This window comes from Salminus brasiliensis, chromosome 12 (assembly GCF_030463535.1).
Source record: "Salminus brasiliensis chromosome 12, fSalBra1.hap2, whole genome shotgun sequence".
In the NCBI taxonomy this organism is placed as follows: Eukaryota; Metazoa; Chordata; class Actinopteri; order Characiformes; family Bryconidae; genus Salminus; species Salminus brasiliensis.
Genome location: NC_132889.1, coordinates 37,453,200 through 37,525,288, shown reverse-complemented (window position 1 = coordinate 37,525,288; position 72,089 = coordinate 37,453,200). Strand labels below are relative to the sequence as shown.

At 41.1% G+C, this 72,089-nt stretch overlaps 3 protein-coding genes across 3 annotated transcripts; 1 reads left to right on the top strand and 2 right to left on the bottom strand.

Moving 5' to 3' along the window:
- The first annotated feature begins 8,218 nt into the window (after positions 1-8,218).
- Positions 8,219-16,387, top strand: LOC140573697 (potassium voltage-gated channel subfamily A member 1-like). Its single transcript, XM_072693205.1, has 4 exons — positions 8,219-8,710; positions 10,156-10,362; positions 13,862-14,203; positions 15,435-16,387. The coding sequence occupies exons 1-4, from the start codon at positions 8,219-8,221 to the stop codon at positions 16,023-16,025; spliced, it is 1,632 nt and encodes a 543-aa protein (XP_072549306.1). The 3' UTR covers positions 16,026-16,387.
- Positions 16,388-18,451: 2,064 nt separating this feature from the next.
- On the bottom strand, positions 18,452-24,005 carry fgf21 (fibroblast growth factor 21). The gene is made up of 4 exons (XM_072694190.1): positions 23,870-24,005; positions 22,212-22,289; positions 21,169-21,272; positions 18,452-18,751 (listed from the first exon to the last, which is right to left on the bottom strand). Exons 1-4 carry the CDS (start codon positions 24,003-24,005, stop codon positions 18,452-18,454), a joined length of 618 nt encoding a protein of 205 aa, XP_072550291.1.
- A 4,697-nt stretch (positions 24,006-28,702) lies between these two features.
- slc1a9 (solute carrier family 1 member 9) lies at positions 28,703-64,340 on the bottom strand. The gene is made up of 11 exons (XM_072693602.1): positions 64,303-64,340; positions 53,332-53,481; positions 42,920-43,072; positions 42,292-42,545; positions 40,000-40,105; positions 39,512-39,638; positions 37,111-37,344; positions 34,342-34,536; positions 33,016-33,150; positions 30,553-30,982; positions 28,703-29,155 (listed from the first exon to the last, which is right to left on the bottom strand). The coding sequence occupies exons 1-11, from the start codon at positions 64,328-64,330 to the stop codon at positions 28,937-28,939; spliced, it is 2,031 nt and encodes a 676-aa protein (XP_072549703.1). The 5' UTR covers positions 64,331-64,340; the 3' UTR covers positions 28,703-28,936.
- Positions 64,341-72,089: the final 7,749 nt, after the last annotated feature.

Below are 72,089 nucleotides of genomic sequence, written 5' to 3'. Positions count from 1 at the left end.
ATTACGGGTCTGATTACAGGTTTCTGATCAGTACATCAGTCTTCAACCTCCTCAACCCATGTGCTGAGCTGCCCCCTGCTGTCTGTCACCTGACATTTTTTTTTCTCATATTATCTAATTTATCTCAGGATAATTATCACAGTTCCTGAGTAAACGGATCTCCGTCGCTAAGAGCAGGACAATTTGGAGGAGAAACCATTGTTTACAGGATGGTAAAATCGGATCTTGTCTGATCACGCCGGCGATGCGTTTTAATGTCAACTGTAAACAGACCCTGAGAACCGAACTGTGATGTTCTAGACGAGTCAGACTGGGTCAGAACATCTCCAGAACATCAGGCATCAGGTCTGGTGGGGTGTTCTCACCCTGTATGCAGTACTGGTCAGTACCTACCAAAAGTGCTCCAAGGAAGGACAACCAGTGAACCTGTCCAATACTGTCCAATCAACCTGGTTTTGGTCAAAACCCACACACAGATTTTTAAAACCTAGAATAAAAGAACAGTACCAGTAAGCTGTGGTGTGTGAAGCCTTCAGTATGACTCTGGATGACCTTAGGTATATTGCAACATCTGGGTCTCTCACACCACCTAGTGTTCATCTAATTAATTACATGCTATTCAGTGTATAGTAGAGTTTTTGTAGAGTTGTGGTGGGAAGTCTACATACACTCGTCGTAGACATGAAGGCCATGGCAGTATGGGGCTTTCATTGGTTTCTTTGAACTGTTCACAGGGTCACAATTATACATACAGTGTCAGAAATATCCATACAGCACACTATAGGTGGTGTGTGTATGAGGGGGCCCCAAATGAAAATCTGCTTAGGCCCCCATAAAGGCATGGGGCATGGGCCGGCCCTGCTTCTGGTAGCCATCAACAAGCTTCTGGTAGATATCAGGTTGGATACCTGAGCACACTTCTTGGCAGAATTGATAGAGATACAGAACTAACCTTTTCATTTATTAAGCACATAAACTAAATGGACAAAAGTTTATGGACACCTGCTCATTCACTGTTTTTTTCTGAACTCAACATTTGGAAGTACAGTGTTTTGCTAATAGGGTTGAGGTCATGACTTTGGGAAGGCCCTTACTGAAAGCTTATGGTTATCCTGCTTTATCCATTCCTCAACTACCCTTTACCGTGTGTTGGGGGTCATTCTCCTGTTGGAACACCCAAGTTTCAACCCTCTAGATGAGGGTTTGAGGTTATGCTGAAGAATTCTGAGGTAGTCCAAACAGCCACAGAGCATGATGCTTCACCACTATGCTTAACAGTCGCTACAGTAGGGTTGGAGTCGAAGGCCTCATACATACTGTAGCTCTGGCCATTGTGGCCAAAGCTTTCCTCCTTCAAGAGTTGAAACACTGGGAGCCTCTCTCAGTCCACAATGATGTAAACTGGTGCTGCAGCAGCTTCCAGGTCCAGGCAGGCCTGTTCCTTGGTGGTTCATGGGTTGTTCCGGACCATTGTGGAACTGTTATGACCCGGTCTAGGGTCAGGCCGTAGGAGAATACGAGAGTGGACTCTCTCCCCAGAACCTCTGCCAGACCACACACTGGACACTGCATAGATGGATGAACCAGTATGAATGTACTGTCAGTCAATACAGGAAATTTACCCCCGCGAGCAAACCAGGAGAAAAGCTAGCTCAAATTAAAAGGCACACAGCCCCTATGTTTCCATCCTCCAAAGATATGTGGAAAATGTGACCAAGCTAAGAAGCCAACAAAGCGGAAAGTGGAAGTGCCGGGTCAGTCTGAACAGGATGTTCTGGAGAGCCTGGCCACTTCCTGTGTCCCCCATTGTATCAAAAACGACAGCAAAAGGCCAGAAGGATGGAGCTAAACTGCTAAAAACTGCAGCTAACTGCTAAGAAGCTAAAGAAAGTAAAATTCTGAAAGTAAAATGACATATTTCACTAAAAAAACTAAGAAAGCGTACCTGTATTTTCCATTTTTCCATTTCAGCAAATGGGTTTTGGGTAATAGGGGCGCTAGCAATTCTGCTACCGGTGTGCTGAGCGGTCGGTAAGCTGAGAAGCTTTAAAAGTTGAGAATTGAGAAGCTTAAAAATTCAGTGAAAACATCTGATGCTCTTCTGTGGCGAGAAAATGAGGCATTTTTCAGCATGAAAATCAAACATCAAATCAAAAATGTATCATTTTTTGCTTTTTTTTTTATTTTGCTCAAGTTTTAAACTCGCTCAGGAGCGCCCTCTAGTGTCTGACAAACCCGGAAGACATCCTCCTCTCTACAAGTTCTCCGGTAGGAGGCCTAAACATACCCCTCTAGGTCAAGCTTCTTCTGGCTCTTTTATAGAGAGCTCCCCTGGTGGCCAATCATGGACTTGCACCTACAGAAACAGACCTAAGAAAACATTGGAATATCACAACCGGGGGTCAGAACAGAACTTCCAGCACCACTGAATTAATAATCTAAGTGGGTGTATGTATATTTTTGGCCCTGTATTTGCATAATCACAACCCTGACCCCATAAAAAAAAACACCAACGTCTTGTTGTTTCTGTTAAAGATTGTGTTTAAAAGTGTTTAAACAGTTTAAAGAAACCATTAAAAAAAACAAAAAAACAATTGTGCCATGACATTTATGCCCATGATGAGTGAAAGTAAACTTCCATCCGTGACTGGAGGAGTAAGCGATGGGGCATGTGTTTCTGATAAGCGTTTTAAAAGGTCTTGGCCAGACAGTAAGTCTTGGTTGCAGATTTGCACGGTGTCACACTAGAAAGTGTTGCAGCGTGGGGCCCAAAACTGCCAAAACAAGACCAATTACATTCATGGCGTCTGGCAGACTCTCTCATTCAGAGCTGAGTTGGCTGATTAGAGCAGTGCTTTGGTGTCTACATGGGAAAACACAACCGTATGCTAATGAAACGAGGCCTGACTCTGAAGATGCCAGTAAACGGCTCTGATTTGCTTGTAAAAGTAACAATATTAAAATAAACACACCGTAAAACAGGGCTGGGATCAGGGCTGATTCTGAGTGTTTTGTGTGACAGAGGTCAGGGGTCAGCATGAGAAGCTACTGTAAACAAGAACAACAACAACACTAATAATAATAATAATAATAACAATAACAATAATAACAATACTACTACTACTACTACTACTACTACTACTATTACTACTACTATTACTACTAATAATAATAAAAACAATAATTTTGGAGGAGGGGCTCATTCTTGGATGACAGCCACTCTCGGCCCATGCTGATGTAAAATTGGCTTGACTGTAGACAGTGACACTGGGGTTCCAGCAGAAATGTAAGGAAGAAAGTAAAAGTACTTCACTACTGTACGTAAGTACTAAAATACTGCATCTGTATCTACTGGAGGATTATATATATATATATATATATATATATATATATATATATATATATATATATATACTTCCACTTTTACTTTGCATATTCTGGATGAGTTTAATACTTTAATACTTCGTTACATTGTTTGTTTATGTGCTGCATCGTTACTCGCTACAATTATAAAAATGTACCAATCATTTTAAACCCACATTATCACCTCCAGAACTCTAGATGGCGCCGTCACCGGGTTTGATGAAGCTGCAGTGAGGACACTAATGCTAGAGCTTTGTTAGTTTATCTCCAGATGGAAGAAGAAGAAGAACCACCAGAAGATCCACCTCCATCTTCACCTCCTGCAAATACTCGTATGTGTCTGAATGGCCTGAGCTCTTTCAGCTGTAGTTGAGTTTACAGAGAGTGAAGCTCAGGGGTTTGAGCTGCTCCTCACTGGTTTTACAGATGAAGCTCTTCTCAGGTCTGAGTTTGTTTAAAGAGTGAACTGAAGACTCGTGTTCATGAACTCTGTCTTCTACAGTCCCGTCCTTCTACTACAGCCAGAGGAACTGAGACCGTCCCTAAGTCTGAGCATCTGAACTAATAAAAAACACTGATACCCAAACTTTTGACTGCTTTCTGTAAGAACTACAGAACACAGTACTGTACTTTTACTTTCAGTACTTAAGCAGTACTTTTTAGAATACTAAACTACTTGCAGTACTTAAGTACTAAAAATGCTGAGTACTTTAGTACTTCTACTTAAGTACAGAGCTTAAAGGACACTTTTCTGATACAGCACCTGCACTTTTACTCAAGTCTGGGTCTCATGACTGGGTTCCAGCAGCGTCCAGGTCATGGCAGGTCTGTTCCTCGGTGGTTCTCGGGTTGTTCCTGACCATTCTGGAACTGCTACGACCAGAATATGACCAACAGAATATGATAGTGGACTCCCCTTCCCAGAACATCGGACACTGCATAGATAAATGAACCAGTATGAATTTACAGGAAATATGACTTCATGGTTATTATTATTATTATTATTAATAATAATAATAATAATAATAATAATAAATAAACGAAGGAGGAGAAAGATAGTGGTGACATTCTAATTTGGGCAGGGTGTACTGGAACCTCCTGAGGTATTATGTGTATGTGTGTGTGTGTGTGTGTGTGTAAGAGAGAGAAGGGGGTGATGGAAGCTGGATTGAATTTCGACATGACAGCATTCCCCAGCGCTGTCGTGAGTGACGGGGGCCAGCGACCTACAAACAGCTTTAAGGGTCCCACTGGACCAAGGGAGGGGCCACACAGCGCCCCCTGCTGGACACACATTCCAAAAATGCGTACAGACCCAGGGAAGCACACACACACACAGCTGATGGTGTTGTGGAGGTAGTCAAGAAAACAGTGTCCCTCTCTGGAGGAATCCGCCGTGAGCTACAGTAGGTGACGGACACGAGTGTGTAGAGATACCCCTGCAGAAGAGCTTTACAAGTAAGAGACACGCACACACACACACACACACTGTCAAAAAGCAGCTTGCTGTGAGTATGGTCATGATCGATGGGACATGCTGTAAGTGTGTGTGAGTGTTTGTGATTTGGTGTGTATCTAACATTGCTTCTCTCATATTCAGACCTCTCACTTTCACTTTACGGTCCAGAACAGGAGCTGCTCAGCTGCTCGCGCTCAGATGGCTTTTAGGGGGTCTGGACTAATCTGAGGTTAATATCTGTGCAGCAGAAGAGTGTTTACTATCACCCACAGGTTACAGCTTGGGATGTGTGTGTGTATGTGTGTGTGTTTGTGTTTTCTACATTAGCTGAGGGGATTTAAATTAGTAATAAATAGTAAGAAATGCATTATCTGATCAGTGTGATCTGTGGTCGGATTCATGGCAGAATGGAATGGTTTGTTTGGACATGAATTTGAAACCGGTATTAGGATTAAGATCTAACAGCTAACAAAGGCACAGTTGTGTTGAGGTGCATGTACAGGTCCTGCTAATGTCTTTATAAAACACGTTTAATTTAACACAAACTCTACAGCCTCTTGCATTTGCAGAACTTACATAAAGTTTCACACTAGATGTTGTAATAATTCATAGTAGATACTGTTCAAATTCATACTGGATAACAAATAATAATAATATGCAAATGCAAACAATGAATATTCTTTACTAGACACTAAATAATTCATAGTGGGTACTGAATAATTCATAGTGGATACTGAATAATTCATAGTGGGTACTGAATAATTTATAGTGGATACTGAATAATTCATGGTAGATACTAAATAATTCATAGTAGATACTGAATAATTCATGGTAGATACTGAATAATTCATGGTAGATACTAAATAATTCATAGTTGATACTGAGTAATTCATGATAGATACTGAATAATTCATAGTGGATACTGAATAATTCATAGTAGATACTGAATAATTCATGGTAGATACTAAATAATTCATAGTGGATACTGAATAATTCATGGTAGATACTGAATAATTCATAGTAGATACTGAATAATTCATAGTGGATACTGAATAATTAATAGTAGATACTGAATAATTCATTTTAGATACTAAATAATTCATAGTGGATACTGAATAATTCATGGTAGATACTAAATAATTCATAGTAGATACTGAATAATTCATAGTAGATACTGAATAATTTATGATAGATACTAAATAATTCATGGTAGATACTGAATAATTAATAGTACATACTGAATAATTCATAGTGGATACTGAATAATTTATAGTAGATACTGAATAATTCATAGCGGATGCTTAACAAATCATAGTTGTTACTGAAAAATTCACAGCAAATATTGATCTAATTCATAGTGGATCCTAAATAATCTGCACAAGCAGGCACAGAATAATTTCTAGTAGAAACTAAATAATTCATAGTAGACACTGAATAATTCATAGTGGATGCATGATTCACAGTAAATAGTGACTGAATTCATAGTGGATAGAGAATAATTTATAATAATTATTTGACTAAAACTGCTACACAGTCAGTGGGGTGGGGGTTTGGTGTAAGATCGTGGTTCACTGTAGACAACCTTAGTGACTCTTTTACAGGAGATTTTACAGGAGCCAGGCGTCACCGTGACTACAGCACAGATTTAGCCATTTTATTTACAATCATGGCATTTGGCTGACACTCTTATCCAGAGCGACTTACATTTGAATCATGTTTCAAAGGGTTCCTATCCAAACCCAGCAGAGATCCTACACGTGTCTGCTGGCCTTTATCTGAAGTGCTGATGATGATATTGCTTTCTTTGGGGACTATTTTGCCTCACAGCCCCCTGCATGTATCCCTCCACCATGGCTGTGTACTAATGAACATTAGGCGTTGTAACTTTCTGTGAGTGAGCTTCTACTCACCAGTCTCTAGTTCCTCTCTTTGATTAAATCTGAACTGTTGAAATCTGCAGAAAGAAAACCATTTAACAGCAGATCAGGTAATCAGGTGCTAATCAGACACAGAGGGGCAGGGGGGCGCCGTTCTCTCAGTAACAGCAGCTCCTGGACACACTGTGTGTTCACCCTCAGTGAATAAACTCGGAGCTAATCCTGGGGCGGCATTAACTCAGCCCTCCGCTCCGTACGGCTCGTGCTCAAGTGACATGATGGTATTTCTGCTCTCCACAACAGGGGGACACGTCCAGCCCGGAGAGCAGGGGGGGGGCTAAGAGCAGGATTTCTTTCTCAGCCAGATAACAGAAGCCCTAGAACCAGGTTGTTCTATAGCAGGAGAGGTAAGAGACAGTGTGGGTAAACTTCAGAGGTCTATATTTGTACGTTTACAGTTACTGTACTGTATTATTGTAACCGCTGTTCTGCACTAGTGTTGAACTGCCATACTTTCTCATAACTCATTACTGATAACTCATTACTGTTGGATGAGCACAGTGTTTGATTGCTTGCAGATTTTACCTGTTACACCTGAATGATTTATAGAAGTTACTGAATAATTCATAGTGGATACTGAATAATTCATTCTAGGTACTGAATGAATCATATTGGATACTAAATGTTTCATATTGGATACTGAATGATTCATAGTGGATATTGATTAATTCATAGTGGATAGTGAATGATTTATAGAAGATACTGACGGATTCATACTAGGTACTGAATGATTCATACTAGGTACTGAATGATTCACAGTGGATACTGAATAATTCATAGTGGATACTGAATGATTTATAGAAATATACTGAATGATCATAGTAGATACTGAATGATTCATACTAGGTACTGAATGATTCATACTAGGTACTGAATGATTCACTGTGGATACTGAATGATTCATATTAGGTATGGAATGATTCATAATAGATACTGAATGATTTATACTAGGAACTGAATGATTCACTGTGGATACTGAATGATTCATACTAGGTATGGAATGATTCATAATAGATACTGAATGATTCACACTAGGTACTGAATGATTCACAGTGGATACTGAATGATTCATACTAGGTACTGAATGATTCACTGTGGATACTGAATGATTCATACTAGGTATGGAATGATTCATAATAGATACTAAATGATTCATAGTGGATACTGAATGTTTCATAGAAGATACTGAATGATTCATACTAAATAATTATTGGTGGACACTAAGTGATTTATAGAAGATCCAGAATGAGTTATTGTGGATACTGAATAATTCATAGTAGACACTAAATCATTAATAGTAGATACTGAATAATACATGATGGATATGGAATAATTCTTAATGGATCCTGAAAAATTCATACATACAAGAGCATACTAACTACTATTTCAGCTAACTCGAAATCGTACTTCTTAAAGATCTCCAACCGAGCAGCACCTGAAAGCCTTGTAGGTCAGTGGGATGGACAGCAAGAAAAAAGCAGAAGAAGAAGGAGGTGGAGGAGAATTAAGTGGAGACAGGAGACGTTCAGAGGAGGAGGAGGAGGCCAGAGAGAGTGATAAGAGGAGTAAGGAACAACGGAACAAGGCGGAGAAGGGTGAGAAGGAGAAGGGCGAGAAAGAGAGAGGGAAGAGAGAGAGCAGGAGGTCCGGCGGCTGGGCGCTAAGCGAGCGACTGGCCATCAACGTGTCCGGCATGCGGTACGAGACTCAGCTGCGCACTCTGGCCCAGTTCCCCGACTCCCTGCTGGGTGACCCGCATCGACGCCTGCGCTACTTCGACCCGCTCCGCAATGAGCTCTTCCTGGACCGGAACCGGTTCTGCTTCGATGCCATCCTCTACTTCTACCAGTCTGGTGGACGCCTGCGTCGACCAGCTAACGTACCGCTGGACGTTTTCATGGATGAGCTGCGCTTCTACGAGCTGGGCGAGGACATCATGGCCCGCTTCAAGGTGCAGCTGTTAGGAGACACTGCTGTATTTAAACTGCATTCAAATGTAATCGGAAGTGGGTGTGGCTTATAGCGGAAATGTACAAATTTACATATGGATCCCATATATAACTTATCCCAAAAGTACTGGATGGAGCTCCACCACCATCATTCAAGAGAACACAGTTCCTCCACTGCTCCACAGCTCAACGCTGGGGGGCTTTATACCTCCTCTAGCCCACGCCTGGCATTAGGCGGCATGGTGGCAATAGCTTCATGATTACTATCTGCTCCAGAGAGTCCTATTCTATTGGCAGTACTTCTTCTCTACAGGGACTAGACAAGCTGTGTGTGTGTGCATTTGCACATCTTTGTCAACAGTGGGTGCATCTTAAAGCAGCTGAATTCATTCATTAGAAGGGGTGTCCACAAACATTTGGACACATAACAGTAACTTGGTGCTTATTAAAGTTGCTCAGTTGTTGAAATCACAGTATTGCCGGTGTCTTAGTGAAGCTCTAAGGGGAAGTGTTGGGCAGAGTAAGTGATGGGCAGAGGTTAATCAGGAGTGAGAGCGAGAGAGCGCGAGAGCGAGAGAGAGAGAGAGAGAGAGAGAGAGAGAGAGAAAGAGGTGCCATTATCATTACTTAATAGTATTTCTTTTTAGATTTTAAGTTGCACCCATTGCTGACACTGATGTGCAAACACACACACACAGCTTGTCTAGTCCCTGTAGGGAAATACTACCAATAGAATAGGACTCTCTGGAGCAGATCAACATCATGACCCTATTGCCACCGTGCTGCCTAATACCAGGCGTGGGCTAGTAGAGGGGTATAAAGCCCCCCAGCATTGAGCTGTGGAGCAGTGGAGGAACTGTGTATAGGATTGGATGAGTTAGGGATGAGTTAGGGTGCTCATCAGTCAACATCCTGACCTCACTTACATTACTCTTGTCACTGAATGCAATCAAATCCTCACAGCAATGCTCCTCCAAAATCTAGTAGAAAGCCATCTTCTTCCCTGGACAGTAGAGACAGTTACTCCAACAGAAGCAGGATCATCTCTTTTTTAATACCCTTGATTTCGTAAAAACACAATGAATGTGGTGGTGTCCCAATACTTTTGTCCGTATATTGTACTAGTTTGTGTACTGAAACATCCAGTCCCAGCTATAAGGCTAATGTAAAAACACTAGAAATCAGTAGTCACTTAAAATGTTCGCCTTCTGTCACACAGGTATATGGATCTCCTTACTTTTCAATCAGCAAAAATTAATATAATATGATAACATTAATATCATAATTTAAATAAATATACTCTCTCATTCCAACACTCAGACCGTATGTTCCATAATACTGTAGCTACCTCACTTTCCCTATTACATACTGTCCTGTAATACGTGGCCTTCAATGATAATCACAAGTATCATCTAACAGGTCAATGACTGACCTTTTTAACCTGCAGGAGGACGAGGGCTTCCCGAAGGAGGAGCCGCGGCCGCTGCCAGACAACGAGCTCCAGAGGAAGCTGTGGATGCTGTTTGAGCACCCAGAGTCGTCCGGAGGAGCTCGCATCATCGCCATCATCAGCGTGATGGTCATCGTAGTGTCCATCCTCATCTTCTGCCTGGAGACGCTGCCCGAATTCAGGAATGAGAGAGAGCTGAGAGAGGTGAGAAAGAGAGAGAGGAAGAGAGAGCTTCTGCTGGTAGCTGGTCATGGTGGTTGATAAGCTGGTCATCCAGGCCCAAACATACCCTATACCGGTAAGCAAGCTGGTTAGGCTGGTTGACCTGCATTGCAAATGGTGTCCACTGAGTTGTAGTAGGTCTAGCTAGACCATCAAACTCAATATAAATAGCATTTGCTATTTGGACAAAAGTATTGGGACACCAATGCTTATTATTTATTGTTAACAAGAGCGTTAGTGAGGTCAGATTGTTGAAGGATGACCACCCCACCTCATCATCCCCAACTCCTTAACTAATCATATTCAGAAAGCACTGGATGGAGCTTCCACAGTTCTTCCACTGCTCCACAGCTCAATGCTGGGGGGCTTTATACCCCTCTAGCCCACGCCTGGCATTAGGCAGCATGATGGCAATAGGTTCATGATGTTGATCTGCTCCAGACAGTCCTATTCTATTGGCAGTACTTCTTCTCTACAGGGACTAGATAAGCTGCGTTTGCATGCATTTGCACATATGGGTGCAATTTAAATGGGTGCTTTTTTTTAGAAGCGGTGTCCACAAACATTTGGACATAGTGTAGCCTATGCTGGTCATTAGCTCAACGCAGAAAGCGACAAGGAGAGAATGAGGGAGGCTTAGACTTAGATTATTTTGGACTTGTCGTTAAATCTGATCCACTCTGATCGGAGGGAAGGAGGGACGAGACGGGCCCGGGAGCAGGAAAATAGGCACGTGCGGACCACTGTCCTAAAAACTGAAGTGAGACCCAGCCAACATGCTCATGTGGGGCTCACGTGGACGGAACATGGGCTAGGTGGGCTCCAGTTTGGCATGGGCTCTGAGTGGGATTGTCCATGATTTGTTACTGGGACCCTGTTGGGCTTCTCAAATGGGCCCCAGTCGTTACAGCCCACCTTAATCTCACATGGCTCCCCACTAGGCCCAATGTACAGTATACAACCCAGATGGGGCCCACCCTTAACCCCTCCTGGTGGGCATCCATGTGTGGGGTCAGCGTGGAACCATTGGGCCACCCATACAGGCCCCACATGTACAAGCTAGCTGGGGAGTGAGCGATAGCGAGAAACAGGGAGTGTGTGAGAGAGAAAGAGAGGGAGCGAGAGAGAGAGAGAGGTGTGGAGTGTGTGGTATCAGATTAGTTTCCTATCTGCCGTCCAAAAGCCTGGGCACCACTGACTCGCCCCAAAGCTCCACCTGTGCTCCTGGGTAGACTGGACAGATATTGATGAGCAGTGAAATACAGAGGGAGTGGGAGAGAGCGAGAGACAGGCAGGGAGAGCACGAGAGAGAGCGAGAGAGGGCGAGGGAGGGCGAAAGAGAGAGAGAGAGAGGGAGAGTCATTCTCATGTTACATCTTAGAGATCTAAGGTGCTAAATATAGAGGAAGGACGACCCTCAGCTCATCAACACAGAAACCAGAGTGTCCATAATGTTCATAAACACACACACACACACACACACATACTGGATCAGATACTGGAAACAGGATTTTGAAAACACAATCTATTGGCCCGTTCAGGCTCCGCCCACCAATGTTCTTTCATAGCTACTGTTGCTCGGTTAGACATACCGAGACAGACTTAACTGACCCAGTTAAAAATACAATTCAACCCTAATAGAGACTGGAGAGACTTTCCCAGCTTCATGCGTCTCTACAATTCATCTTCTGAGATTCTCTGAGATCTTATGAGGTCTTCTGAACGTTATTTGTATCGAGACATGGCTCACACTAACCAGACATTCTTCAGACGTGCAGATTTGTCACACGTTTGGAGAAGTCATTAATACAGGGGTTCACTTACTTTTTCTAGCCTGCACTGTGGATGTTTACTCAATGTGTTCCAGAACTGTGACATCCGATCCACTTTGGCAAGAGCCAAACTGTGATGTTCTGAAATCATCAGGAAGGACATGTGGGGGGTTTCTGGTATGCAGTGGTCAGTATACTTACCAAAAAGTGATCCAAGGGAGGCCAACCAGTAAACCGGCAGCAGTGTCATGGGCTTCCAAGACCTCCAAGGCTGCCATCAAATCCTCACAGCAATGCTCCTCCAAAATCTAGTAGAAAGTCTTGTTCTCTGGACTATAGAAACAGCTACTCCAACAAAAGCAGGAGAAACACTTTTTAATACTCTTCATTTCGGAAGAAGCGATGAAGTGAGCAGGTGTCCCAAGCAGGTGAGCAGGTGATCACCAAGGCCAGAGCGGGTGTGTATGATTGTAATCATGCAAAGCACCGGTGAAAACCCCACACTTCCAGTGTCATCTCCTTAACTGGAACTCCATCTGCCAAACAGCATTTGGAGAAGTCATTAACACAGGGGTTCACTTACTTTTTCTAGCCTGCACTGAGGATGTTTACTCAATGTGCTCCAGAACTGTGACATCTGATCCACTTTGGCAAGAGCCAAAATGTGATGTTCTTGATGACTGGGTCAGAACACCTCCAAATCATCAGGAAGGTCCTGTGGGGGGTTTTCTGGTATGCAGTGGTCAGTATACCTACCAAAAAGTGCTCCAAGGGAGGCCAACCAGTAAACTGGCGGCAGTGTCATGGGCTTCCAAGGCTCATTTAATCAATTTGAGAACATGTTGTGAAAATACACTGTATGTCTAAAAGTTTGTGGACACCCCTTTTACTTCAACTTGCACCCATTGCTGACACATATGTGCAAATGCACACACATAACTTGTCTAGTCCCTGTAGAGAAGTACTGCCAATAGAAAAGAACTCTCTGGAGCAGATAAACATCATGAACCTATGTGGCACAATGCTGCCTAAAGCCAGGCGTGGGCTAGAGGAGTATAAAGCCCCCCAGCAGCATTGAGCTGTGGAGCAGTGGAGGAACTGTGTTTGCTGGAATGATGGTGGTGGTGCTCCATCCAGTACTTTTGGATGGGATTAGGTGGGGTGGTGATCATCATCCAACATCCTGAACTCACTAACGCTCTTGAGGGTGAATGCCATCAAATCCTCACAGCAATGTTCCTCCTCCAAAATCTAGTAGAAAGTCTTCTTCTCTGGACAATAGAAACAGTTACTCCAACAAAAGCAGGTGAAACACCTTTTAGTACTCTTCATTTCGGAAGAAGCGATGAAGTGAGCAGGTGTCCCAATACTTTTGTCTACATAGAGCATGATGTTCGGTGATCACCAAGGCCAGAGCGGGACCTAGACAATAGTCACTCAACAAAAAGTGTATATATTTTTAGTGTGTATCATTGACCATACTCTTTCTCCATCTATTCTTCCTCCTCTCTTCTCTTCTCCACCCGTTCCTTCATCTTCCTCTTCCTCTCCACTTCACCTTCTCCTCCCTTCCCCTCATCTCATCACATTTCCCCCTTTTCCCACCACTCCTTTCCTCATCTCCAGTTTATGCTTTCTCCTGTTTCTGTTTTTTCCCCGGTTTAACTCCTCTATCCCTTTCTCTTCCCATCCTCATCTTCTCTTCCCAGCAATACTCATACCACCCCCATCACTCCAACCCAAACTCCACAGCGCCGCACCCTCCAAGCTCCTCTCCCTTCCAGGACCCGTTCTTCATGGTGGAAACCATGTGTATCTGCTGGTTCTCCTTTGAGCTCCTGATGCGCTTCGCCTGCTCCCCCAGTAAGATGCACTTCTTCAAGGACGTCATGAACGTCATTGACTTCTTCGCCATCATTCCCTACTTCGTCACGCTGGGCACAGAGCTGGCCAAATCCAAAGGAGGAACGCCTACCATGTCTCTGGCCATTGTCAGGGTCATTCGTCTGGTTCGAGTCTTCCGGATATTCAAGCTGTCACGCCACTCCAAGGTAGGGAAACGCATCTTCAGCCGGGCTGCTACTACAATTGCTTTATATCTCCATTAACTTCTCAAGTCAGTGGTTTGGCCTGTAGATTTGCAGCAGACCCACGAGAACAGTGCACCAGAATGGAAGTAATGGAAGCTTATAGCCTCCAGGTTAACAGTGCAGTATAACCGCCTGCCTGAATCATCACATAGTTGCTTATGTAAAGAAAGTCAATGGATACTTATATGTCTTTGGTACAGCCTAGAGGGTAAGGCCACTACCCGTCCCGTGGGAGAGTGGGACTTGACTTTACAACTGGATAAAAACACTAGGACTAACGAGTGTCCCTGGGCATCACCAGGAAGGTCCTGTGGGGGTTTTCTGGTATACAGTGGTCAGTATACCTAGTAAAAAGTGCTCCAAGGGAGGCCAACCAGTAAACCGGCGACAGTGTCATGGGCCTCCAAGGCTCACATTTAATCAATTTCAGAACATGTTGTGAAAATACAGTATATGTCCAAAAGTTTGTGGACACCCCTTCTACTTCAAGTTGCACCCACCACTTGTCTAGTCCCTGTAGAGAAGTACTGCCAATAGAATAGGACTCTCTGGAGCAGATAGTAAACATGAACCTATTGGCACCATGCTGCCTAAAGCAATAAAAAAAAAACAATAGGACTAATGAGGGTCCCTGGGCAGGACTATTAACTCTACACACATTCTCTTACACTGCAAAAATCATATCTTAACAAGTGAAATCCTTATAAAAGTCAATATCAATCAAAAAGTCAATTACAATATTACTGTAGTAATATTATAAGATTAATTAAGTTATTTTGAACTCATTTCTGCTTGTTTTAAGTGACTGTATCTACTAAATGTGTAATTTTAATTAATTAATTCAAGGAATAACAGATAATAATAGTAAGGAATCATGTTTTTTCAACCTTTTCCTCTTTGATATTTGATATTGCCAACTGACGCACCCGTCCACAACCCGTTCATAACCTGTTTGTGCTGAATGGACCAATAGAAATCCAAAATGATGGAAGTTGTTGACTTCCGCTGTAAAGCTGTTGTTTTGGAGATACAAGGTTTTTGCGTGACAACAAAACTTTAATGTCAGGGTCATAAAAAGTGCCGTCTCTCTCTCTCTCTCTATATATATATATATATATATATATGTGTGTGTGTGTGTGTGTGTCTGTAAGTATCTGGGCATTGAAATAACCTCACCTATTCTTACCTGAAGGGCCTGCAGATCCTGGGCCAGACCCTGAAGGCCAGCCTGAGGGAGCTGGCCCTGCTCATCTTCTTCCTCTTCATCGGAGTCATCCTCTTCTCCAGCTCTGTCTACTTCGCCGAGGTGGACAGCCCGGACACGTCCTTCACCAGCATCCCGGAAGCCTTCTGGTGGGCTGTGGTCTCCATGACCACGGTTGGGTACGGTGACATGTACCCGGTGACGGTCGGGGGGAAGCTGGTGGGGTCCATGTGTGCCATCGCCGGCGTGCTGACCATTTCCCTGCCCGTTCCGGTCATCGTGTCCAACTTCAGCTACTTCTACCACCGCGAGATGGAGTGTGAGGATAGCCATGAGTACACACACGTCAACACGTTGCTGTGGGAGAAGGACGAAGAGAGTGAGGGCGAGGGTGAGGGCGAGGGTGAGGGAGAGAGGGATAGAGAGGGGGAGGAGGGGGACTATGTGCCCCTGGAGGGAGGAGAGGCGTGCAGGGGGATCTGTGCGCCGCTGAACGGGACGCTACTGGCCGGCCTGTGTGCAGGAGAGCAGAGGAGGGGGAACGTCCACACGCGAGAGCCATTGGTCACTCAGGTCTGAGAGAGAGAGCGAGATAGAGAGAGAGGGGACAGGCAGATGGGAGAGAGAGATAAGGAATGAGACAACACAAAGGACATCCTATGATCACGCCATTAAAGCTCAGCTGAATTTGAGTTGAGAGAGAGACAGAGAGAGAGAGTAAGATGGTAGAGAGAGTATAGTGAAGAGTGGCTGGCTGACCTGCCTCGCTGAACACTCTCCACTCTCTCTTCACTTCTGAGGGACCTGTGGGGACAAGACTGAAAAGTCACAAGTGTCAGAACACAAATAAAACAGGAGCAAAAGGACAATCCAGGAATCCTCCAGTGAGAGGTCTTCCACAAACACACACACACACACACACATTTTACTACAGAACGAGACAGAACAAGATCTTTATATTCTTTTATTTCTTTACCTGTTTGTCTTCATTTGTTTCTATTTAATCTATTTAAAAAGTTGCAGTCAATGTTAGGATTAGCGTGGAAAACACGAATAACAGTGCTGAGCTGAGAGAGCTGTGAAACTGCACTACATAACACACACAGTTCTGAGGAAATTTACCTTTCCCTTCTTTCTCAGACACAGAAATGTAGAGTGGAGCGACTGTCTAACTGCCTACTTGTCAAGAGACTCATAGGAGACCATAAGTTCAAATCCCATTAACACCACATCCCTCCATGTCCTGCGGTCTGAGAATACGAAGGCCTCCCCTAGGTGTGATAGGGAGCGCTCTAACCTGCACATGGAAATAAACAGTACACAGGTTGAGGGGGCGGAGCCACAGACTAAACATTTTACATACGTAGCGCTTCTGAGTACGCCTTTTTTTTCCGACACAGAAATGTAGAGTGGAGCGACTGTCTAACTGCATACTTGTCAAGAGACTCAGGAGATCATGAGTTCAAATTCCATCAACATCACTTACAGCCTTCCATGTTCATGAGTCTGAGAATAGGAAGGCCTCCCTCATGTGTGATAGGACAGGGTTCTAACCTGCAGATGGGAATAGTAACAGTAAACAGATTGAGGGGGCGGAGCCACAGACTAAACCTCTTACTCCCAATCAGTTTCAGCTGCAGCTCATTTATTGATTTAGTGAGTTCACAATTTTTTGTGTCGGGTTCAATGCCCTGGTTGGGCAAGCACAGCACTCTACACCAATAAGAGTCCTTGGGTAAGACTCCTACATTCTGCTACCTGTGTAACGTCATTCACGTACAGCATCTTTGGACAAGCGCGTCAGACAGATGCTGTAAATGTAAGAATGAAAGAGGGCGGGGCTAAACTGCCAAAGACAAAACTAACGGCCCACTCGCGCCTGAGGTTAGAGTGAGAATCTGAAAGAGTACAAGAAAAGGGATTTACATAAGCTACCATGATTTGTGTGTACATGTACAGTGTGTATGGTGGTGTTTTTGTGTGCGAGTATATGTGTGTGTGTATATATGCCTCTTAGTGTAGAACTATATCAGAAGTGTATTTACCTTAAAACCAGTGTGAACAGTTTTATTTAAAATGTATATTTAATAAAGATTATCAGCACAAAGCCGGAGGCGAGTTTCTGTAGACGTCTTATTATTCGATAAACACACACACACACACACACCCAAACACATACAGTACAGACCAATGTAAACACTGTGAAACAGGATCAGACTACTTTATATAAATAAATAAACACAAAACTATCAAATAATTCAATGGTGCATCAATAAATACATAATAATACATACATAAAGTGTATTTACAAATTTTATATAACAAGAAAATGTGTATTGTGTACACATGTAATGTGTTTTTTTATGTAATATAATGTGTTTGTCTATTTTATGCATAATATAATAATATAATATTTATGCATTATGTTATAATGATTCAATACATAATTAAATAATATTCTAAATTAGGACACACTATGAAAACCTTTGTCTAATGTTGGCAGGAGAACATCTGGACACCTAAAAACCAGGACTTCTGGAACAATGTACTCTGGACAGATGTTGTCCTGTCTGGTCTCTTTCTGATGGTAGATGATGAACCTTGACATCAGCTGTGATGAAATCGATGGGCTACTGTGATGATGTTTTAGGATTGTTGGAGAGTTTAGTGAGTCTTTCCTCATCTTGTGGTTCTGCTCTTGGGCTGAACATGTTAGGATGGTCTGATCTGGTCATGTTGGTCAGCTGTCCCATTTGTAAATGATTTAGTGGACAGTGGCTGATTCTAACTGTTTCCGAGACCCTTCCCATCCTCCTCATCACCTCCATCCCCCAGCAGTGTTAAAATGAAGATCAGCTGTCCGGGTGTTTATATATGTTCTAAATGGCCTAAAAGGTTTTAATGGGGTGTCCTAATTTTGTCACATGCCTGTATTATAAATATACATGAAAACTGGGCTGAATGGGCTGAGGCTTGAAAAGGAGATGAGATGGTCACTGCAGGCCTTATTTCTTCTTCTTTTTGTGCATGGATGGACTGAGGATGGAATGTGAAATCAGGGTGGACCCAAATGGGTCATTCTTTTCAACGTCTATGCTCCGGACACTCAGCTCCTCTGTTTCATCTTCTCCTACAACCACCTGATTGTTCATCACTGGCAGGAAGTGAGAGAGTAAAGGACCTCTCCTCTTCCCTGGCCGTTTGGAATACAGTGAGACAGGAAGGCCGGTGTGTGGGGAGAGGAACAGGGTGTACGAGTCCACCAGCAGCTCTCTGAAGGTGCAGTCTTCATCAGTATAATCCCACTAATGAAGGCAAAGAGAAGAGAAATCAGTGATGGGCTATTCTACCTACACTGCTCGTTAGGTGGGAGCACCAGCTCACCAGCAGAAGGATAAAGACTGTAATGCTGAAGAGCAGAAGGATGAAGATTGTAATGATGAAGAGCAGAAGGATGAAGACTGTAATGATGAAGAGCAGAAGGATGAAGACTGTAATGATGAAGAGCAGAAGGATGAAAAACATGATTATGAGGAGCAGAAGGATAAAGAGCATGATGATGAGGAGCAGATGGATGAAGACTGTAATGATGAAGAGCAGAAGGATGAAAAACATGATTATGAGGAGCAGGAGGATGAAGAGCATGATTTAGAGGAGCAGAAGTATGTAAAACATGATGATGAGCAGAGGAATGAAGAGCATGATGATGAGGAGCAGAAGGATGAAGAGCATGATGATGAGAAGCAGAAGGATGAAGAGCATGATTTAGAGGAGCAGAAGTATGTAAAACATGATGATGAGCAGAAGGATGAAGAGCATGATTATGAGGAGCAGATGGATGAAGAGCATGATTTAGATGAGCAGAAGGATGAAATACATGATGATGAGGAGCAGAAGTATGAAGAGCATGATGATGAGGAGCAGAAGGATGAAGAGCATGATTTAGAGGAGCAGAAGGATGAAAAACATGATTATGAGGAGCAGAAGTATGAAAAGCATGATGATGAGGAGCAGAAGGAGGAAGAGCATGATGATGAGGAGCAGAAGGATGAAATACATGATGATGAGGAGCAGGAGTATGAAGAGCATGATGATGAGGAGCAGATGGATGAAGAGCATGATTTAAATGAGCAGAAGGATGAAATACATGATGATGAGGAGCAGAAGTATGAAGACTGTAATGATGAAGAGCAGAAGGATGAAAAACATGATTATGAGGAGCAGGAGGATGAAGAGCATGATGATGAGGAGCAGAAGTATGAAGAGCATGATGATGAGAAGCAGAAGGATGAAGAGCATGATTTAGAGGAGCAGAAGTATGTAAAACATGATGATGAGCAGAGGAATGAAGAGCATGATGATGAGGAGCAGAAGGATGAAGAGCATGATGATGAGAAGCAGAAGGATGAAGAGCATGATTTAGAGGAGCAGAAGTATGTAAAACATGATAATGAGGAGCAGAAGTATGAAGAGCATGATGATGAGGAGCAGATGGATGAAGAGCATGATTTAGATGAGCAAAAGGATGAAATACATGATGATGAGGAGCAGAAGTATGAAGAGCATGATGATGAGGAGCAGAAGGATGAAGAGCATGATTTAGATGAGCAGAAGGATGAAATACATGATGATGAGGAGCAGAAGTATGAAGAGCATGATGATGAGGAGCAGAAGGATGAAGAGCATGATTTAGAGGAGCAGAAGGATGAAAAACATGATTATGAGGAGCAGAAGTATGAAGAGCATGATGATGAGGAGCAGAAGGATGAAGAGCATGATGATGAGGAGCAGATGGATGAAGAGCATGATTTAGATGAGCAGAAGGATGAAATACATGATGATGAGGAGCAGAAGTATGAAGAGCATGATGATGAGGAGCAGAAGGATGAAGAGCATGATGATGAGGAGCAGAAGGATGAAGAGCATGATTATGAGGAGCAGATGGATGAAGAGCATGATTTAGATGAGCAGAAGGATGAAATACATGATGATGAGGAGCAGAAGTATGAAGAGCATGATGATGAGGAGCAGAAGGATGAAGAGCATGATTTAGATGAGCAGAAGGATGAAATACATGATGATGAGGAGCAGAAGTATGAAGAGCATGATGATGAGGAGCAGAAGGATGAAGAGCATGATTTAGAGGAGCAGAAGGATGAAAAACATGATTATGAGGAGCAGAAGTATGAAGAGCATGATGATGAGGAGCAGAAGGATGAAGAGCATGATGATGAGGAGCAGAAGGATGAAATACATGATGATGAGGAGCGGAAGTATGAAGAGCATGATTTAGATGAGCAGAAGGATGAAATACATGATGATGAGGAGCAGATGGATGAAGACTGTAATGATGAAGAGCAGAAGGATGAAAAACATGATTATGAGGAGCAGGAGGATGAAGAGCATGATTTAGAGGAGCAGAAGTATGTAAAACATGATGATGAGGTGCAGAAGGATGAAGAGCATGATGATGAGGAGCAGATGGATGAAGAGCATGATGATGAGGAGCAGAAGGATGAAGAGCATGATGATGAGGAGCAGATGGATGAAGAGCATGATGATGAGGAGCAGATGGATGAGCAGAGGAATGAAGAGCATGATTATGAGGAGCAGAAGGATGAAGAGCATGATGATGAGGAGCAGAGGAATGAAGAGCATGATGATGAGGAGCAGATGGATGAAGAGCATGATGATGAGGAGCAGACCGATGAAGACTCCTCACCTGTCCTGTGAGATGCCCCTGTGAGTTTACACACAGGAAGAGAGAGGTGGCTACTCCTCGAATGATGGTCCTCCCTGGTCTCACTGATCGCAGCTCCAGCACACCTACAACACACCACAGGTCTGTCAGCGTCTCTTTCTCCTTCAGCATTACGTGAAATGAACATTGAGAGAAACTGAGACATTGGACAGATTCTATACTTTTACCCTACACAGCATTTAAGTAGAAGTGAGACATTTTTCATCACATTTCAACTTTTCTGCCACATTTGTAAAACGTTTGGACATAATTCAAACCGGAGCGGAATAAAGAGAGAAGTGCAGACTCAGAACAGAAAGTGACCTGGATGTAAATGTAGTTTATTCCACACCTAACACTTCACATCCGAGCCAAACTGAAAGTACAGGTGTAGTTCATGACTAATCAGTCTGAACTAATACTATACAAACACTAACATGCATTTACTGTGCCACTACAATTATGAACAGCACAGCACGGCCATTTATGGTCTCTGATAACTCATAAATGAACGACCGTCAATGACAGTGAGAGTTGAGCTGTCATATAACCTGTCGTAAACAAGTTTACTGACCCTGAACGTACTTTACTGCCATACCAGTAAGGGTTTGACTGACTGGAAATAGTCTCACAGCCACTGAGAAACAAACACACGACCTGCGCGCTCGGATTCTTCTGCAGTGCAGCTTTTTAGATTGTAGCGATAGATACCTCTTTGAGTTACATTTGGAAGTTCAATTAAATGCTATCTACATATATAAATAATATTATTTTAATTTATTTGACCTTATCATTATTTGCTTCGTTCTAGTTCGGGTTGCAGGGTGTCCGGAATCTGCCCAGAATCATTGGGCCAAAGGAAGAGTCAGGGCTCCAGTCCACTGCAAGGTTACTATTATAGCTATAATGATTTAAAATTATGAGTCGTGCTATGATAGTGTATCAGACGTAAGTATGAGTAAATAATGTCAGAAAGTGTATGTGTGTGTGTGTGTGTGTGTGTGCAGTGTGATAAAGCCACTCACAGTTAGAGTTTGGAACAGGAGAGGCCTGCACAGAGCCATCAGCTGCAATTTCCATGAAAAGACCTTGTCTTCTGTTTTCTGCAACACACACACAAACACACACACACACACACACACACACACACACACACACACACACACACACACAATAAGAGCAATGTTTTTATTACATCAGAGATCCATAAATGTTCAAATCAACATAGGCGGAGTTTAATCTGAACTAAAACTGAAACATAAATGGTTGTGTTTCCAAGAAGCATCTTATCTTAAGGAGGTTCAAGGTTAAAAGGTCAAGCGAGCATCACACTGAACCTTGTCTCTCTACCAGTTATGATCTTAACACTAGGTTTATGAGAACCTGGACCTGGTTTGTGTGCTGCTGGATGTATCAGTTTTCTATTACTGAGAGAAAATGACACTAGATTACAGCAACATTACCATGAAATATCATCACCTTCATCATTTCCTCCATATCAGTGATATTAGAAGACATGGCAAAACCATCAAACAAACAAACAAACACTGCAGTGGGAGAGAGCGTTAATGAAGAGCATGAGGAAGAACCACTGAGACTGAGGAATGAGGAACTGAGTCCAGCACAGTTGGTGACTTTAGCACATCTACTAAACCTGGCAATTAACAGATAAGCTGAATCAGGTGTGCTTGAGCAGGAGAACTACAAAACTGTGCAGGAATCCAGCTCTCTAGGACTGGAGTTCCCCAACTCTGCCCCATGATAAAGCCCCTAAAAGCATGAAGAAGCACCACGGCAAGGGACCAAGGCTGAAAAGGAGAAAGCATGAAAAAAACAATCAGAGGAACCATGACTATTTACTAAAAGCACAAAGAACCACTGAGGAAGCAACACCCCAAAGGAGAAACTCGCTACGGACACGAGGACGAAGCGCTGACACGGAACCCAGAACCTCTCTAGGAGAATGAAGAAGAATGAAGGAACCAAGAAGGAGAGCTTTCTAAAAGCAGCCAGGTCTCAGATGGACAACCCTATCAGAGCATGAGGAGAAACCACTATATGTCCAAATGTTTGTGGACACCCCTTCTAACGAATGTATTCAGCTACTTTAAGCTGTACCCACTGCTGACACGGATGTGCAAATGCACACATACAGCTTGGCTAGTACCTGTAGAGAAGTACTGCCAATAGAATAGGACTCTCTGGAGCGGATAAACATTATAAACCTATTGGCACCATGCTGCCTAATGCCAGGGGTGGGCTAGTAGAGGGCTATAAAAAACCCCAGCAGCATTGAGCTGTGAAGCAGTGGAAGAACTGTGTTCTCTGGAATGATGGTGGTGGCGCTCCATCCAGTACGTCTGATTTGAAGCTGGAGCTGGGGATAACCCAACATCCTGACCTCACTAACCTCAGTCTCGTCTGCAATCAAATACTCACAGCAATGCTTTACTGAAAATCTAGTAGAAAGCTTTCCTCCCTGGACTGTCGAGACAGTTACTCCAACAAAAGCAGGATCAACTCTTTTTAATACCCTTGCTTTCAGAAGATACAGTGAAAGAGCAGGTGTCCCAATACTTTTGTCTACACAGTGTATCTGTTATTAGTGGGAATGCTCCTGACTCATCCATCACATTCAGACACCAAACAGGATTTGTTTGAATTGTATGAATAGGAGTTTTACCTGTATAGAGCAGACGCTCTCTCACCAGGCCTGAATAGGGTGCCATCACGTTGTCAATGGGCACACAGTCACTGGGATGAAAAGAGAGAAGTGGGAGGAGGAGCCAAGCAAGGTTGGAGGAGGAGCTTGCTAGCATCTTGGATGAATGGAAGAACAGAAAACTTAAAAATAAACAAAACAGACCAAAATCGGTTACGCTGCTGACCGAACTGATAATCCTGAGTGGAGGTTCTCAGTGAAGACCAGTAGCAGACCTGAGACCTGGGCTCTGAACCTGAAGGAGAAGAGAAAAATAAACACCAGCTTCAGAGTCTGCTGCAGGATATGACCTGAAATCACTTTTATACTGTCAGTATGAGTCACGCACCCGTGAGGAAGACAGATAAAAGTTATTCACTGGAAATTTACAGGAACAGGGCTGAGGGCTGGCAAACGAGGTATTGTCACTGGAACCGTGACAGTGGTGGCACTTCCAGAACCTTGGTGACTGTTTAAAGGATTACTGCAGCAGGTTTGAGGTCAGTAGGTTGGAGGACAGAAGGGTTAAATAAGAAAGGCCATAAATAAGGATTAGGTTTGGCAGAACACGTGGATTTTACCAGGGAATTATGACAAGCCACCTACAGGGGGTGCTGTGGGCTAAACAAGCACCTGCAAATAAAGAAATAAAGTTCTTAAGCCCTGTAAACTGTAAAAGCTTGTACGTAGGCCCACACTTCAATTCCTCAAGTCTCATAACTACATAACTGGCATCTTCATTTTTATAGTAGTTATTAAGTAAGTTGTAGCAGTTCCTGCATAATCTTAAATATGATTCATAAGACCTGAATTTCAAGCCTTTAAAGTTATTTAAGGGCAAACATTAAGCCTCTAAAGCCAAATCTACCAAATAATTGCCCCAGTTTGGTTCTGCCAATTAACCCACCCGTTCGTAACCCCCTAGCACTAGCAATGCTCCCGACACTAGGAGGGTAAGGGTACATACAAAGTTGGCAACATCGTTGAGCAGCCGACACGCTTGTAGGAAAGCACCAGGTCCCCAGCTCCACCCAACCAGCTAACAGACGCCTGTGGCGGCCATCATTGCTTTAAGAGTGATTAGGGTGGAGAGCGCCATCTACCCACCCAGAGAGAGCTCTGCCAATTGTGCTCTCTCTGACTCTGGTCGCTGATGGCAAAACAGCCTAGTTTAGGATTCGAACTTGTGACCCCCAGGCCATAGTGTTAGCACATTTGACTGACAGTCCTGAAGTCCTTATTCGACCCTGTAGTGTATTATATACTATTATTTATGTAATAATCATAATAATAATACATAATGATGATGCACTGATGCACATACTGTGTGTGTGTACCCTAATACTACAGCTCTGATTGTATCTGTACTCCATTACACGTCCGTTTACTTTTTCACCCTTTTTATTGTTCAATTTATGTTTAGATATAGGATGTCTTTTTCAATATTTACCTGTTTTTTGATTAACATCTGCATCTGGCACTTGGCGAATAAAGAAATCTGATTTAATAATGATTTGCTTTAAAACTCGAAGCACACGATACACAGCGCTGTGGATTGAAGGCTATTCTGCCTTTGGGGAGCGAGGAGGGTAAACTGTCTGAATACTGTGAGGATTTATACTGAACTCTGGCTTCTTCATCCCAGCATCCCAAATCTGGAATCATGATGCTGAGTCTGACCTCCACGGTTCAGCATCTTAAGCTTTCCTCTGTCCCTTTCTCTGACGTCCAGGACGTCCAATCTAACGTCAGTCACCCAGCGTCCCCTCCGCCCCCCACCCTCGGCCCACAACTGTCTGAGGAGAATGAGGGGATTGACGTCTTTATGGCCATCTGCCGCACTCTACCTCCTCTTCATCCCTCGTTCTGCCTCTCCTTCAGCTCTCCCTCACCCACTCTCACTCTCATTCTCTTCTTTGAGCGGATTAAGTGTGTCGATGTCTCTTTGTGTCTTTGTCTCATCATTGTGAAAGCGTAATATAGTGTGTGTGTGTTCGTCTGTCGCATTATCTGAGTGCAGTAATTTCGTTGTGCACAAGTTATTATTGAAGCCTTATAGGTCCTAAAATATCTCAGGCTTAAACTGAAGCTCAGAGCCAAAGAACAGGGAGGAAAGAGTGAGAGTGTGTAAATATTATATCTCATTTCTGATGCTCTTCACTTTTTGACAGAATGTGAATCTGTCAATCTTATAAAATTGTGTCCAAATTTTATAAGAAATGGATCAATAGAAAAACTCCAAAATGACCTGAGATAAAATTGAATGTCATTGAAGGTTTTGTTCTTCTCCTGTAAAGCTTTTATGAAATTTCGTATTTTGGAGATGCCAGGTTTTGTCATGACAATGAAAACATGTATACAAATTCAAAAGAATCAGTATTTTTTTTAAAGATTGTAATGTTATAAATGTTTTTTAATGGATTATATCTTTTATATTTTATTATTTATTATATCTTTAAAATCTTTCACTAATATTTAAATGACAAGTCATTATTCATAATTTGTTTAGGTTTAGATCATCAGTTTTGAAATTGAAATGTAGAATATTAAAGTTATAGTTTCATTTTTGCTGCTTTGGTCTCCTTTATACAAATTATCTAAAACATTAAAGCAATTATTCTGGCAGCGATTCCCAACTTCTGATCAGTAGCATACAAACATACCGAGCAAAAACAAGACACACACAGACAGAACAGAAGGTGATGCAGACATGAAGAGTAACTGAAATAATTCTATAAGATTTTATTACATGCAGTATACACTCCAGCTGGATGTGGCAGCTGAACAGGACGAGGGAATGACTGACAAAAGGCATTTCAGAGAGAAAGAAAGACAAATCAGAGTAGACGTATCATACAACAACAAGAGCTCATAAAGACAGAAGAGCAGTAAAATTTTAAAATATACACACATCAAAAATAAATACACAAATAAAGTGAAAACTGAAAACAACAATGACCGTTTTAGCATACATCACACAACGAATAAAATATCAACAACGCAAAATAAAAGAAAATAAATAAATAAATAAATCTACTGTAACAGAATCCAGAATAGCTGTTTATATTATAAATGTGTCAGAATAGCAGATGATTACAGTATATGATGCCTTGCTTAAAGGTTGAGCTAACAAGGAAATGGGGCATGAGGGCACAGCAAGTTGCCATTACAGCAATCCTGTATTTTGAATTCTCTTCCTGCCTACAAATGGACAAGGTCTTTACTGTAAAAGAGAATAACTGACAAACGGGGATAACTCAAGGTGGTAAATGGTGTGAATGGGCGAATGGTTGTGAATGAGTGACGTACATAACGACGGAAGGGCAAGAAAGCAGAAAGGAGAAGCCTGCAGCTTTGATGTGACAGACTCCATGTTTAAACACAGAGCTTCATAAAACCATAAGAAAGCGATGATAAGCCAGGAATAACAGGAATTAAAGGCATAGCAAGGAAAAAATGATCATGTATCACTGTCGTAAACATCTGATAACAGTACCAATAAACCACCAATAAACCAAAGTTAGTGTGTCAGTATGTTGCTTGGAAATGCTTCAGATTTAACTGGGACGTAACTGTGGCAACATATTAGGCCAGAAATATACTCTAGTATTACAAATGAATGTAAATTACAATGCTAGGCCATGTGCATTCTTGCAGTATTGTGGTGGTTGAAACATCCAGGACTTAAGGGGGCGATAAAGAGTATACTACTCTGCTGATTTCACTGGAATGAAGAGGCTTCTGTGTTCATGTACTAAAGTATGTTTCTGGCCTTGAAGGAACAATTTGGCAAGAAATCCACAAATTCCATAAATTCCTTCCTCACCCAAAATGTTCAGTCAGTCAAGATCTGTCAAAATTAGCTTGTTTTGTTTTGCACTTAAAGCTGCAAGGATCATAAAACAGGGATTTTTAAAAAAGTTTTCTACATTTTCAAGGACTTCCATACATGACAACATGCATACATCTATATGTGCAAATGCTTGACTATGTGCAAATGCTTGCACTGAGCTGTGGAGCAGTGGAACTGTGTTCTCTGGAATTGTCCAAAGACCAACATTGTTCAACAGCTCTTGTTGCTGAATGCATTCAAATCCTCACAGCAATGCTCTACTCATAATCTAGTAGAAACCTTCCTCCCTGGACAGCAGAGTCAGTTACTCCAACAAAAGCAGGAGAAACTCTTTGTAATACCCTTGATTTCAGAAGAAACAATGAATGTCCAAATACTTTTGTCCAATTAGTGTCCTATGAGGTATTAAAAGATGCTCAGTATAAATTGGTTGATTGGCTGTACACACATGGTTGTACTATTTAACACTTAGTAGTACATGCAAATCTTTTCTGTAAGCTAAAACTTCCTTTGGAGGGAGTCTCAAACCATTATTTGGTGATAAATTAATAAATCTCCACAGTTAAACTTTTTACAAACATTTCCATGACATTTTCAGGAGTTTCTATGACAGGAAAACAATCTCTACATATTTAGGTTTTCCAGATTTTATAAGCCATGAGGGGAACCCTGTAAAAGCTTATACTCCACCAATTATAATCATGCACAACTCCTCACACACCTGGCTCAATTTCATGGCACACATTTGGCTAGTACCAAGATATGTGGTTTCACTACAGACAACATTCCACTATTCTACTGCTGTTTTTAGTTATATAAAATGCATTTGTTTATAGAGTTTCTAAAATGTTTATAGAGCAGTATTAGACCACACTTATAAAAGTTTCCATTACATTGGTCTCGTGGCTCCAGTGTAAATCTCTACAGGCTTCAGACACCGGCTGATGGACTACGTTGGAGGAAAAGGGAAAATAAGTATTTTTGACAAACTATTACTTTAATTAACCAAAGTCAAATTTTCATTTCAGCCAATTTACACAAATTAATCAGAGAATCAGAATCAAATATACTTTATCTCCAATGATGAAGCAGAACCCCAACCCACTCCTGCTTTTCACCAGACACCGGGACATCAGAAGGGAGCGCGGTGAAAGTGTGCTAGTGTGAAGCGGGCAGTGTGTGGGACTGACCAGTCTTCAGGGAAGGTCACAGGGAGGGATGGTGTGACTTCGGTCGTAAGCAGTGTCATCGCTTTCTTCCCCGTCGCTTCCCTCGTCCATCATCATCCTCTCTTTCTCTTCTTCTTCCTCTGTCTCGCTCTCTCGGTCTCTCTCTCGCCCGCGCAGTCTCTCCCTCTCTCTGTCTCGCTCCCTCTCTCGGTTTCTCTCTCTATAGCCCCGGGGCAGCGTGGGAACCTGAGGACATGAAGAGGAGGTGAAATACAGAACCAGAGAAAGGTTTGGCTGCACCTCACTTCTGTATCCTAAATATAGGATAATAAATATATATGAAATATAAATGAGAGTGAAGCCGATGCTTGTGTGTGAATTTATTTCCAAAATAAACATTTGACTCCCTCAGTTCCCCAAACAAGCTATGTTCAGCCATTAAATGTTATTGAAGACTGCTGAAAAGAGTCCCAGGTGGTTCCTCATGAAGCTGCGTGCAAAGCTGCATCAAGGTTACTTTGATTCCATATGTTAAACCTTAGGGTGAAACAAACAGCAGTAAAGTGCCAATGCCAATAACAGGCCTGGATCCAACAGTGCACTGCTTTATAGCTTTAATGTGGTCAGTATTATTCTAAAATGTGGAAAGAATTGTGGTGTCTCCAAACTAAAAACAGATAACGTATCATATAATACATATCACTTATTTTTGTACAGTGATTTCTTATGAAGCTACCTGCTGTAGATTATATTAACACCTCTTAAACACAAAGTATTTCAAATACAGACTATCTAAACATCTGTCTCAGTGCTGAAGTCATGTGAGAAGACCTTCATTGACGATACTAGTGATGGAGGTAATCTAACTGAGCACACAACTGAATAAATGTCTTTAAACATCATTTATAAAACGTAATTAACAGAAGTGTAATTGCCATGTGAGGAAAACATTACAACACTACGCCCTAATAACAGTTTTTTTTCCTATTTGGCTGAAATAACCTCAATTATATGTTTTCTTATAACCATTTACCAGTACATGGACTGGGAGAAAATTTTTCCCACTCCTCCATGCAGAATTCTTTCAGCCCTGTGATGTTTGAGGGGTTTCTTGTGGCCTTGGTGTAAATCACCCCACAGTATCTCAATAGGATTAAGATCTGGGCTTTGACCATTATAGAACTCTCCGTGTCTTTCTTTTGACACATTCCTGGATGGATGTACTAGAAGGTTTTGGGTTATTGTCATGTTGCATGGCCCACCTCCACATCAATTTCCATTTTTCTTCTTTAAGCACCTTCTGATACACTACAGAATTCATAGTAGTCTCAAACAATAACTACAATTTGGATTCAAATCTGTCCAGTTTTCTCTGTTCCAGAAGTCTAGGTCAGAGCAAGGGTTTCCTCCTTGCAAACCTCCCATGAACATCATACTTGTCTGGTCTCTTTCTGATGGTGGTTGTACTTTGACAACAACTGTAGCAAGAGCTACCTGTAGGTCCCATGATGACATTTTAGGATTGTTGGAGTCGTCTTAGGCCTAACTTGCTTTGACTGTATAAAGCAGGGCTGCTCAGCTGCCTGCAATGTATAGTTTCTATATAAAATTCCTACTGGATCCAGACGCTCGCTGTGTCTCACCTGGTTGTCGATAGACGGCAGGGCACAGTACCCTGGCTCAGTGCGGCGCAGGAGACAGGGGGAGTGAGTGCGAAATGGCCGTGGGGAGTGAGAGCAGACAGAGCGGGGCGAAGGGGAACGGATTGAGCGAGGCGAAGGAGAGCGAACCGACCGAGGCGAGTGCGGGATGGAATGAGACTGGGACTGGTTAAGAGATGGAGGGTGATGGTGGTTCAGTTTGGGGGGCCGTGGGGAGCGAGGGGGCAGTTCAGGCGGACACAGAGGGTCAATTAGGTCCATATCGGTCAGTAAAGGAGGAGGGGGGACAAACTCCTCATCTGTTAGAGGAATGTCGCCATCAATTTGAGCAAGCTCTTCCCTTGACAGGAAATCCACAATCCCGGCCCCGAACGAATCACCCACAACGTTGATGGAGGTACGCATTCTGTCACTATACACACACACACAAAGCGACACAGCAAGAACAGACTGAACATAGGGTGCATGCTCTTTGGCAAGGAGGCCTATGAAATTATAAAAATATATAATATATTTTCAAACACATACACACATTCATACACATATCCCTTTCTGATGTGACACTCTGAATTTCCCCACTGTGGTACTAATAAAGGATTATCTTATCTTATCTTATATATGGTGTTTGAAGCAGTCCATAAGTCTAATGCGTCTTATTGTTTTGCCTCTATAACAGCACAGGTTATCAGCTTTATTCTAATACCTAGCACATTTAGTTACTGAGGGTATTTTAGCTCCCATGAACCATGTAGGAATCAGAGACCTTTACATGTAGTCCCCATTATTGAGGATGTCTGGTTGTTTATTGGACAAGAGCATTCACTGTGGTGTGTCATAATTAAAAGTTTACAGATTATTCAGACATAAGAACACACTCGTGATATTGGTAATACTGAATTCCTGCCAGAGCATGAAAGAACACAGCAGTGGATCACTGAAGAACACTACAATATATGACAGACAGAGCATAGCAGTAAAATGATGACCACAAAGAGGAGAAAACATCAAGACCTTAGGCTACGTTCACACAGCAGGTAAATCTTCTTCCTCACAAAATCCTGTTTCTTAGGCTGTTTTGTTGTACAGCCTTTTAATGTGACCTATACCCAACATTCTTCTGCAAGGGTGATGCTCCTAAACTGACGAGCATGTGCGAAAGAGCAATGCTTAATTTCTTTAGAAATCAGGCCGTCTAACTGACTTTGAACAGAGAGATCACCACAAATACTGAAGAGGTCTGCCACCTTGCTATACCTCTCACTGTTATTGTCCATTTTTCCTTCTCCTCTGGCATTTATGATGAATTCTAAATTGGAGTGTTTGGATGGATTGCAAACGTTGCATGATTTTCAATCTGGCTGATCAGACAGAGTCACATTGCCACATATCGGATATGCATTGGATTTCAATACCACATATGCATGTGGCACAAATGAAATCGTTCACACTGACACACATGACCCATCTGTCACATTTGACAAAAAAGATTGGATTTGGTTCACTTTTACCTGTTGTGTGAATGTAGCCTTAGAGAGTTTAGTCAAACCTACAAACCAGTGACGATCCTGAAGAACACAAAGGCCAGACTGTCTAATCTAATCTAATCTAATGATGTATTTAGGATAATCTTTTTTAAAACCAATTGTCTAGATAATAATCTTGTTATAATTCCTATTACAATTCCTGATGCTCTACTGCCTTATTAGTAACTTTAGAATCTCACATCTAAAATCTAAAGTGTCTGACAAAGTATTCCCACAAACCCCTGTGAAGGTCCACAGCAAAAAGACTGAACCGCTCATGTGTTTTGATGATGAAACTCATTCAATTACATCTATTTATTTATTGACAGTGTAATGGCTGGGTAAAGCAGCATAGTGCAATCTAAAGTGACTAGGAGTATTTTAACTGCTCAGGTACACCAACATCCCTTAGAACTGCACCAAAACTTTGGTGGACTAGCTTCAAAAGCAGATACCAAATCGGCTATGAAGTTTTTAGAGCTAGAATGGGGGACGGCCTTGACTGACAACCACCAAGCATAAACTGCATTAAGCAGCATTTCACAAACTGAAGACCTAACTGAAGGGTAAAAGGTAGCCTCAAAAACATGTAGCAACTGAAAGCAGCTGCATTAAAATCATGGCAACACGTACGTCATCAAGAAAGGAACCCACTGGTAATATTTATTGGTGATTTTACTGATTACAAATGATTTAAAACCCACCCCTATTCTAAGATTATTATTTTTCCAATTACTTAAAGTCTGCAATTCCTACACGGTTCACTTATTAAAGCTGACATTACTGTCAAAATAAATTTACACAATCTGGACTTTGACCTAACCTAAGAACAAACAAACACAAAAAAACACATGACAGTGTCACATGTACACACACATACATACACACCCATACACCCACAAACTCTGGTGTCATGACTCACAGCAGCCAGTCCACAGCGATGAGTAGACTGATGTCCTGGGTTGGGAGGCCTACAGCGGTCAGGATTAGCAGCATTGTGACAAGCCCAGCACTGGGAATACTGGCTGCTCCCACACTGGCCAGAGTGGCTGTCATACTGAAGGTGGACAGTGAGATAACCGTTATGAAGAAATACAATGGAATGGGTGCATAGAAAAGAGAACACACACATTCAGAATTAACAGACCAGCAAAAATGTTCCTTAATGGACTGGATTAACTGTCATTACTTTACAAATATGGTCAATAAAATTACCAATATGAGACACAAAAGGATTTGTTACAGATGTGATATGAGGCTTTTAATAACACCCTAAAACTAATGTGATCAAGAGGATTGCCAAGGAAGCCAATAAAACTGACTAATGAGTTGGTGCAGATATTTGGCTGGTAGTTAAGATGAGTCATGCAATAAAATAAACATTTACTTAAGGTGTTCGCCTGGAAAATTTACACAGATAAAGAAGGGAAATCTATGACTTAAAGCAATGAAATGATCTGACAGTTAAATACATTATACATAATCATGTTATGACTAATAATACCATAAAATATAATAACTACAAATAAACTAATAATATTTTCTAGTTTATTGTATTTACACCTCGAAAAGAATATGGGTGGAGGCCTAGGAAAATTTCCAAATGTTGTTTAAAGCAAAATAACGACTGACTGCAGTCCAGTGGAAAAAAACATTCCATTCCAACCCATATAAAGACCAATATACTAAAATGTACACTATAAGGACAAAAGAATGGCCACAGGTGTACAAAATCAATGCCAGCTCACTGAACTCCAGCGTGGTTCTGTATGTAATAGGAGCCACCGTTGCAACAACAACAAGAAGTCAGCTGGTGAAATTTCCTCCATTCTAGATCCTTCTCCATCAGCTGTGAGTGGTGTTATTATTGAACAGTGGAAGCGTTTAGAGGAACCACAGAGAGCAGCTCAGTGAGCCACAGAGTGTCTGTCAGACCACGTAAAGTTACAGAGCGGGGTCAGGGCCGAGCGCTGAGCTCAGAGCAGAGTGCAGAAAAGTCTTCAACTGACTCCATAACTGCAGAGCTAAAGACCTGCTGCTGTTAGAGCTGCAGAGGGGGATAGACTCCATATTAATGCCCATGGGTTTAGAATGGGATTTTGTTTCTTTTCTACTTTAAAACATATTATTAATTTAAACGCTGTTGCCACTTCATTAGGTTATTTTGTAGAATGCTTCTGTAGCACAATCTAATGTAATCTGTGAAGACTTGATTATGGTGATACAGACACTTTGTCACAAGACTGACCTCACAGTGGCTATCTGCCCTCCGTCCAAATCTATGTCGTTCATCTGGGCGATGAATATGGCGGCCACAGCCTCGTAGAGTGCTGTGCCGTCCATGTTGATGGTGGCCCCGATAGGCAGAACAAACCGGGTGACTCGCTTGTCAATCTTTAGATTCTCCTCCAGACAGCGAAAGGTGACAGGCAATGTCCCAGCACTGAGAAAGAAGGTGTGAGAGTGTGTGAGAGTAAGAAGAAGGATAAGATGATATCACTATGACCAGAGGATGGCTTGTTCAAATCTCGGTCATGCTGATAGCCATTGGCAGCCGGGGCCCTGAGAGAGCACTATTGGCCTTGCTCTCTCCAGAGTGGGTAGAAGGCACTTTCTCCCCACATCACTCTAGTGCAGTGCTGGCTGGCACTGGCGACTGCTGGCCGATGCATCAGAGCATTTACAGTCACCAGTGAAGGTAAAAACTAAGAACTAAGAACAGTTGGTAAATAAAACCTGTTGTTCATGAGTGTTTCCACGGGAGAATAACTGAGCAGCCCTTCTAAGAGGTTAAGCCCCAAGCTCCTTTACCAGCCAGTAGATAGACAGGCTCCTCAGCAAACTTTCAGCACCACTGAATTAATAATCTAAGTGTCTCTATGTGTAGTTTTGACCCTGTATGTAATATCCAACCTGAATTATGCCAGAACTCTCCACTGGACTAAAAAATAAAGACTACTGCTGTATCCCAGTTTAGAGTTTAACATATACACTATATATCCAAATGTTTGTGGACACTAGTTTAAGTTGCAGCCACTGCTGACACAGATGTGCAAATGCACACACACACAGCTTGCCTAGTGCATGGCCCCTGTCTAGACACAGTACTGCCAATAGAAAAGGACTCCCAGGAGCAAATAAATATAAACCTGTTGGCACCATGCCTATGGTCAGGTTTGGGCTAGAGGGGTGTCAAGTTCACCAGCATTGAGCTGGAATGATGGTACTCCTTCCTCCAACACCCAATACTGTTGGGACACTCTTGTCGCTGAATGTAATGAAATCCTCACAGCAATGCTCCAAAATAGACAGTAGAGAGTAGAGTTGCTCCAACTAAAGCAGGATAAACTCTTTTAATACTCTTGATTTCAGGAGAAGCAATGAATGAGTAGGTGTCCCAATACTTTTGCCCATTTAGTGTATCTGTTAGTTTGTAAGAAGAAAGCTTTCTCACAGTACCCAAGCTAAGCTGTAGATGCCTAAGTATGAGATCAAGGATTTTGAACCAATGCTGTTGTCACAGGGAGTAAGCTAAAGTCAACAGCTGAGGAAAAACTGCTATGTATAAATTTTGAGTTGAATCCAAGGTAAATCTGGGACAGAAGTAATTACAGAATGAGCCGACAGGATTACACACTTATTCTGTGTAACAACGTGCCAACCTGACAGTTGGTTTAATATTTCTGAAAATGGAGGCCAGTTTGGCTCATCAGATGTAATCCCACAGGGCTGGACACACAGAACAAAACAGACAGACACCCGAGGAGAAAAAAGTGTAAGGCATGGAGAGAAAAAAACAAATGGAAAAGGGGGAATAATAATAATAATAATAATAATAATGAAACACGAAGAGAGGCAGAGAGACAATCAATGTGCAGGGAACTGCACAGGCAGACATATAAATAGGTCAAAGTATATCCAAAGGCTAAAGCTTCAGAATTATCAACCAAATACTCATACGATGAGAGTAATATCTGCGTTCCACTGCGTTCATTTCTAAGCGAACACCAAAAACAGCATTATTTATAATCAAACAGGCAGAGCCAAGAACCCATCTCATTATTCATCACCTTTATAAACAAGGGTAGAGCAGACAGCAGTTTAGTGCAGTTTAGTCTAGATTTTGTATGGAAATCTTCCGTCATGAAGCTGACAGTTTATCCTGTTGTGGGCATGGTTTGATTGGAATGTGATTCTTTTTTAATATATTTATAATGAAGAAATATAGACACATATTAACATTATAACACTGGCCTGTAAACACCACTGACAGGTTTATTTCACTGCTCAATATATATATAGAACACAGAGTACATAGGTAGATTCATTAGATCTTAAATATAGAGTAAAGATTAAAAAATATTACGTACACATTCTGTTAGTAGGTTTTGTTAGTAACCTTGTTTGTCCATTTTCTTCACTTTTCACTGACTGACATAATGTGAATCTGGCAGTTGTTCTTTACATTGTGTCAGAGTTTCAGGATGAATGGACCAATAGAAATGCTCCTCCTGTCATTTTAGCCATACATTTGCTATTTATCCAAGGTGTAGACACACACATTTTAAACTGTACCTTATAACATAATTAAATATCTATTAAGTACTTTTTAACAGAAAAACAAGAATTGAATAAATAGAAATTAATATAAACTCTCAATTCCATTAAAAAACCTTTCACAGTTCATAAAAAGCTTATAAACGATGCACAGTATCCACACACCGCACATTGAAAAAATTCTTTCTGCTATAATACTGACTCAGGACATAAATTACTCAACATATAGAATCAGATGTATTAGGGCAGCAGTGTGTTCTCCACGATTTTTCAGCGCCCCCTCCCCTGCAGGAGCCCTACTGACATTTTACCCAATTCTAAAGCAGCGGCAGCAGTAAAATATATGAAGCAGAAATACTGGGCAGGGAAAACTCAAAATATGTGTGGGGTATCCCCAGGACTGGAACTAAGAGTTAATGCAGTACACTGACATACGTCTAGTCTGATAAGGCCTGCTTACCTGCTGGCAGTTCCCAGAGCTGTGATCCAGGCCTGGAAGATTCCCGAATAAAAGGTAAATGGGTTTTTCCTTGTCACAGAAAAAAATATGATTGGCAAGATTATTCCTCCGTGGATGATGAGGCCGACGATGACGGTCACCATGTACATGCCTAGCTGCCGTGCTACGACCTCCAGGTCACCGATAGCTGCAATCTTTCCACAGATTAGGGAGGCAATGCCCACAGGAGAATACCTGCAGAAAAGATGCAACTGTAACTGTGACACTGGACAAATCATATTTTATAATATATAATATGTTAATTCACAATTACTACATCATTTTAATTACTATATAAGCTTTGTTAAGAGTTAATTTGTGGAATTAGTACAGTAACTAAGTGGGTCAAAATGTAAGTATAGCGTTCCACTGGAAAAATTGAAACATGTCTAACCCATACATGTCTAATGCAAATGCATCTTGCATGTATGCACATGCAAGATGCATTTGTGTGCAACCTAGAAATTTGTTTATTACAAAAAATACACTTAAAATCAAGCATTCATCCCGTTGGGTGTCCTGGTGTCAAATCGGGTGGATTAGGAACTGAAACACTAAAGCCTTAAATGGTAGGAGAGTGTTATGTTTGTACTCGGGATTATGTCAAAAGCCCAAACTATCGCCCACTCGGGTCTGTGTTAAATCAGTGGGATTTGTGTTTAGTGTCATTTCCGACATGCATGTGTTGGGAGCTGGCCATGCACCACCCATGTGTTCGGAGAAAAGGCTGTGGTGTGATATGTGGTCTGAATTTGGTGTACCTGCTCTGCTCTGTGTACATACCCTGCTTTGTGAGATGGTGGATGAGTGATAGTGTTTACTTATTGTGAGAGGCACAGTATGGGGGTTCATAACTGAAGGGCTGGCCAGGGAACTCAGTCTGGGCTTTGTCAGCTCACGATGCTATTGCACTAATCTCGATTTGTGATTGATCTCGCTGTTATTAAGCGATTGTGTAAAACCACGCACTCTTTCGCAGATCCTCAGTCTAGGCTTACATCGCCGGTCAACAAGGTCACATTTACATCTACTTGGCCCACCCTTTAGGTTGCCTTTTTTTTTTTCCTGCAGTGTGTCAGGTTGAGGTTTGAATGAGGCAATGTGTGTCTTATATCCTGGAACATGTTCGTAGGTTTCCCTCAAGAATAGACTGAACCAGGTCTGCTCCCACTCAAAACTGATCTGCCTTCTCTCCTTGGATTATTTTTTGGCTCTTATACTCTGTAAGTCAATGTGGAAGACATATATTTTGCTTGAAATTCTCAAGGCAAAGTGCAGAAATTCAAACCAGATAGGACAAAAAAAATCTTGCAATTTCCTCTTCATATGAACAACTGACTAAAATGTAGTAAGAGAGCAGTCTTGGAGCAATTCTAGGGAGAAGGACATGATAGCTTTGTTGATCTCATTGGCAATACAGTCAAGTGTTCTTGATTCTTGTAAAAAAAACAATAACATCAGGCCAAGACTAAAGCTCTACCAGAGAACATGTAGATGAAGATGTAGTCTCTTTCTGGTGGTATATGCTGAACCTTGACATCAGCTTTGGTAGGAGCTACCTGTAGGTCCCGTAATGACATTTTAGGATTGTTAGAGACTTCATTACTCATCTTCTTTTCTTTGGTCTGCCCCAACAATCAACAGCAAACCGAATTAAATGTTCTCAAAAATGTAGAATTTTCTCGCATATTTTCTTACATTTACTTTTAAAGGCACTTGTATATTAGAAAATGCCCACATGTTTTATATCAATATGCTCAAAACAATCCCATCTCTTTCTATAATGACCCCCTGTGCACTGTGGAAAAACATTTTCTGATCCTAAACCTGAGATATGTCGGATTTTAGACATTTCCAGTGAAAACATAAACTTACTACTGTGGACGAATTGTTTTGCTGCCTGAAATGGGTTTACCGGAGTCTTGACTTCACAAAAGCAGTGAAATGTATGAATAAAGTATATAAACAGTGAGAGAAAGAAGACGTAGAAGTAGTAATAAATGTAGGGGGGTTAAACTTTTTTCTCACAGGAAAATTACATTTCTATTAATTTCATTTAATAAATTATGATTAAAGACATTTCTTCAGGTGTGTGAGTTTAGTTAGATTACCTCCATCTCTCAGTGTTGATCACATGAGGATTAAATGTCCAGATGTTTAAATACATTTAAAAGATTACCTGAAATTTCACTCTAATCATTTAGTTCACAGGAAGCACAGACTGCACTGCTATGTTCTACTAGGAATGATTCATCATCTTTAATGTAACTAACGTGTATGTTCTGTACCTATAAGAGAAACTGAACATACAGACCATGTGAAGTTCAAAGAGATTAAAATCTAAAAATACAATACTACTGACCACATTATCATGGATACCATCTTCATGATGATTTCGTTGAGGATGTTGAAGAAATCTGTCATGAGCTTCCCCTTCTCTCCCATTTTGCCCATGCAGATCCCAAATGTGATAAAGAATCCAATCAAACCTGAACAAAAACAAAGACAGTTACTTAGCTATGATGTTAACAACCTGTTTCATTCCGAGGGATAAAGGGAGGCTGGGAACAGTCATGATAAAAATAAATTATGAAATTTTACATACTTGGACATTCCAGGAAAAACTAAATGCAAGAAACAATCATGTGCCTCTTTAAAACACGAAAAACACTAAACTGAGTCTGACAGCTCAATATAAAACAAATACAATCCATCAAAAAACATCATCCATCAATCTGAAAAGCTCAACAGCAGATGGATGAAATCACACTGTAAACAGTGACACATTGTGAATCAAGACATTAAGGCATGTCTTACTAACAATGTTTATTATAGAGACATTTTTCCTACCCAGGACATTCATTCCCCACTTAAACTCGAGCTTCTTCTTGTTGATGAAAATGGGCTCTGTCTGGTTGTCAACAGGCACTGCTACCTTCTTCAACACTGTCTGGACCTGCAGAGAAATGATGCAGGTGACAATTTGCAGACTTTGTAGAAAATATAAACATGTGTATTGTAGGAAATGAGCGTATACAGTAATATGCAAAAGTTTTAGTCAACTAATACTGTTATTGTAAATCTGGTCTCTCAGCAGTAAAAAAAAAAAAATCCTGTAGAAACTCCAGATCTCATCAGAACAGATGCAGGTAAACATGAATACAGTAAAAAGAAGCAAAAGCTTCTCATTCTGAATAAAATAGGTGAGATCTTGTGAGCTAGTCAACAGAGAACAGAGCTGGACACCCCCGTGTGGATGTGTTGAATCAGCAGCAGTAGCTCACCTGATTTACCATAATTAAGCACTGATTTACCAAACCACACAGACTCTCATATTTCTAATCACTACACAGCACTGAAAAGAGAAGAACAGAAGCACGGGTCATTTAGGCCTACTTCGGCGTGCACTAAGATGTTTCCATAGTAGAGAACTCCTTTGTACACGACAATCTTTAGACTTCAGTGCACTGTGGTTTCAAATAACCCATCAACCGTAAAGTGCAAAGGGTCGTATGGCAAATGGCCCCACTGAGATACTTTTAAAATAAACACTGCCTACACAATACTGAGAAGAACATTTGGGTTTCTGACAGAAGCTTTCACTGTAGGATTTTCAAATGTCTGCATTTTGTTTGCAAAAGACAAATGCACATTTGATAGGCTGCACAAGTGCTGTGAACATCACAGAGCAAACTGTGTTGTTTAAACTATGTATAACTTACAGAACTTTTGGGTAATTTACTACTCTCGCATGGTCCACACTCATGTCAAAATGTAAAAAGCACTGTAATCACAGCTCATGTATAAACCTCCCCCCAAGAAACAAACCTTTGACACAATACAATACAAAACTGGACTTCAAAACGATCTTGCCATCTCCTTTGAGAACTCACTAGTCACTCCATCTAAAGAAGCTGAAAGCCTTGGTGTAGTCATGGAAAATCAGTTATCGTTCTCAAGCCATGTTGCAAACGTTGCAAAGTTTACAACATCTGAAGAATTCCACCCTTCCTCTCTAGAGAGTCGCCCAGGTGCTCCTTCAGTCTCTCGTCACTTCAAGACTTGACCACCGTAGCTCTCTTCTGGCTGGTTTCCCTTTACGCACCATCAGGCCCTTGCAACTTATCCAGAACGCAGCGGCACGGGTCATCTTCAACGTTTCTAAATTCAGCCATGTCACTCCACTGCTGCGTTCTCTTCACTGGCCTCTTCTCTTCACTCTTCTATATTCATTCCTGTAGCTGCTGCCCTCATCAGATTCAAAACCTTGACTCTGGCCTACAAAGCCAGCCCCTCCGTACTTGATGGTGATGGTCAAAAGCCGATCTGCACCAAGAGCCCTTCCAGCTTCAAGTACGGCTCGGCTCGACCCGCCATCCTTTAAGATCCACGGAAGATGAGCGTCCAGACTTTTTACTGTCCTGCACCGAAGTGGTGGAATGAGCTTCCCCTGAGTGTCCAAACAGCAGAGTCCAACGCTCGCTGTCCTCAAACCCAGACTGAAGACCCTCCTCTTCTGAGAGTACTTGGGCGAATAGTAGAGTATTGTGGTCTCCATATTGACTTGTGTTTAGTAGTAGAGTTTAGTTCTGTACTTTTCTAAACTTAGAGGTATCTAACTAACAGCGCTCTAAACAAATCCAGCCTGATTGTAACTGATTTGGAAAGCTCCTCCACACCATGTTTCATGGTTAGTAAGAAGCCGGCCTGTGCCAGTTAACAGAGCACTGGGGAAGATATGTGAAGACTAAATGTAGTAAACAGTTAAACAGGTTTGGGTGAGGGAAACACAGTATAGTGTAGAGTTATTTTGTGATGTTGTGTATAATAAAGAATAAAATATTGAGAAGCATGTCCAAATATTAACATTTTGACAAAACTTTTTTTTTTTTTAAACCGCTGAGCCACTACGTTTAGGCACCCCTCCGCTCATACACTATCAAATCAAATCAGTATAAAGAAAATGGTGTTACATACTATATTTCTGTCTCCACAACTGAACTAAATTAAATGAAATACAGCTATATTGTTTATATTTCCCCATGACTACCAAATACAAATCTTGATCTTTCTACGATTGAAATTCCATGAATGCATCTGTCTACGAATAATTTTGTTATGGTCAAAAAGTGATAGATATACCTGTTGGAAGCAGGCCTGGACCAAGTTCTCTGGGAACAGGTTCCGAATCAGGTCTAGGAAAGCATCCAGACTGCTGACCTCTTGGTCCTTAGAGCCCGCTCTAGCCTGGGTACTCCTCAGTTTGGGGTTTCCTGGATGTATGCCAAGGACAAGGATCACACCCAGCACAGCCGCAATAACTGTGGTGGACATGTAGTACACCATGGCCCTAGTTCCCATCCTTCCACTGGAGCGGGCATCCAAACCAGCCAGACCTGCCAGACAGAGACAAATGACAAAAGGCCTAGACCAGTGGTCTCCAACTCTGGCCCTGGAGAAATACCTTCCATTTGATTGTTGATTGGCTTCAAGGGGTGTGTTAGATTTTCATGAGGAAGGTTGGAGACAACTATTTCATTTAGCTCCTGCCTTAATGGGATTGTTTCATGAAGCTATCAAATGTATCTAAACAGCCAAGACGTGCGTTTAATGTCCAAAGTTTGCTTTCTGGAGTCAATGTGTCTGTCAACACTGTATAAATAAAAGTCTGTAAGCCACCAATTAGCCTTTTGTAAACTGAATGCCTAACCCTTCACACACTGCCTCAAACCAGTCTCAGATTCTACAATTGGACAAAAGTGTGTGTCACCTGTGATAAGACTGGATATGATGAGAGGGAGGATGAGCATCTTTAACATTCTCATCAGGATATCTCCAGGGAAAGCAATTAGCATGAGTACATCTGCGTCCAGTTTGGGAAGATAACGCAACAGCAAGCCCATCACTGATCCTCCTATCACACCTGTGAGCAAGAAAGAGAGAGAGAGGGAAACATATGAACAAAATATGTAGTACTGGGTAAATATATTGGACAGTCATTAAATATATATATATATATATATATATATATATATATATATATATATATATAAAAAGAGCACAGTTAGAAGAGCACAGTTAGATGAACACAGAAGAGCAGTTAGATGAACACAGAAGAGCACAGTTAGAAGAGCAGTTAGATGAACACAGAAGAGCACAGTTAGATGAACACAGAAGAGCGCAGTTAGAAGAGCACAGTAAGATGAACACAGAAGAGCACAGTAAGATGAACACAGAAGAGCACAGTTAGATGAACACAGAAGAGCACAGTTAGATGAACACAGAAGAGCAGTTAGATGAACACAGAAGAGCACAGTTAGATGAACACAGAAGAGCACAGTTAGAAGAGCAGTTAGATGAACACAGAAGAGCACAGTTAGATGAACACAGAAGAGCGCAGTTAGATGAACACAGAAGAGCACAGTTAGAAGAGCACAGTTAGATGAACACAGAAGAGCACAGTTAGATGAACACAGAAGAGCAGTTGGAAGAGCACAGTTAGATGAACACAGAAGAGCACAGTAAGATGAACACAGAAGAGCACAGTTAGAAGAGCACAGTAAGATGAACACAGAGGAGCACAGTTAGATGAACACAGAAGAGCACAGTTAGATGAACACAGAAGAGCACAGTAAGATGAACACAGAAGAGCATAGTTAGAAGAGCAGTTAGATGAACACAGAAGAGCACAGTTAGAAGAGCACAGTAAGATGAACACAGAGGAGCACAGTAAGATGAACACAGAAGAGCAGTTAGATGAACACAGAAGAGCACAGTTAGAAGAGCACAGTAAGATGAACACAGAAGAGCACAGTTAGATGAACACAGAAGAGCACAGTAAGATGAACACAGAAGAGCATAGTTAGAAGAGCAGTTAGATGAACACAGAAGAGCACAGTTAGAAAAGCACAGTAAGATGAACACAGAGGAACACAGTTAGAAGAGCAGTTAGATGAACACAGAGGAGCACAGTTAGATGAACACAGAAGAGCACAGTTAGATGAACACAGAAGAGCACAGTAAGATGAACACAGAAGAGCATAGTTAGAAGAGCAGTTAGATGAACACAGAAGAGCACAGTTAGAAGAGCACAGTAAGATGAACACAGAAGAGCACAGTTAGAAGAGCACAGTAAGATGAACGCAGAAGAGCACAGTTAGAAGAGCAAAGTAAGATGAACGCAGAAGAGCACAGTTAGAAGAGCACAGTAAGATGAACACAGAAGAGCACAGTAAGATGAACGCAGAAGAGCACAGTTAGATGAACGCAGAAGAGCACAGTTAGAAGAGCACAGTAAGATGAACACAGAAGAGCACAGTTAGAAGAGCACAGTTAGATGAACACAGAAGAGCACAGTAAGATGAACGCAGAAGAGCACAGTTAGATGAACACAGAAGAGCATAGTTAGAAGAGCAGTTAGATGAACACAGAAGAGCACAGTTAGAAAAGCACAGTAAGATGAACACAGAAGAGCATAGTTAGAAGAGCAGTTAGATGAACACAGAAGAGCACAGTTAGATGAACACAGAAGAGCGCAGTTAGATGAACACAGAAGAGCACAGTTAGAAGAGCACAGTTAGATGAACACAGAAGAGCACAGTTAGATGAACACTGAAGAGCAGTTGGAAGAGCACAGTTAGATGAACACAGAAGAGCACAGTAAGATGAACACAGAAGAGCACAGTTAGAAGAGCACAGTAAGATGAACACAGAGGAGCACAGTTAGATGAACACAGAAGAGCACAGTTAGATGAACACAGAAGAGCACAGTAAGATGAACACAGAAGAGCATAGTTAGAAGAGCAGTTAGATGAACACAGAAGAGCACAGTTAGAAGAGCACAGTAAGATGAACACAGAGGAGCACAGTAAGATGAACACAGAAGAGCATAGTTAGAAGAGCAGTTAGATGAACACAGAAGAGCAGTTAGATGAACACAGAAGAGCACAGTTAGAAGAGCACAGTAAGATGAACACAGAAGAGCACAGTTAAAAGAGCACAGTTAGATGAACACAGAAGAGCACAGTTAGATGAACACAGAAGAGCACAGTTAGATGAACACAGAAGAGCACAGTAAGATGAACACAGAAGAGCATAGTTAGAAGAGCAGTTAGATGAACACGGAAGAGCACAGTTAGAAAAGCACAGTAAGATGAACACAGAGGAGCACAGTTAGAAGAGCAGTTAGATGAACACAGAGGAGCACAGTTAGATGAACACAGAAGAGCACAGTTAGATGAACACAGAAGAGCACAGTAAGATGAACACAGAAGAGCATAGTTAGAAGAGCAGTTAGATGAACACAGAGGAGCACAGTTAGAAGAGCACAGTAAGATGAACACAGAAGAGCACAGTTAGAAGAGCACAGTAAGATGAACGCAGAAGAGCACAGTTAGAAGAGCAAAGTAAGATGAACGCAGAAGAGCACAGTTAGATGAACACAGAAGAGCACAGTAAGATGAACACAGAAGAGCATAGTTAGAAGAGCAGTTAGATGAACACAGAAGAGCACAGTTAGAAGAGCACAGTAAGATGAACACAGAAGAGCACAGTTAGAAGAGCAAAGTAAGATGAACGCAGAAGAGCACAGTTAGAAGAGCACAGTAAGATGAACACAGAAGAGCACAGTAAGATGAACGCAGAAGAGCACAGTTAGATGAACGCAGAAGAGCACAGTTAGAAGAGCACAGTAAGATGAACACAGAAGAGCACAGTTAGAAGAGCACAGTTAGATGAACACAGAAGAGCACAGTAAGATGAACGCAGAAGAGCACAGTTAGATGAACACAGAAGAGCATAGTTAGAAGAGCAGTTAGATGAACACAGAAGAGCACAGTTAGAAAAGCACAGTAAGATGAACACAGAAGAGCATAGTTAGAAGAGCAGTTAGATGAACACAGAAGAGCACAGTTAGATGAACACAGAAGAGCGCAGTTAGATGAACACAGAAGAGCACAGTTAGAAGAGCACAGTTAGATGAACACAGAAGAGCACAGTTAGATGAACACTGAAGAGCAGTTGGAAGAGCACAGTTAGATGAACACAGAAGAGCACAGTAAGATGAACACAGAAGAGCACAGTTAGAAGAGCACAGTAAGATGAACACAGAGGAGCACAGTTAGATGAACACAGAAGAGCACAGTTAGATGAACACAGAAGAGCACAGTAAGATGAACACAGAAGAGCATAGTTAGAAGAGCAGTTAGATGAACACAGAAGAGCACAGTTAGAAGAGCACAGTAAGATGAACACAGAGGAGCACAGTAAGATGAACACAGAAGAGCATAGTTAGAAGAGCAGTTAGATGAACACAGAAGAGCAGTTAGATGAACACAGAAGAGCACAGTTAGAAGAGCACAGTAAGATGAACACAGAAGAGCACAGTTAAAAGAGCACAGTTAGATGAACACAGAAGAGCACAGTTAGATGAACACAGAAGAGCACAGTTAGATGAACACAGAAGAGCACAGTAAGATGAACACAGAAGAGCATAGTTAGAAGAGCAGTTAGATGAACACGGAAGAGCACAGTTAGAAAAGCACAGTAAGATGAACACAGAGGAGCACAGTTAGATGAACACAGAAGAGCACAGTTAGATGAACACAGAAGAGCACAGTAAGATGAACACAGAAGAGCATAGTTAGAAGAGCAGTTAGATGAACACAGAGGAGCACAGTTAGAAGAGCACAGTAAGATGAACACAGAAGAGCACAGTTAGAAGAGCACAGTAAGATGAACGCAGAAGAGCACAGTTAGAAGAGCAAAGTAAGATGAACGCAGAAGAGCACAGTTAGATGAACACAGAAGAGCACAGTAAGATGAACACAGAAGAGCATAGTTAGAAGAGCAGTTAGATGAACACAGAAGAGCACAGTTAGAAGAGCACAGTAAGATGAACACAGAAGAGCACAGTTAGAAGAGCACAGTAAGATGAACGCAGAAGAGCACAGTTAGAAGAGCAAAGTAAGATGAACGCAGAAGAGCACAGTTAGAAGAGCACAGTAAGATGAACACAGAAGAGCACAGTTAGAAGAGCAGTTAGATGAACACAGAAGAGCAAAGTAAGATGAACGCAGAAGAGCACAGTTAGATGAACGCAGAAGAGCACAGTTAGAAGAGCACAGTAAGATGAACACAGAAGAGCACAGTTAGAAGAGCACAGTTAGATGAACACAGAAGAGCACAGTAAGATGAACGCAGAAGAGCACAGTTAGATGAACACAGAAGAGCATAGTTAGAAGAGCAGTTAGATGAACACAGAAGAGCACAGTTAGAAAAGCACAGTAAGATGAACACAGAAGAGCATAGTTAGAAGAGCAGTTAGATGAACACAGAAGAGCAGTTAGATGAACACAGAAGAGCACAGTTAAAAGAGCACAGTTAGATGAACACAGAAGAGCACAGTAAGATGAACACAGAAGAGCATAGTTAGAAGAGCAGTTAGAAGAACACAGAAGAGCACAGTTAGAAAAGCACAGTAAGATGAACACAGAGGAGCACAGTTAGATGAACACAGAAGAGCACAGTTAGATGAACACAGAAGAGCACAGTAAGATGAACACAGAAGAGCATAGTTAGAAGAGCAGTTAGATGAACACAGAAGAGCAGTTAGATGAACACAGAGGAGCACAGTTAGATGAACACAGAAGAGCACAGTTAGATGAACACAGAAGAGCACAGTAAGATGAACACAGAAGAGCATAGTTAGAAGAGCAGTTAGATGAACACAGAAGAGCACAGTTAGAAGAGCACAGTAAGATGAACACAGAAGAGCACAGTTAGAAGAGCACAGTAAGATGAACGCAGAAGAGCACAGTTAGAAGAGCAAAGTAAGATGAACGCAGAAGAGCACAGTTAGAAGAGCACAGTAAGATGAACACAGAAGAGCACAGTAAGATGAACGCAGAAGAGCACAGTTAGATGAACGCAGAAGAGCACAGTTAGAAGAGCACAGTAAGATGAACACAGAAGAGCACAGTTAGAAGAGCACAGTTAGATGAACACAGAAGAGCACAGTAAGATGAACGCAGAAGAGCACAGTTAGATGAACACAGAAGAGCATAGTTAGAAGAGCAGTTAGATGAACACAGAAGAGCACAGTTAGAAAAGCACAGTAAGATGAACACAGAAGAGCATAGTTAGAAGAGCAGTTAGATGAATACAGAAGAGCACAGTTAGATGAACACAGAAGAGCGCAGTTAGATGAACACAGAAGAGCACAGTTAGAAGAGCACAGTTAGATGAACACAGAAGAGCACAGTTAGATGAACACAGAAGAGCAGTTGGAAGAGCACAGTTAGATGAACACAGAAGAGCACAGTAAGATGAACACAGAAGAGCACAGTTAGAAGAGCACAGTAAGATGAACACAGAGGAGCACAGTTAGATGAACACAGAAGAGCACAGTTAGATGAACACAGAAGAGCACAGTAAGATGAACACAGAAGAGCATAGTTAGAAGAGCAGTTAGATGAACACAGAAGAGCACAGTTAGAAGAGCACAGTAAGATGAACACAGAAGAGCATAGTTAGAAGAGCAGTTAGATGAACACAGAAGAGCACAGTTAGAAGAGCACAGAAGAGCATAGTTAGAAGAGCAGTTAGATGAACACAGAAGAGCAGTTAGATGAACACAGAAGAGCACAGTTAGAAGAGCACAGTAAGATGAACACAGAAGAGCACAGTTAAAAGAGCACAGTTAGATGAACACAGAAGAGCACAGTTAGATGAACACAGAAGAGCACAGTTAGATGAACACAGAAGAGCACAGTAAGATGAACACAGAAGAGCATAGTTAGAAGAGCAGTTAGATGAACACAGAAGAGCACAGTTAGAAAAGCACAGTAAGATGAACACAGAGGAGCACAGTTAGAAGAGCAGTTAGATGAACACAGAGGAGCACAGTTAGATGAACACAGAAGAGCACAGTTAGATGAACACAGAAGAGCATAGTTAGAAGAGCAGTTAGATGAACACAGAGGAGCACAGTTAGATGAACACAGAAGAGCACAGTTAGATGAACACAGAAGAGCACAGTAAGATGAACACAGAAGAGCATAGTTAGAAGAGCAGTTAGATGAACACAGAAGAGCACAGTTAGAAGAGCACAGTAAGATGAACACAGAAGAGCACAGTTAGAAGAGCACAGTAAGATGAACGCAGAAGAGCACAGTTAGAAGAGCAAAGTAAGATGAACGCAGAAGAGCACAGTTAGAAGAGCACAGTAAGATGAACACAGAAGAGCACAGTTAGAAGAGCAGTTAGATGAACACAGAAGAGCAAAGTAAGATGAACGCAGAAGAGCACAGTTAGATGAACGCAGAAGAGCACAGTTAGAAGAGCACAGTAAGATGAACACAGAAGAGCACAGTTAGAAGAGCACAGTTAGATGAACACAGAAGAGCACAGTAAGATGAACGCAGAAGAGCACAGTTAGATGAACACAGAAGAGCACAGTAAGATGAACGCAGAAGAGCACAGTAAGATGAACACAGAAGAGCACAGTTAGAAGAGCACAGTTAGATGAACACAGAAGAGCACAGTAAGATGAACGCAGAAGAGCACAGTTAGATGAACACAGAAGAGCACAGTAAGATGAACGCAGAAGAGCACAGTTAGATGAACACAGAAGAGCACAGTAAGATGAACGCAGAAGAGCACAGTAAGATGAACGCAGAAGAGCACAGTTAGATGAACACAGAAGAGCACAGTTAGATGAACACAGAAGAGCACAGTAAGATGAACGCAGAAGAGCACAGTTAGATGAACACAGAAGAGCATAGTTAGAAGAGCAGTTAGATGAACACAGAAGAGCACAGTTAGAAAAGCACAGTAAGATGAACACAGAAGAGCATAGTTAGAAGAGCAGTTAGATGAACACAGAAGAGCAGTTAGATGAACACAGAAGAGCACAGTTAAAAGAGCACAGTTAGATGAACACAGAAGAGCACAGTAAGATGAACACAGAAGAGCATAGTTAGAAGAGCAGTTAGAAGAACACAGAAGAGCACAGTTAGAAAAGCACAGTAAGATGAACACAGAGGAGCACAGTAAGATGAACACAGAAGAGCACAGTAAGATGAACACAGAAGAGCATAGTTAGAAGAGCAGTTAGATGAACACAGAAGAGCAGTTAGATGAACACAGAAGAGCACAGTTAGAAGAGCAGTTAGATGAACACAGAAGAGCACAGTTAGAAGAGCACAGTAAGAAGAGCACAGTAAGATGAACACAGAAGAGCACAGTTAGAAGAGCAGTTAGATGAACACAGAAGAGCACAGTTAGAAGAGCAGTTAGATGAACACAGAAGAGCACAGTTAGATGAACACAGAAGAGCACAGTTAGAAGAGCAGTTAGATGAACACAGAAGAGCACAGTTAGATGAACACAGAAGAGCACAGTTAGAAGAGCACAGTAAGATGAACACAGAAGAGCACAGTTAGAAGAGCACAGTAAGATGAACACAGAAGAGCACAGTTAGAAGAGCACAGTAAGATGAACACAGAAGAGCACAGTTAGAAGAGCACAGTAAGAAGAGCACAGTAAGATGAACACAGAAGAGCACAGTTAGAAGAGCACAGTAAGATGAACACAGAAGAGCACAGTTAGAAGAGCAGTTAGATGAACACAGAAGAGCACAGTTAGATGAACACAGAAGAGCACAGTTAGAAGAGCACAGTAAGATGAACACAGAAGGGCACAGTTAGAAGAGCACAGTAAGATGAACACAGAAGAGCACAGTTAGAAGAGCACAGTAAGAAGAGCACAGTAAGATGAACACAGAAGAGCACAGTTAGAAGAGCACAGTAAGATGAACACAGAAGAGCACAGTTAGAAGAGCACAGTAAGATGAACACAGAAGAGCACAGTTAGAAGAGCACAGTAAGATGAACACAGAAGAGCACAGTTAGTGTTTTTATTTTTGTTCCGTTGTTTTTTGTATTTACTTTTTGTTCTGGGTTTTGTGTTTTACTGTTTTCTAGTGGATTTAACTACTGCCATTAGCTCTATTAGCTCTACTTGTCTCTTAAGAGCACAAATCAAGTAAACTTGCATCCTGCTTCCTGGCATTAATGGCATAATCTGATATTCACAACCATGATTCCGATTTTGTAACTAATCCTATCCTTTACCCTGAAAAGGCATAAGACTCTAGTATCCTGACATTGCATAACGGCTGTAGCATAGACCCATCGATTTCAGAGTAACAGAATCACGACTGGAAGAACGAAATAAGAAAAAAAAGAATAAAGGATAAGTGAGAGACAGACGGAGTGCTGAATAAAGAGGGACAGAGAGTGAGAGATTAAAGCAGTCAATAAAACTGGCCACAGGCAGCTGTGACGGCAGCAGTGACTGCTTGTGCTTAGATCCACAATAAGGACGTTCTGCAAGGATGCCACGGCCACCACAGTTCTAGCTTCAGATTTATGAACTGTGAGCATGGGAAGTGAACGCTGTAAAGAATGTCCTGTTGTCTGAAAGACTTTCCAGACAGCCCGTGTCTGGAAAGGAGGAGAATCTCTCTCCAGAACTGAGTAACACTGCATAACCAGAGTCATATTGATTAAAAAAAATGTAGTATTACTCTACAGTCTCAGTCCACATGGACGTACACTGTGCATGACCACATTTCCGAGCATGTAAATTTATACTTAATGCATTAACTTTAAAAATTGACATAAAACAGAAATATATGGAACAGGAACGCCATTTTTACATTTTTAAAATATACAATCATTTTCGTAAGTACTACCCACTGCACTTTTCCCTGCTGCAAAGTTAAACAGATGTACTATTAACTATGCTATTAACAGTGATCATTGTTGACGGTCAAAGCTTGGTAAATGACAGATGGATATATCGTGGTAATTCAAAAGATATGGCCTAGACTAGTGGTCTTCAACTCTGGCCCTGGAGAAATACCTTCCATTTGATTGTTGATTGGCTTCAAGGGGTGTGTTAGCTCTTCAGGAGGTAGGATGGAGACAACTATTTCATTTAGCTCCTGCCTTAATGGGATTGTTTCATGAAGCTATCAAATGTTTCTTAACAGCCAAGACGTGTGTTTAATGTCCAAAGTCTGCTTTCTTAGAATTAAACTAGATTCAATATGTTGTGGTAAAATCAAAGAGCTGGTAGCTATTCTCTTATTCATCTGCTGAAAACTCAGTATGAATGGTCAGAGGCTACGTCACTGCTGGAACAACTGGAAACAGCACAGGCCAATCACAGAGTAAAAACAGGATAAACACTGTTACTAGAAACAGACAGCCTATCTAATGATAATGTACAGTAAAAGCACCAGTGCCTTTAACCCAAGTATCTACCCTGAGTAAACGAAAAACCCCACTTCAAGTCTAGTAAGAAGTTCTTTTTCATCTTATACGTAAATTTTATATACCACCTTAGAAGAGCACAATGCCGCTGTTACATTCTCCCACCAGAGTGTGTGTGCTGCACCATTTAAGGAAGAAACAAGTGACTAAGTAGGAAACTTAAGCCTTAAAAGCTTAGAAGATCCAACAGAGAACAGAAGAATGTTACTACTGTTCTTTCATCTTGTTGTAGTCTATTTGTTCAAGTTATTTAACATTGCTTATGTACTGAATTTAAGGTTTTATCTCCCCCAAACATCTGGGGCAACTGAGAAAAATAACTGAAAAGAGAGGATCTAGTTAGTGTGCAGGATGCATTAATGTAATAACGTGTGGTGATGGACAAAGCTTACACTGCCAAAAGAGAAAAAAAAAAACCCCAGAGCCTCAAAGACTGTGGAACCATGTCAAAGGTACTGGGTTAAGCATTCTTATTTTGGACAGCCCCAACACATGTTCCACGGATGGGGTCAAGGGATCACATGGCGTCTTTTCAACTTTAAAGCAATCCACCCTTTTCTCCACTCCAAGATCCATTCACCTCCATCCCGCAATCTGACAACATGCTCAAGACCCTCACAGTTCGTTGAGAATGCTGCTCTCGCTGTGTTTCGTTTAAATGAACAAGAATGATTAGTATTTACAGCAGTGGAGTAAAAGTGAATTACACTCCCCAACTGTAGGGGGAGCCAGGAAGCAAAAATACCAATTATCACATAATGCAGCTTTAAGCTGTCTTCTAAAATGTCTTTAAAAAATGTGGTATTGTATGTAGATGCATTCATACACATGTATACACACATACCCAGCACGGTAAGGGCAAGGAGAAGGTTGCGTGTGAACCAGCCACAGTGTTGATGTGCAGTGCCTTTTTTTTTAGGCTCTGCCTCCCCTCCCTCCTCAGTCACTCCGGCTCCGCCCATCTGCTTCCCCAACTGCTGATTTGTCATCCTGCCTGAAAGACAACGAGAAAAACAGAGAGTTTACTCATTTAGAATAATGACCTTAAATGGCAAAAAGGTCATTGCCATTCTGATGCTCCACTCCTTTAGAGGATTAAAGGCCACATACAAACCTCTAAACAGACTCTGGAAGTTTCTAAATGAGCCTGACCTAAATTAGGTTATATACAGCAAAATATGAATGTTTGTAATCAACAGGTTTATTTTAGTGCTGGGGGATTTATATGTCTAGACCAACTCAGTTCTAACCAGTTTGTCATGAACACAGCAATACAACAACTAATGTAACAACAAGCCAACGTACAAAACTACACACAGACACAGAGTTTATGCTTTTATAGATAAACAAAACAAAACACAACTCAACAGGCGCTCCTTATCTGGCCTTTATTCGAGTTATTGAATCTATTACTACACTATATTCTGCCCTCATTAAGGAAGACTACCCAGGTTAGCAGACAGACAGCATGTTAACATGCTAACAGGTCAAAAAACATTCAGATACAGAATCTGTTGTCCAAGACTAGGCTTAATACCTGGAAATTGGCCATATACAGCTTGTCTAGTGCCTATATATTGTATTGCCAATAGAATAGGACTCTCTGGAGCAGATAAACATGTACCTATTGGCACCATGGTGTAGGCTAGACGGGCATACAGCCCCACAGCAGTGGAACTGTGTTGTCTGGAATAGTGGATTGTGATTATTGTGTAAGCTAAGTTAAGTTACTAAGTTGCTAATAAGTGACAATAAATAAATATGTAGTCCGAAATTAATTATGTTGATTTGCATAATGTGCGTCGATGCATCGGAAAAATGGCGACACCTACTGAAAGCATGGGTTTATCCGGAGTGCAAGCTGCAGCTACAAAAAAATCGATAAAATAATTGAAAAAACATTCATTGTTAGGTGCAGCCCTAGTACAAGGACAACATCGGTCCGTGCAGCTTCCACAGACTGCAACACATTTTCCCCACTACAAAGCCTGGGTGCATGATTGTATGAAGTGAAGGCAGCGTTCACACCATCCACCACAGCTTCAGAGCATATGGTTTTAACTCATGCAGGACTTCCATTCTGAGACAGTAAAGGGGAGCAGATGAGATGAGAAGAGAAGGTTTGTCCAGGGTGTGAAGAAAGAGGTGGGAAATGTAGTCTGACAGGAAGTGCCTTCATAAGGTATACATAAGTTCTAAATCTCAAAGGAATGTTTTTATTTTATGTTAAGTTATTCTGTTCCCTAAAAGCTCAACTCAACTCAAAGTGTGCAGCAGAGTTATGATATTAAACAAATAAAAACCAGATCCTGCACTTTTATAGAGATGAGAAAGTTGGCCGCTGTACTATTCCAGAGTCTTCAACAGCTATTGTTTTCTCTTTTCAGAAAAACAGACTAGAAAGCAAAGTTTATAGTTATAAATAGCTAGAATTTATGTTGCAATCCAGTCCCATGTGAAGAAACCCCTCAGACTACACTTCTCACCTCTTCCCTCACACATTTCCTCATCTGCTCCCCACTACTTCACCATTCCAATTGTTTCAATATTTATTCTTTTCTCTTTCTAGCATTCTAGACCTCTTTCCAGATATGTGCTTTTAGCAATTTCTGACTGGATGCTGACCTCACTGGATGCTGCTCCATCCCATCCTTTTGGGATGAGTTGGGGAGTTACGGATAAGGTGGGTTGATGATCATGCAACATCCTGATCTCACTTACACTTTTATTGCTGAATGCAATCAAATCCTCACAGCAATACTACAACATCTAGTAGAAACCCTTCCCTGGACAGTAGAGACAGTTACTCCAACATATAAATAAACTCATTTTAATATCTTTGATTTCAGAAGAAACAATGAAAGAGCAGGAGTCCCAATACTTTTGTCCATTATCCATGAATGAAACATCTTTCAGCTTCTGTCAAAAATAAATCCAATGATCTAGTCAACGACCATTAACTTCATACGACAGTAAGTTCCGAAATGTACTGAACATACCTTGACCTGTTCAACAGCAGCAACTTCTCTGGCAGTAAGCAGCATTAAATAATAACCAAAGAGCTAAACGCACACAACTCACTCAGTTCACTCACATGCACATCCACTTTACATAAGCACAGGCCCCCACAAATGTATCCTTCAAATGCTGGGAAGACCCGCTGATTCATGAAATGCATATTCCTACTGACAAATTACTACAGCTCCTCTGATGTGGATCATGTCATGTTTTATTGAGTTGATTTTCTCACAATGTTCTCTTGAACTTGCTTGAGCACATTCAACAGTGCAACATTTGATTTACATATTAACTCAGCCCATTAAACATACCTGCAGAGGTGATTTGCATTTTAGATGTTACGGTAAGTTTGAGCAGGTCTGCGTGGTTGTCATTCCTGTGGTTAACTGTCTTTCCGCTCTGGGCTCAGCTGGTGTCAGCCAACAGAGACACACAGGATGCCAGGTTTCAGACTCACACACACTTACAGTATGAGTACATCGGACAACCACCAGCTGTTTCCCAGTCAGGCACCTCCATCTTCCTAGACAGTGTTTTCATTAGAGAGGAATAAACTGTTGCTGGAAATAAATGGCTGCCTAAATTTGGCACAGTTACAGCGAGTAAACGGAGGAAAGAGAAAAGCAGGAGGAATCGTCAGAAGGCATTCGAACATTTGCTCACGGCACAAGCTGACCTGCTGGAGAGGAAGCATGTGAATATGAGAGATCGCACCTCTCTCTGAACTTTCACACATCATTCTTCAGACGTCTGCCTTCCTTCAACTCATGTATGCAAGCTCTCCTTTTCTACACTCTTAAAAAATAAAGGTGCTACAAAAGGTTCTTTGAGCAACGCCATAGAAAAAACACTATTGTATAAAAAATTGTATAAAAAATGAGTGACTGTAAGGAACCTTTAAATTGGCAAATGTGTCTTTAAACTTTTAAAAGGTTCTCTTATCTTGTACACAAAACCAGATCTTCTATGGCAACATTTAAAGATCCATTAGTTACACCTGCATTTTATACAAAGAAGTCAGATAAGAGTAATTTTGAAAGTAATAAGAGTAATAATTCCCATTCCCTGCAGTTTGTCAATATTGCCATGAAACACACACTCCTAACACTGATTACAAACGCTGAACAACAACCACGCTCTCTAATCAGCTTCGGTTCATTAGAAACATCTGCAGTGTGAGGATCATTTCACGGCAGTTGTTGGGAAGAAATGCAGGTCATGTGTAAACACAGAAGAAACCCAACCATTGTGCTGTCCAATGCGCCTTACACACACACACACACACACACAAGTGACATCATACTTAAATCCTCAACAATCACAACATACTGTGTGGAAATGTTGTCTTTGCCATGATAAAACAGCTCCATAAATAAAAGCACTGGAGTCGGTTGGGTGAGTAATGTACTACTCACTGAGGTTTGTTTTGGCCTGGCGTGAGTTCCTATCCTTTTTCATCCTTCTCTCATCCCTCCCTACACTCAGTCTCAGGCTATTTGGCCTTTTCCGCCCTCCATCTCTGCCTGTTCATCTTAAATTTGTACAACAGTTGCAATTTGGACATGAAGGCCAGCCTGCTGCTGGGAAAGGATAGCAGAAACAGGGAAAGAGGCCTATGCTTAAAGCCGGTTTTAATACTATTGTGGTTCTTTGTGAAACTAATATACAGTTATGTGAAAAAATCAGGACACCCCCAATAAATACTTGTTTAAACATGTTTAAATATCTGGACATTTGATCTTCATGTGATCGACACTGACAAAGGCAATCTAACTAAACTCACACAACTGAAGAAACTGCTTAAAAAATCGTTTATAAAATAGAATTCCTAGAAATGTCACTTTCCTGTGAGGAAAAAGTTTTAACCCCCCTTCCTCACACTCATTTATTATGACTTCAAGTGTGTAGGTGCCGAACATCAGCTGCAGATGATTAGAACATGGTTTGACATGGTCATGTTCATGGTTAAACCTTATACATTTCGTCTGGTTTGCTCTTGATTGTTGAAGTGAGAGGTGAAGATCACCATGGGCAGATCCAAAGAGCTGTCTGAGGCCCTCAGAAAGAAGGTCGTACATGCAGGGAAGGGTCTGGGAAGGGGTTTAAAAAGATCCCAAACTCAGAATAAGAAATCAGTCGCTCCACTGTCTGGAAAATAAAAAAGCATCATAAAAAGCATCATAGTCTTGTTAAAAGCATCAGAGAATCACTTTTCTCTGCACATCCACTTCTGCATGCATCACATTTGCTGGTGTTCAGAGCTGGGATATCGAATCCCTCCACACTGAGAAAAAGAAAAAAAATGCATCTCTCTTTCAATCTGCAGCCAATAAGGCTCTCAGTTATAAGTGTGAAAAATAAACCTCAACACGGGAAAGCCACCAGAGAGCCAATCAGGGTCAGCCTGGAGTATGTCTCTGACTGCTACAGATCAGAGGGTTATGGAACAGGCTTAAACTGGGATGTAAGTCTACAATTGGCTTAAACTGTGATGTAGCTTTTAGTTTTTATGTTGCTAGAAAGCTACATCAACATTGTGGCTACTACTATACCCAACACAAAAAAAATCTCAAAGGAATGTTTTTATTTTATGTTAAGTTATTCTGTTCCCTAAAAGCTCAACTCAACTCAAAGTGTGCAGCAGAGTTATGATATTAAACAAATAAAAACCATAAAATAAATAATAAATAAATAATAAAATATCTGATATCACTTTACTTGAATGGTCCATTGTAGAGCCTTTGTAGATGCTCATCTGACATGTTTCATCTAACATTCAAGTGAATTTCTATTAAATGCAACTGAACTCTAAGTAACTAGTTTTTTTTTGGATTGTCTGTTGAATGTAACCCTACACCTAACCCTAACCCTTCCCTTTACCTTATTGTTTTAGGGTTTGATTTAAGTTTTAGGTTAGGGTTAGGATTTAGGGTTGATTCAATGGTAAGGTTAGGATGAGGTTTAGGGTTAGTTGTAGAATTAAACTCAATAGACAGTCATTTAGAGTTCAACTGCATTTAATACATATTCAGTTGAATGTCAGCTGAGCATCTATAAGGGCTCTACAATGGACCATCCAAGTAAAGTGATACCAAAAATCTTTCTCCAGTTCCAAGTGTGTCATTAGTTTTATAGCAGTTATTTAGGTGGTCTGTTGTTGTTTTATAGATGCTTACCATGTATTTAACTTATATTCTATGAGCTAACACTATTATTAAAGCAAAATCTTAACGTTACCTTAAGTTACCTGACCTAAACATAACCTAAAGATAAGGCAATAATTCAATATTCAACATGAAAATAAATATCTATATTATTAGATTTAATTAAAGTAGAACTAAAGTCAGAATCTATTAAAGGTGGCAATGAGCTTTAAGAATAGTTGTTGAATAAGAAGAAATGTATAATTCATTTATGCAGTTTTCACATGCATCAATGTTTTCTTATTTGGGATTTGTTCATTTTAGGAGGACAATGGGATCCATCATTATGAAAGCAGAGCTGTGAACAACTGCTCTTTAAAAACACTTTGTTCTTTTTTCAAGAACAAATTCAAGAACATATAATAATAATATAAGGAAAATATTGGTTAACCAGGCTCAAGAAAAATGTCCCTATCCAACCAAACCTAGTCAGACCCCATGAGGTTTGGACAAATATTATATTTTTTACTGTTTATGGGGTCAGCTGAACAAATGGGATGCTGAACCAGGCTCCATGCATGTTCTTTCATAGTCACTTAGCTCATATGACTGGGATTACAATCGATCCCAAACAAGCACACACTTTCCAACCAGCCTATAATTGAGGTTCAAATAAACAACAAATCCTCTGCCTTCTGTTATCCTACAGCATGGTGCCTCTACAAAAAAGGCTTATGCTATTTTCAGTAGGGGTCTGATTCCAGCAGTGCTGTACATGTCCTGCAGTGACCGGGGTAAGAGATACTTAGAGATTTTATTTGCTGTGCCGTAACACAGCAACGTTACAATGTTCAGCACAAAATCATCAAAAGAACAGGCATTTACGTAGTCCATACTAGACAGTCTAATATCTGATTAAGTCATCAATAAATTACAACAGAACAAAAACACCCAGAACACAGAATAACTTCCACCAAACACCTTCCTAAATGCTAAACCATGTACATACATTTCCAATAACATTAGCCTTGTAGCTTTAAAACTAAAAGCAAAACTAAAGACACAATCCAAACACCAACTGTACTGTCTCACAGCATTTACGATCATGTAAAACTTGTATACATCTGATTTTTTGCCAACTATCACTTAAACAGTGTTAAATAAGACGCCAACAGAGAGGATTAAGGGAGTGAAGAATCTGCAGTCAGATCCAAATCTTTAGGCCCCCTGGAAATCCCTGAGTAGGACCAGCCAAGAACCACAGCGATGGAGGATAACCACACTAAAGGCTTACTTAAGTGAAGTGAGACTCTGTCTGGAGAATTCAGGATGATTTACATCACTGAACTGGAAGACATACTGCTTTTGAAAAAAAACTACTTGACTCATCCTCTGTGTAGCAAAATACAGAGGAAGAAATAAAGAGGGAGAGAGAAAGAATGTAATTGGTTGGGAAATGTGTTTAACATGCCTGTGCGGGATCCTCAATGATTTAGCCTTGACATACATTGGTTCTTCTCAGAGCTTCTTCCTTGTGCTCTTAGGTAGTTTCTCCATTTGATTCTTGTGTCCTAATGGTTTAAAAACATTTTTCTTTTACAAGTTCTTCTTAGTTCTTCTTCTTAATGGTCTTAGAGAGTTCTCTTTTTGAGTCTTCTTGCCTTTCACTGATTCTTCATTATGCTATAAATTTGGTGGTACTTTGAAACTGGCCAAACTTAGTTTCAGCTAAGGAAAAGAAATGTGTGCATATGTTAAATAACTTGGCTGCCCTCATTCTGTCTGTGTCCAAGGCACAGAGATTGATGGACTTATGGTGGATCTGTGTACAGCATTTTGGGGGACTGCAAAGTGACCATGTGTTTCCATTTTTCAGAAAAATGTTCAATTTAGGTTCAAATAGTTTATATGAAATATGCATCTACATGATGAAACCAAATGTTACACAGTATGTTGAACAAGTAGTGATTCTTAATATAGTGAACTTTTCTTTTTGTTACACTGCCTAACATAAGTCTCAAGATACCTTGCTATCTTTTAAAATGCAATTTCAATGTAATGTAAATGTAATTTCAATAATACATTTCAATTCAGTAAAAAGTACTTGGAAACATTTAGGGAGTATATAGGTACAAAGTGTTTTCCTATACGTCTATGAATGAATGTTCAAACCTACTGTTATGGAAATTATTTAGTGCCCAAAAAGTTTTCCAAACCTGTGTATACCACTGCGTATAATTACATAAGCCTGTTAATGAAAACAATATTTTATCTAAAACACAAACGTGACCATTACTGATGGCAGCATAGTAGATAAGAATTATCACTTATTATCAGGCCTCAGTCAATAGTTATTTATGGGGTAATGCACATTTGAAGAGTATTTATTCAGTATAATGAATTTTATTTTCATCTTCTGACCACATATTGTGTAACTCACTGCCCACAGCTGACACTGTATTCTAGATCCTTATTATGAGGAATGGCCAATACGTCACTATTAAGTTAAGTGTAATTTTGGTTACTCTGTGTAATCTGTTCACGCATGGCGTATGTAGTCAAAAATAACTCATCAATCAATGTGCCCCTTCCCCCTACAAACTACAATCATCCAATCATCAGCCACAACCTTCCATATCCAATCAGTAGCTCAGATTAGGGCACACGCAGCTGTCTAAAGATGAAGCAAGAATAAAACCCTGCTCACACATTGCGGCCACAACGTGCAGCTTCTGTGTGTTTAAGGTAAGTATAGTGTGTGTGTCAAATCTGAGTATATAAAAATGTTTAGGAGATAAACTGTTTCATTTAGACAGTTTGGGCATAACAGCAGTTTATTTGTGGGTGATTTAATATAATTGTAAATTTAGATATATTTGTATGAGAGAGAAAGTGAGAGAGAAAGAGAGCATGAGGGAGAGTGGTAGTATGTGTGTGTGTGTGTGTGTGTGTGAGTAGGATTATTTTCGGTGGCTGATTGTTTGATGTGAGCTTTGAGACAGGATAGAGTTATAATCCTATAACTCCCTCCCTTAGAGAAGAAAAGAGAGAACATGCTGGCTTCACCTGGCCGTAGAGGGTTAAACACACTCACACTACATTTATTACTCTGTGGCATATACATATATATATATATATATATATATATATATATATATATGTGTGTGTGTGTGTGTGTGTGTGTATAAAACCATTTCTCTCAGCAAAAAGAGAGTTCTTTTACTGTAGAAATTCTCATTCTGAAGAAAGTCTCTGAGATCTCAGCGTGGATGTCTTCCAAATTCATCAGCAGCTCACCTGCTTTACCATCATTAAGCACTGATTTACCAAACCAGGGTGTTGGAGAAGAACTAAAGGAGAAATAATACTAGATGTTGTTGTTACTATTTATTCTAATATTATTGTTTTAAAACACTGAAAAAAGTAATATCTATATATGCTTAATCTGACAGCTGTTGTCCTTGCAAAAACCAGCTTGTTGTTTGTGCAAGATAATAAACACACAAACACAAACGCACACACACATTTCCCACATGTTTACTGTCTTCTACTACATTTTAGAAAATGCACTGGCACAGAATGAATTGTGTAAATGTAATTTTGACACTGGATCTGTGTGTGTTGTTGTGTGTGCGCAGATTCTTTGTGGTGTACGTCAATGTAGGAACACATATGGTCATTATTTCATAGTGGGAGCACATATAAAGTGTGAAATCTGAATGGTATTTGAATACAGTCTCTCTCTCTCTCACACACACACATACACACACCCCTCCCCCCGATTTGTTCGTCTCTCTCAGACTATAATCTGAGTGCAATAATCTGTTGTTTGAACTCCTTAAGCACAAACTGTCTATCACATCTGCTCCCTTCACCCTGTGACAGCACCGCTATTCACAAATAATCCCCCCATCCCCTCGCTTTATCTTCTGCCTCTCTTTTCTTTTCTCTATAGAGATCCACATTCCACACACATTCCCCACATTCCTTTCTTTATGATTAGGTTTTCTTCATCAGTTAAAGCAACATTATGTAGCATGTTGTACCTTAAACTATCAGCTTCAGGATCATGCCGATGCTCCACTGACTGCAATAGTTCTAATGGCATCTCTGTTATTCCCGCTTCAGGCCGGACTGCTGGTACTGCACTGGCACTGTGGAACTTTAGTGGATCTGCACTAAGTCCTCTCTCCAGAACTGTGGAGCGCTGCGTAATGCGAGTCATATCAGTGATTTTAACATCAAATTTCAAAGAATTATTTCGTTCAACAACTATGCTATTTTAGGCCACTAATTAATTCAATTAATCCACATGTAAGAAAGCTATTAAAGAAAAAAATCAGAAAACGAGAAAACAAAAAGATCTTTAACGCTCATTTGTGTGAAACTTGTCATATTACTAGCACAACACTATGAGTTGGAAGGCTTCTCCAACACATGTCAAGCCTGCCACTGCCCGAAAACTGCCGCTTAGAAAGCAAGAGTGCAGCCAGAGAGTTTGGATGAAAGCGTGGCGATGAAACGCCTGTGCTGACCAACAACACACCCCTGAGCGAGGAAGGCCAATTGTGCTCTCTCTCACTCTAGTTGCTGATGGCAAGCAGCATGACTTGGGGATTCAAACCAGCGTTCCTCAAATTATAGTGGCACCACTCTGAGTCCATGCTCTTTGGCTTTCTTTTCACGTTTGGTAACAATATCTTTGTCCTAATTGGCCCACAAACAGTATCTATGGATTGCTGAATAATGGTGTAAGCTGCCGCTGTGCATGTCTGATGCCAGCAGACCACCCCCTGTGCTGATGGACTAAGAAGTGCCACTGCTCTTACACAAGACATTTACAGCTGTAATTTTTTTTCTTTTTCTTTGATGACTTGAATTTCTGGAATCACCTTAAATCACCTGACCTTAACCTCAACCCAACCACATCCCTAAACCTACAGCACTGAGAGTGTTCCTGAGAGTTCCTCTCTTTTGTCTTTTGATGTGTGGTGCATGTTCTCTCTCATCTTTCCCTCTCCAATCCCTGAATGTGAACTTTAACTCGCACAGCCCATCTGTCTTGTAAACATACTTAAGTCAGTAATGACTGTGTATGTATATGCAAATAGCTGCTCTTTGAGTCACTGCCCAACATTTAACGCTAGAACAGTGACTCAAACAGGTCTAATCTCCACTCTCCATTCAATCCGTCATCAGTCCAACGTTTCCAACCCTCTAGGAATGCCCGCTCTTTCTCTTAGTGCTAATGCTCCAGGCTCTGTGAGAGCACAGAGTATAATTGGCAAGTAATAAATAACAAGCGAATGAGAGGGAGAGACAGACAGACAGCGCTGATCCCACATTACACAGCCCTATGAGTCCAAACCATGAGCCGGCATGCCAAGAGACGCATTATGGAGATGATTACATGCAGACAAACGCAGAATTTCCACACAAACACACACACACACACACACACACACACACATACATGCGCATACACACTCTTAAATTAATTCATCAAATATAACTACTTGAGTTTTCGTTTTAAATAAAAGTACTGTCAAAATAACAGCAAAGAGAAGAGTATAGAGTGAGGAAGAGGAGGACTGTAAGATAAAGATAATGAACTAGGAGGAAAAATAAGTGAAGACGTTCAGTCTGAGTCTTACCTGTACTCTGATGTTGCCTCTCATCCATCGAGTACAAGGCATCAGGAAATAGACAATGATGGAAGGCTAAAGAGGAACAGAGAGAGAGAGAGAGAGAGAGAGAGAGAGAGAGAGAGAGGGGTGGCAAAGTCATTCTTTACGTCATCTGAGAAAATTCGCAGATTAATAAAAACAGCTTGACTCTAAGCCTTACTCTCTAAATCTCTCATGCTCTCTATCTCTTTGTCACTAATTCAGCATGTGTTAATCATATTACACTCTCTGACACTATTAATTCTGTCTGTTGATCAGTGGAATCATGATGTTCTACTCGTTCTTCTCTTTCCTTACTTCAAAGTTTAATATTTTGGTGCTACTGAAACAAAACCTTTTTATCTCAAAATGTAAATTTTATTAATCCACTCAAAAAATGAAAATTGATGCAGACTTTTGTGAAAAGATTTTTGTACACAGCAAACACTACAGTGTACTGTGAAATGAACACAGTAACATCTCCTTACTGTGCTCTTTTAACTGTGTTCTTCTAACCAACATAGTACCAACAATAACTTACTGACCAACAGCACACTGTGACTCCTGACTTTATGTTTATTTGAGTTTATTCTAATGTTATATAGATTTATATAGTTATATAGACACTTTCACTGATCTCTGACTATGTTTATTTGGATTTATTTTAATGTCATATAGTTTTATATAGTTATATAAACACTCACACTGATTACTGACTTTATGTTTATTTGGGTTTATTCTAATGTTATACAGATGTTTACAGGTAGACACTCACTATAGTTTCTATAGTTATATAGACACACTGATTACTGACTTTATTACTGAGTTAATTACAGGTAGACACTGTCACTGATCACTGACTTTATGTTTATTTGGGTTTATCCTAATGTTATATAAAGTTAATTACAGGTAGACACTCTCACTGACCACTGACTTTATGTTTATTTGGGTTTATTCTAATGTTATATAAAGTTAATTACAGGTAGACACTCTCACTGACCACTGACTTTATGTTTATTAGGGTTTATTCTAATGTTATATAGAGTTAATTACAGGTAGACACTCTCACTGACCACTGACTTTGTGTTTATTTGGGTTTATTTGAATGTTATACAGAGGTTTACAGGTAGACACTGTCACTGATCACTGACTTAATGTTTTTATTTGGATTTATTCTAATGTTATATAAAGTTAATTACAGGTAGACACTCACACTAATTACTGACTTCATGTTTATTTGGGTTTATTTGAATGTTATATAGTTTTATATAGTTATATAGACACTTTCACTGATCACTGACTGACATTTTACTCACTGCAAATATAAATAACTTCAAACCATTTTGTAACTGTTAACTGTAACGGTTGATATTTTACGTGTACAGATAAATGTTATGCATCAGCTATTTCATCTTATTTTTACAGAAGCGATTCCTCCTACCATGTGACCATTCAAAATAAAGCTGGAGGTGAATAAGCAGCATTCAGGGCAACAGTGCCCTTCAATACAATACATTTAAAGATGGAAGAAATAAACAGAACCACACAGGGAGAAGCATTTTGGGGGTAATCTTACTCACCCTCCCGTCTTCCTCTCACCTTAGGGGTGCAGTTTGGCGTTCTGTCCACTGGGGGGCCTCTGCTGCCTACCCTGTGAAGTATACATGGTTAAAAGTCTTTTCTTAAAGAAATGTAGCTAGTTATGATATATCTACAGTATATTTATTTATATGATAAGGAAACAATATATATATATATATAATTATTTTTATTTATATCATATATTATATACTATATTAAAACATTCTAAGTGACACTCTTAAAAAAAAATTAAATATTTATATAATAAATAATAAAGCTAGCTAGCACTATATGGCTACAAACCCCTTAATCCTGTGAAAGCTCAACTGTAGTTATTGTAGCTATTTGACTGTAAAAGGTGATAATATAGCCTCAGAGATTGTAGCCAGCTCCATCTTTCACCCCGAAATAATAAAAACAAGCCTGTCTGGTTCAAACTGTGCAAATTAGCTAGCTAATTATTAAAATAAGCACAATCTAATTAAAGTTATGTACTTATTAAATAATATTAACTGCAGAGTCAGTGAAAGCACAGTAAATATAAACTTGTTAGCCTGTTAGCTAATCGCCCTCCCTCAGGAGCTCCCTCTGCATGAACACAGCCTGGTACTCAGCCTGTCTGACCAGGAGGAGGGTTTTCTCCTCTGTAGAGGAAGATTAGCTCAGTTACTTCATAGCACTAATACAACTAATACAACATATAAAGTAAATAAACAGAATGATACAAAATAGAGCACATATTTTATGTTTGTATTTATATTTAGGTGGTGGTCTGTTTTTAGCACAGTGTTGATAGTCACTAATTCAGCATGTGTTAATCATATTACACTCTCTGACACTATTAATTCTGTCTGTTGATCAGTGGAATCATTACGTTCTACTCGTTCTTCTCTTTCCTTACTTCAAAGTTTAATATTTTGGTGCTATTGAAACAAAACCTTTTTATCTCAAAATGCAAATTTTAAAGAAAGAAAATCTGTTAATGGACGTTAACGGCTGAGCTCCGTAGTCCTAAATATACAACATATAAAAATCATATATATACAGTGGGGAAAAAAGTATTTAGTCAGTCACCAATTGTGCAAGTTCTCCCACTTAAAAAGATGAGAGAGGCCCGTAATTGACATCATAGGTAGATCTCAACTATTAAAAAGACCTTTTTTAGTTAAGGTAGACCTTAACTAAAAAAAATTCTAAAATCACATTGTCTGATTTTTAAAGAATTTATTTGCAAATAATGGTGGAAAATAAGTATTTGGTCAATAACAAAAGTTCATCTCAATACTTTGTTATATATCCTTTGTTGGCAATGACAGAGGTCAAACGTTTTCTGTAAGTTCTCACAAGGTTGGCACACAACATTGCTGGTATGTTGGCCCATTCCTCCATGCAGATCTCCTCTAGAGCAGTGATGTTTTGGGGCTGTCGGCGGCAACACAGACTTTCAACTCCCTCCAAAGGTTTTCTATGGGGTTGAGATCTGGAGACTGGCTAGGCCACTCCAGGACCTTGAAACGCTTCTTACGAAGCCACTCCTTTGTTGCCCTGGCAGTGTGCTTGGGATCATTGTCATGCTGAAAGACCCAGCCACGTTTCATCTTCAATGCCCTTGCTGATGGAAGGAGGTTTGCACTTAAAATCTCACAATACACGACCCCATTCATTCTTTCATGTACACGGACCAGTTGTCCTAGTCCCTTTGCAAAGAAACAGCCCCAAAGCATGATGTTGCCGCCCCCATGCTTCACAGTTCGTAGGGTGTTCTTTGGATGCAACTCACATCCATCCAAATGCTCTCTAGCAAACTTCAGACGCGGCCGGATATGTACTGGCTTAAGCAGGGGAACACGTCTGGCACTGCAAGATCTGAGTCCCTGGCGGCGTAGTGTGTTACTGACGGTAGCCTTTGTAACGTTGGTCCCAGCTTTCTGCAGGTCAGTCACTAGGTCCCCCCGTGTGGTTCTGGGATTTTTGCTCACCGTTCTTGTGATCATTTTGACCCCACGGGCTGAGATCTTGCGTGGAGCCCCTGATGGAGGGAGATTAGCAGTGGTCTATGTGTACTAGGCCCAGCGACGTTTTTAACACTACCCGGTTAAGAGTGAGTCCACCAGCTGAAAATATCCACCCAAGAGGCGAGGCGCCCTGTGCTCAGAACCTGGCCGCTGGTGATGGGGTGATGGAGGATGGCTAACACAGACATCAACAGATGGCCTACAGTCTCTAACGGTGCACCAGCAAGGTGGAGCTGCAGCTTAACAAGCAAAGGTTACAGTGGCACTGTGCTGCTTTGTCCATTAGCAGGTTCTGAACCTCGTAACTGAAGTTCTTCAGGCAGATGGCTGCTGTTTTCGTCTGCTTGCGTCGGTTACAGAAGACGATACCGCTTTCCAGGTGGGTATTGCAATGGTGTGTGAATAACAGAGGGCAAACACCAAGGGAAATGAATGCCAGTGAGGCTGAAGAGGGGCTTTGTGGATTGATATTCTTGGTTAAACAACAGCAGACAATGGAGCCTTCTGTGGAAAGCTTTACAGGCCCAATGCAAAAAAAACAACACAGCAAACATGGAGAATACAAATTATAAATAACGCTGCTCTCTGTGCCAGATTGCAGCTCCCACGCCTCGCTGTGATCTTTCAGTACGCTACAAGCACATATGCTCAAGCGAATTACTTATTTCATCAGTGCAGAACGTTTCTGAGCAGCAAACGTGAAATGCTAAATGCTAACACATGTAGAGTGGTCTTGCGTTGTTTGAACAGGATGTTTGCATGGCTGGGTCGCAGGGGTTTGGAGCCCGCAGTATCACTGTGCCATTGTGTTTAGCGTTTGAAAACAGGCCTGAGCTAATTATCAGGGCAAACTGTACTGTTTGATAAAGTACAATAATACAAAAAGCCACAGCACAGCATTTTCCTCAACCTCCTTAGCAAGTAGCCAATCTTTCATAACTAGGCCCTTTGGCCCTAGGTTTATTATTCGGTTATTAATCCTAATGCAGAAACTACTGTAAATTACTTGATAGCAGTTAGGTTTAGCGTATCTTGTGGAGTCCCACAGGGTTCTATTTTAGGGCCTTTGTAATGTCAGTAATGTCATCATCAAAAGGTGCTACAAAGGGTATGCCATAGAAGAACCACTTTTGGTTCCATCAAGAACCAGTTTTTAAATGAACCTTTGAATTGGTAAAGAATCTTTACATCAACATCTTTAAACATTTACAGGGTTCTTCTCACACATATCTTCATTAGAAACATGGTTCCAGTGGTACCCAAGGTAGTTCTACAACATCACTCGAGGAACCATTTGTAGCACATTAAGGTTGAAGAGTGAACCGCTGTTGGTGGAGAACCTGAAGAACCATCTATTGGTGGAAAGGTTCTTCACACTTCTTTACAAATATTGATTCTTCATGGAACCAAAAGAGGTTCTTCTATGACATCGCTCAAAGAACCATGTGTTGAGTGTACAGGGCATGTACCTTTCGGGAACGACACTGATTGGTGTGATATTAGACCTCATGCACAACTTTCACAACTGTCTGCAGCGAATTGGAGACCACCTTCATTGCATATTAATGAACTGATTATTGCTGATTTATTATAAATTGGATTGTGCAACAGACATATATTATACTGTAGAATACTATGCAATACATATGTATGTTATATATATTATGCTATATGTAAAATATTGACTACTCATTTAAACCAGTGTGTATGTGAAATATAAGGAGGTAAGTTATTGAGAGAAGGAGATATATCATTACTGCTGTCCAATGAAAACCATGTATCTCCATTTTTGCCTGTTTTTAGTTTTCTCCTTATAGGAAAATTACATTGTTTTCCATTCAAAGTTGGCCTCTCCTGTAAAGTCATTGTTTTGGAGATACCTGTTTTCAATGGACAGCAACAATATACATAAATATATTTCTATTTTAATTTCTATTCTATATTTATATTCTATTTTTAATTTAAAATTTCTGAATTTAACAGATTAGAATTATATGCAATTTCATTAAATATCTCTCTCTCTCTCCCTCTCTTTCTCTCTATCTCTCTATCTCTATCTCTCTCTCTCTCTTTCTCCCTCTTGTTCTCTCTCTCCCTCTCTCTCTCTCTCCCTCTCTCTCCCTCTCTTTCTCTCTACCTCTCTCTATCTCTCTCTCTCTATCTCTCCCTCTCGTTCTTTCTCTCTCCCTCTCTCTCTCTTTCTCTATCTCTCTCCCTCTCTTTCTCTCTACCTCTCTCTATCTCTCTCTCTCTATCTCTCCCTCTCGTTCTCTCTCTCTCCCTCTCTCTCTCTTTCTCTATCTCTCTCGTGTTCTCTCTCTCTTTCTCTCTCTCCTTCTCTCTATATCTCTATATCTCTCTCTCTCTCTTTCTCTCTACCTCTCTTCTTCTCGTTCTCTCTCTCTCTTGTTCTCTCTCTCGTTCTCTCTCTCCCTCTCTCTCTCTCTCCCTCTCTCTATATCTCTATCTCTCTCTCTCTCTTTCTCCCTCTTGTTCTCTCTCTCTCTCCCTCTCTCGCTCTCCCTCTCTCTCTCCCTCTCTCTCTCTCTCTCTCTCCCTCTCGTTCTCTCTCTCTCCCTCTCTCTCTCTTTCTCTATCTCTCTCGTGTTCTCTCTCTCTTTCTCTCTCTCCTTCTCTCTATATCTCTATATCTCTCTCTCTCTCTTTCTCTCTACCTCTCTTCTTCTCGTTCTCTCTCTCTCTTGTTCTCTCTCTCGTTCTCTCTCTCCCTCTCTCTCTCTCTCCCTCTCTCTATATCTCTATCTCTCTCTCTCTCTTTCTCCCTCTTGTTCTCTCTCTCTCTCCCTCTCTCGCTCTCCCTCTCTCTCTCCCTCTCTCTCTCTCTCTCTCTCTCTCTCTCTCTCTCTCTCTCTCTCACCCTGCATACCTGCTAAGATGCTGTAATTATGCTCATGGTCAAACACTGTAATATTGTACAATACACACATGTACTCAAAACCCACCCACACACACTCACACACACACACACACACACCAAAACACACACACATTCCACTGTCTCTCACACACACCCTGTCCCACAGGACAAGCAGATGGAGAAGGGTAGAGGAGTGCTGAACCCCTTTCTCTCTCTCTCTCTCTCTCTCTCTTTTGTGCGATGGATGCACTGTAAGTCTATCCCTTGCTAATTGCCACAGTGGTTCAAACACAAAGTCTGCCGCTGTAACTCTAGCCCACAGGATGTTGTACACTCAGAAACATTTACAACGTGTTACATTTCCTCTACAGCATACAGAAAGGGTGTGTGTGTGTGCATGTGCACATATGTGTGTGTGTGTGTGTGTACAGCAGGCTGTTTACATCCACTGAATCAGTTGCAGTTGCATGTTTTGCAACACTCTCCAGATAATCCATCAGGCACTTGCTGTTTCAGTGATATCCACAAGATCAGCGCTCTCGTGCTCCCCGGAGTAAACACAGGCCTGAGGTAATGAATCCACTCTGATTGAAATGCAGGAGGGGACGAAGATCGCTATCACACTCCAGCTAAAGGTCACAGTGCTGAGGAGTCAGGGACCCTCTTCACTTTAGAGGAACCAAGAAGGTTAGTTTAGAGAATTTACCGGTGACTGTGTGAGAGCGCAGCATCTCTCGAAGATCAAGCAACCACATGTCTACCGCCTCTGCTGGCTGGTTGCAGTATGATACGTAGCTCCGCCCATCCTTCATATGTTTTACCAGTTTTAACCCTTACTCTGCTCTGTCGTAAGAAGGCGGGGCTACACTTTGGGCATGAAGTGATTGACAGACAGCCTTGGCTGGAGGAGACCGGTCGTCGGCAGCAGGACCTGCATGGCGCCCCCTTTCTGCACTTTTACTGTTGGAGTGTCTACTTAACGGACAGATTGGGAATCCAGGGGGGCCTTAGACACATTCTTGTTCCGGAAAAAGGAGGGCGGGTCTACCAATTGAGTAGGCCAGTCTGACTCTGGCTCCGCCTCTGGTCTCTGGTTGCAAATTTGACAGTCAGTACATGTTAGCTACATTAGCTTCGTACCCAAACTACATTTGAGGTAAGAGGGAAAACCACACTATATGGACCAAAAAAAGTATTGGGACACCTGCTCATTCATTGCTTCTTCTGAAATCAAGGGTATTAAAAAGAGTCCAGAGAAGAAAACTGTCCAGAGAAGAAGACTTTCTACTAGATTTTGATCT

Bases quoted from the DNA above. Each gene is read 5' to 3' on its own strand.
- LOC140573697 (XM_072693205.1), top strand. From the start codon at position 8,219: ATGGACAGCAAGAAAAAAGCAGAAGAAGAAGGAGGTGGAGGAGAATTA. The intron at 10,363-13,861 runs GTGAGAAAGAGA...TTCTCTTCCCAG, and splicing joins ATGAGAGAGAGCTGAGAGAG to CAATACTCATACCACCCCCA. The intron at 14,204-15,434 runs GTAGGGAAACGC...TCTTACCTGAAG, and splicing joins AGCTGTCACGCCACTCCAAG to GGCCTGCAGATCCTGGGCCA.
- fgf21 (XM_072694190.1), bottom strand. From the start codon at position 24,005: ATGCTAGCAAGCTCCTCCTCCAACCTTGCTTGGCTCCTCCTCCCACTT. The intron at 21,273-22,211 runs GTGAGTGGCTTT...GGTGTGTTGTAG, and splicing joins TCCTGTTCCAAACTCTAACT to GTGTGCTGGAGCTGCGATCA. The intron at 18,752-21,168 runs GTGAGGAGTCTT...TGCCTTCATTAG, and splicing joins AGGGGCATCTCACAGGACAG to TGGGATTATACTGATGAAGA.
- slc1a9 (XM_072693602.1), bottom strand. From the start codon at position 64,330: ATGGATGAGAGGCAACATCAGAGTACAG. The intron at 40,106-42,291 runs GTATATCTATCA...ATTTCTCTGCAG, and splicing joins TCCAGGCCTGCTTCCAACAG to GTCCAGACAGTGTTGAAGAA. The intron at 30,983-33,015 runs GTGAGTCATGAC...GTGTGTGTATAG, and splicing joins ATCGCTGTGGACTGGCTGCT to TGACAGAATGCGTACCTCCA.